The sequence below is a fragment of the Phacochoerus africanus genome, chromosome 14, assembly GCF_016906955.1.
Source record: "Phacochoerus africanus isolate WHEZ1 chromosome 14, ROS_Pafr_v1, whole genome shotgun sequence".
Classification (NCBI taxonomy): Eukaryota; Metazoa; Chordata; class Mammalia; order Artiodactyla; family Suidae; genus Phacochoerus; species Phacochoerus africanus.
In genome coordinates this window covers 21,400,908-21,470,634 of record NC_062557.1, presented here as the reverse complement: position 1 = coordinate 21,470,634, position 69,727 = coordinate 21,400,908, and the positions used below count along the sequence as shown (strand labels likewise).

At 46.9% G+C, this 69,727-nt stretch overlaps 5 protein-coding genes across 5 annotated transcripts; all 5 read right to left on the bottom strand.

Moving 5' to 3' along the window:
• Positions 1-6,005: 6,005 nt before the first annotated feature.
• Positions 6,006-7,088, bottom strand: KRTAP29-1 (keratin associated like protein 29-1). Its single transcript, XM_047756790.1, has one exon. It carries the CDS (start codon positions 7,086-7,088, stop codon positions 6,006-6,008), a length of 1,083 nt encoding a protein of 360 aa, XP_047612746.1.
• Positions 7,089-13,095: 6,007 nt separating this feature from the next.
• On the bottom strand, positions 13,096-15,043 carry LOC125115048 (keratin-associated protein 16-1). The gene is made up of 2 exons (XM_047758784.1): positions 14,509-15,043; positions 13,096-14,397 (listed from the first exon to the last, which is right to left on the bottom strand). The coding sequence occupies exons 1-2, from the start codon at positions 15,041-15,043 to the stop codon at positions 13,403-13,405; spliced, it is 1,530 nt and encodes a 509-aa protein (XP_047614740.1). The 3' UTR covers positions 13,096-13,402.
• A 19,869-nt stretch (positions 15,044-34,912) lies between these two features.
• On the bottom strand, positions 34,913-40,392 carry LOC125115076 (keratin, type I microfibrillar, 47.6 kDa). Its single transcript, XM_047758825.1, has 7 exons — positions 40,032-40,392; positions 38,952-39,034; positions 38,280-38,436; positions 36,866-37,027; positions 36,642-36,767; positions 36,240-36,460; positions 34,913-35,327 (listed from the first exon to the last, which is right to left on the bottom strand). The coding sequence occupies exons 1-7, from the start codon at positions 40,377-40,379 to the stop codon at positions 35,207-35,209; spliced, it is 1,218 nt and encodes a 405-aa protein (XP_047614781.1). The 5' UTR covers positions 40,380-40,392; the 3' UTR covers positions 34,913-35,206.
• A 7,939-nt stretch (positions 40,393-48,331) lies between these two features.
• LOC125114275 (keratin, type I cuticular Ha3-II-like) lies at positions 48,332-55,885 on the bottom strand. Its single transcript, XM_047757477.1, has 7 exons — positions 55,501-55,885; positions 52,751-52,833; positions 51,352-51,508; positions 50,305-50,466; positions 50,081-50,206; positions 49,681-49,901; positions 48,332-48,767 (listed from the first exon to the last, which is right to left on the bottom strand). Exons 1-7 carry the CDS (start codon positions 55,843-55,845, stop codon positions 48,647-48,649), a joined length of 1,215 nt encoding a protein of 404 aa, XP_047613433.1. The 5' UTR covers positions 55,846-55,885; the 3' UTR covers positions 48,332-48,646.
• An 8,455-nt stretch (positions 55,886-64,340) lies between these two features.
• Positions 64,341-69,131, bottom strand: KRT34 (keratin 34). Its single transcript, XM_047757489.1, has 7 exons — positions 68,737-69,131; positions 68,551-68,633; positions 67,808-67,964; positions 65,848-66,009; positions 65,624-65,749; positions 65,230-65,450; positions 64,341-64,804 (listed from the first exon to the last, which is right to left on the bottom strand). Exons 1-7 carry the CDS (start codon positions 69,082-69,084, stop codon positions 64,726-64,728), a joined length of 1,176 nt encoding a protein of 391 aa, XP_047613445.1. The 5' UTR covers positions 69,085-69,131; the 3' UTR covers positions 64,341-64,725.
• Between the last annotated feature and the right edge of the window lie 596 nt (positions 69,132-69,727).

Below are 69,727 nucleotides of genomic sequence, written 5' to 3'. Positions count from 1 at the left end.
CCGTGTCAGTCACTCGCTACCAGGATAATTTCCTGAACCGCATCATCCCAAAGACAGAGGCCACTTGATGAGATCTGAATAAGGAATCAACCTTTTTTTTTTTAAGTATAATTGATGGACATCATGTTAATTTCAGGTGTACAATCTAATGATTCAACATTTTTATATTTTGTGCAATGACCAACATCATAAGCCTAGTTATCATCCATCACCACACTGGGTTGCAAACATTTTTTTCTTATTATGAGAACTTTATAGATCTAGTCTCTTAGCAACCTTCAAATATACAATGGAATATTGTTAACTATAGTTACTATACTGTAAATTGCATTCCCATGGCTTTACTTTATAACGGGAAGTTTGTACCTTTTCACTCCCTTCACCCATCTCACCCAGTCTCTTTCTTTTTTATAGCATTTAATCAACTTCCTGCCAAGCCATCTTTCAAAGTCATAAGAAATACCATACATAGTAATCAGGAAAGGTCTTTCTTTCTCAATGATATTAATTTTTATAAAACAGGTATATTAAAAACACCAAGGAAGAACACATTCTCAGATCTGGGGAGACTTCTGTCTACATAAAAGCCCAGCCTCTACTCCTGACACCATGACGTGCTGCTCCCTTTTTTACCAGCCTGCCTACTGCAGGACCACCTGTTCCAAGACCACTTGCGGTCAGCCAACTTGCAGTGGTCCACTCACTGCCCGACTTACTGCAGACCCAGTATCTGCTGCTCCCTCTTGGGGTAATCCCTCTCAAAAAAAAAAAAGGTGCCATTCTGTTGCAGCAGGGGAGCTAACTGACAATTCGCCCCCCTATCTGAAAAAGCAGCTGTGTGCCTTTTCAGTTCTGCTCTCCTCATACCATCCTTCTTGTAATTATGCAGCAACTACATGCCCTATGTCCAAGCCAGCAGCTCTGCTAATCCTGCCCCAAGCATTGCTTATCAGTTTCTCTTCTGTAACCTGGCTTGCTCAGTTTCTTAGGCAGGAACGCTGTCTGCTCGGGGAAGGGGGAGTCTGGGCTGCTTACATGGGAAAAACAACCTGTATGGTATAAAAGCTGCTGAGAACAAAGACCTGGTGCTCAGATTCTGGAGGTGACTCCTCTGAGCCTGCACCGGTGCTGAATAAACCTCGCTTTTCCGCATCTCCGAGTGCTGTTTGTCTCCTGCTGCCGCCACGGTTTCTGCAGTTTCTGCAACACGGTGAGGCGTGGAATCTACATAGAAATGCCACCTTTAGGCATGCTGGTTAACAGTCCCAGCTAAGCCTAGCTTTCAAGTCAAGCCCAGACACCGTGCGTGAAAGTGAAGAAGGCTCTAGATGATTCTAGCCCCTAGCCACATAAACATTTCCATCTGAAGTCCTAGACAGCAGAGATTATAGACAAGCCATCATGGCTAGGTGAATTCCTAATCCACAGATTCCGTGAATATATGGGAAACTGAAGAAAGGAGAATCTTGGTCATGCATTGGCAGAAAGTTTAGAAACAGTGTCACCTACAGTTCTGTGGAAAGTAGAAAAACTGCCTGATCAACTGGGTGATCTAACTAAGACCATTTCCAAATAAAAGGTTGAAGGGGTTCTTTGATTTCCTCTTTTTCTTTTTTTAATAGTGAAATGTAAAAAGGAGAGAGAAAAATGGATCGAAGGCTGATAAAAAGAATCCTGAACTGGACTGTTTTGAAAATTCGCCGCTTCTCCAGATGGCAAATGATGCTAAAATTAAGAAATGACATCTAGGAGTTCCCGTCGTGGCGCAGTGGTTAACGAATCCAACTAGGAACCATGAGGTTGCGGGTTCAATCCCTGCCCTTGCTCAGTGGGTTAACGATCTAGCATTGCCGTGAGCTGCGGTGTAGGTTGCAGACGCGGCTCGGATCCCGAGTTGCTGTGGCTCTGGCGTAGGCCGGTGGCTACAGCTCCAATCTGACCCCTAGCCTGGGAACCTCCCTATGCCTCAGGAGCAGCCCAAGAAATAGCAAAAAGACAAAAAGAAAAAAAAAAAGAAAGAAAGAAATGACATCTAATAATATAACAAATCCGAAGTATTGCCAGAAAAGCATGGTATAAAAGATAAAGGGCCCGGATGTGACAGTAAGATCTTTTGTTAAGACCTGAGAAAGTCTAAGGTTGGGACATAAGGAATTTTGATTTCAGAAATGGAAAAAATTGGGAACAACTGGCTACAAAAGCCCCTCTAAAGATAATAAGGAAGGGATTCACAGATCTCCCAGAAAAAACAGTGGAGCTTCCAGATAAAACAATGCCTTTCCATTAAGGGCATTAACTGCTGCTAACCCAGCAGGGGCCCAAGGGTGAAAAGGGTTTATCTCAAAGTGATTTGGAGGCGTGACCTTCGTCTAATGGAGTAAACACCGACAAGGTTTGCGGGAGAGCCACACGTTTCTTAAAAGATCCCAAACGCAAAAACATGGCCAACTCAAACAGAAGGGTACAGAGACTATGGAATGAGAAGGCTTTGAACCTCCAGAATTCTGCCGGCAGGATAAAAACAACAACAACAACAAAAAAAACAAGGCTGATACTGCTGCTCAGCCATAAATCCATGCTACTTTTCATGAAAAGGATCATTCAGAGATCAGAGCCAAGAGCCCAAAGGCAGAGCCAAGAGCCATGGAAAATTGCATTGAAACCTAATCAAGGAACTCCCAACATTTGCCCAACTATATTTCAGAACGGGACCAGGGACTTCGGCGTGCAAAGCCTGTCAGAATTCCTGCTGTGGCTCAGCAGAAACGAGGCTGAGGATGCTCAGTGGGTCGGGGATCTGGAGTTGCAGGGAGCTGGGGTGCTTTCTACCTTCGTGAGTCTGTTTCTGTTTCGTAAATAAGTGCATTTGTATCCTACTTTAGATTCCACCTGAAAATGGCATCATGATATTTGGCTTTCTCTTTCTGACTTCCTTCACTTAGTACGATAATCTCTAGGTCCATCCATGTTGCTACAAGTGGCATGATTTCACACGTTTTTAAAGTTTTCCATTATATACACACACATCACATCTTCTTTCTCCACTCGTCAGAACATATACATCGTAAGTTCACTGTCACGTGGAAGCAGTTCGTAGTGCCCTAAAACAATCACAGTAGTATCAGAGATCACTGATTATAGATCACACCCACAACTACAATAATGAAAAAGTTTGAAATAGTGCAAGAATTACAAAATGTGACATAAAGACACACAAAATGAGCAAATGCTTTTGAAAAAAAAAAAAAAATTGGCACCGATAGGAGTTCCCGTTGTAGTGCAGCAGAAGCGAATCTGATTAATGTCCCTGAGGATGTGGGTTCGGTCCCTGGCCTCGCTTAGTGGGTCAGGGATCCGGCGTTGCTGTGAACTGTGGTGTAGGTCACAGACACGGCTTGGATCCTGTGTTGTTGTGGCTGTGGCACAGGCTGGCAGCTGTAGCTCCAATTCGACCCCTAGCCTGGGAACATCCATATGCCGCAGGTGCGGCCCTAAAAAGCAAAAAAAAAATAAAATAAAATAAAACTTGGCCCTGATAGACTTGCTTGACACAGGGCTGCCACAAACTTCCAGTTTATAAAAATTGCTATCTCTTTGAAGCACATTAAAGTGAACTGTAATAAAACAAGGCATGTCTGTATTTTTCTCAAAACATTCCTGTATTTTTAAAATTAGTGCCATATCCAGGACATAAATATAAATAAAGATTTAGTTATAAGCATGTTCAGGCTCAGCTGAACAATGTTTATAATAGGAGGTTCAGATGTTTGGGGAACAAGTTCCAGCAAACCTAAGGAGCTAATAAATGCTTGGTTATTTAAGCTGTTGCCAAGCATAGGAGGAAATACAAGGCTTCCGAACACACCTTCTACACTCGACATGTTTAAAACATGCGGTGTTGGCAAGTGGCCAGTGAAAAACACCTGCCAGTATGAAGGAGACATCCATAACTGGAATGAGAAAAAGAATAGGATAGACTTAGATGGCTTAAACAAACCCCAGAATGAGAGTTCCCTTCATGGCTCAGTGGTTAACAAACCTGACTAGGATCCAGGAGGTTGCTGGTTCGATCCCTGGCCTCGTTCAGTGGGTTAAGGATCCTGTGTTGCCCCGAGCTGTGGTGTAGGTCACAGATGCACCTCAGAAGTAGCTCCGATTCAACCCCTGGCCTGGAAATTTCCATATGCCACGGATGCGGCCCTAAAAAACAAAAAACAAAAAAAAAAGAAAAGAAAAAGAAAAGAAAAAAATTGCAGGATGATGGAATTCCTTTCGTGACTCAGCAGTGATGAACTCAACCAGGATCCGTGAGGATGTGGGTTTGCTCCCTGGCCTCTCTCAGTGGGGTAAGGATCTGGCATTGTGGTGAGCTGTGGTGTAGGCTGCAGACTCAGCTTGTGGTGCTGTGGGTGTGGTGTAGGCCGGTAGCTGCAGCTCTGATTCGACCCCTAGCCTGAGAACTTTCATATGCCAAGGGTGCGGCCTGAAAAAGGGAAAAAAAAGCAAAAAACATTACAGAATGAAATGTGAAGTTCCAGTGTGTTAACAATTCTAGTATTGATAAGCAAAGTATTTAAGGAGCTCTAACTCCTTAAATTTACCACGTAAGGGACTTTGTTGAAATTCCGTTCAGGACTGAGGTTAGATGCCATCACGGTCCAGAGCCTCATCCTACCTCCAGAGCGACAGAGGAATCTCCATGGAAGATGTGGAAGAGAGAATTTAAATAGGGTATCCATCAAAATATCATTTCTAGAAGACATTCCATCCATGGTAATTCTTTTGTGATGGCGAGGGCCCTCTCCCCCTTTTTCCTTCTTCGTAATTTTCTGTTTGGATTTCAGCTGCAAATAATTCAATCAGTTATATTTCTTAGGTGGTGCATTATCATTTTGGGTCCTTGCAAATTCCCTCTTAGGTGTTTTTTCTTTTTCTTTCTTTTTCTTTTTTCTTTTTTTTTTTTTTGGTCTTTTTGCCATTTCTTGGGCCGCTCCTGCGGCATACGGAGGTTCCCAGGCTAGGGATCCAATCGGAGCTGTAGCCACTGGCCTTCGCCAGAGCCACAGCAACGCAGGATCCAAGCAGCATCTTCCACCTACACCACAGCTCATGACAACACCAGATTCTTAACCCACTGAGCAAGGCCAGGGATTGAACCCGCAACCTTGTGGTTCCTAGTCAGATTCATTAACCACTGAGGCACGACGGGAACTCCTAGGTGTTTTTTCTTTATGTACTTACAGATACATTTAATTCCTGCTCACCTTATCCTATAGGCAGCTACTTTAGTCTGTTTTTTGTTTGTTAGTTTTTTCTTTTTATGGCTGTAACTGCAGCATATGGAAGTACCCCAGCTAGGGGTCAAATCAGAGCTGAAGCTGCCGACCTGCACCACAGCCACAGTAAGGCAGGATCCGAGCCTCATCTGTAACCTACATCACATCTCATGGCAACGCTGGATCCTAAACCTACTGAGCAAGGCCAGGGATAGAACTCGTATTCTCATGGACACTATGTCTTTTCTTAACCCACTGAGCTACAAACGGAAACTCCTATTTTACTCTGTTTAGTGCATATTCTCCAGCAGACAGACCTCAGACCTCACCTTCACCACCTTCTCTCCGGGGTCCCCAGCCTGCCAGCCCGTAGTTCAATCCATACTACAGATGTGGACTTTCCAGCCTCCATAATCGCATGACCTAATTCCTTTTAATGAATATATGTACTTATTATTTATATATTTAACGAATATATATATTATTTATATATTTAATGAATATATATATTATTTATATATTTAATGAATATATATGTATATAATATATAGGGTTAGGGTTAGGGTTGGCTGGATACGTTCCCCCATCAGCACCTGGGGGGAATATGAGGCTGGACTTGGAGTAAAGTTAGCAAGCAGCGGCATTTGTGCTTGGCAGGAGGCAGGCATACGGGGTGGCAGTGGACTTGTAGACACCATCATACCTCAGAGGAGGTGTGACGAATGTCCCTCAAGGAAGCTTGGCCTTACAGAAGCTGGAGTCCTGGCTGGGTGGGCAGGAGGTCGGCAAGCAGGTGCTGGCTCTGCAGAGACTTGGGGCAGTGTGTTGGAAGCAATTGGAGCCTCCACTGGATGATTTGTCAAAACCTGTCACACAGCAGACTGGTTGGCAAGAAGGAGATTTGCAGCCACTTTGATGGCAGGAAGTGGGTTCGCCACAGGTTGGTTGGCCAGAAAGCACAGTGCCACAGGAAGCTGGTTTGTAAGGGTTCTTGACAGAACAAGGTGGCTGGCAGTTAGCCACTGGCTGGCAGACGAAGGATATGGAAGGAGCTGGTTGGCAATGGAGGCTCTGGCAAGGGGAGGACGCCCAGCAAGTAGGGTTGCAAGAACTGAACACATAAGTAGAGAGCTGATAGGGAACAGACAGGCAGGGAACTGATTGGCAAGGCTTGAAAATGTAGCAGATAGGTTGGTAATACATTGAGGTAGAGGGCTGGTCTTCACCACTAATGGGTTGACATGAACCTGGTTGGCGGCAGGTTGGCTGGCATGGGCTTGCTGCACAGATGGTTGGTGGGCAAGATGCTTCTGGACAGGAGGTTCCTTCAGAGCAGGATGGCTCATAGGACCTAATGTCACAGCAGACCAGTTGGCCACAAGCTGCCTGGCATGATCCGGACAGGTAGACAGGCTCCTGGCAGGAGCTTTGCTGGGAGGGGCTGGCTTCGCCGCCCTTTGCTGCACCACTGGTGGACTCCAAGCATGAGGGCTGGCATGAGCTAACCGGACAAGGAGACTGACCAGTGCCAGATCCATAGCAGGTAGTACAGGAGCAAACGGGTTGGCATACAAAGCCCACACAAGAAGTTGCTGGACGGTAGGGAGGCTGGCAAGCAGCAGGTTCGCAGCCACTGGGGGCACTGCTGCAGAGCTGACAGTTTTCTTGGCATGTAACCAGTTGCCACGTTCTGCTCCTACAGGAACTAGGCAAACAGATAGCATCGCGGAAGCTGCCGTCCTTTGGGCAGATGGAGATGGTGGGCACAGCTGGAATGGCAGCAGCATTTCCAGGGCAAGAGTTGTCCACCATGGTGCCGGTGCTAACCTTGCCAGGAGGCTGCATCTCCGTCTACCTGGGCCTGAAAGACATCTAATCCGTAGGCGCTTTTATAGTCCTTTGCTGGGGGTGTTGGCAGGGCAAAGCATCTTTCCCTGTTATTGTTTCCACCCATTCGCATACAAACATCTGATTAGCAGGCTTCGGGAGTCTGGGAGGGGTCTCTAGTTTGAAAACTCGTCTGTTGAGTTGGGCGTTTCGTGGCTGAGTGTGGGCTCCTAGCCGCTGCTCCGGCTCTGGGCTGAGCTGTGTTTTTTAACAGCCTCCCCGAAGCAGACTTCTCCCCACACTAACCTCTCATCAAGAGGCCAGAGCCCAGCCAAAGCAGCCCGCTCTTCCGCCAGGAATGCAGATCCGCACCATTTAGACAACCAGGAAATGAAGCTCTGACCCAGTTGAGAGAGGATGATATCAGAGATGGCAAACAGAAAATCAGGTAGTGCATCCCAGGGACACTTCTGTGTCTCCACCTCTTGCTAGAACCTTCCTGTTTGGCTTTCCTGAAGCTCAGCTTTACTAGGACCACAAATACTACCTTTTAGCTTCCATTTATAGCATCCTTACTATGTACCAAGTCCTTGATTCCATTTTTTTCACTGAATCTTGGCAGTGATCCTAGTTAGTAGGCGCATATTGTCACCACTATGTCGAGTAGCAAAACGAATTCAGCGTTTAAATCATAGTCCCCAAATTATGGAAGTAAGGAGGGGTGGAAACAAAATTCAAACCCAGGTGGGCCAGACCCCCAAACCTCTGATCTCAACCACCTCCAGAGACCTCCCGACTTTGGAGGTAGAGGGGGAGAATTTAAGAGAGTGGTTAAACATTTGTACAGCAGCACTGGTTCATAGGCAGGTGGTCCAGGTCCTGTGCCGGGGATCATTTGCCCCCTCAGGGGCTATAATCCTCAGCCAGATCAAACTGGTATCCATACCCCCAAAGATAATCTTTTCTTTGGGAAATTTAAAACTGCAAAATGTTTCTTCAAGAAAGATTAAACTCCAGAGTTCCCATTGTGGTTCAGCGGGTTAAGAACCTGACATAGCCTCTGTGAGGATATGGGTTTGATCTCTGGCCTTGCTCAGTGGGTTAAGGATCTGGTGTTGCCATGAGCTACAGTGTAGGTCACAGATGCACCTCGGATGTGGCGTTGCCATGGCTATGGTGTAGGCCGGCAGCTGTAGCTCCAGTTTGACCCCTCACTCCACAACTTCCAGGTGTGGCCATTAAAAGAAAAAGAAAAAAAAAAGATGAAACTCATAATATGGAGTCAATAGTGTATGAAGTCTGTAAATACATATGAACCTATGTACAAAACAGAAACTTACAGACATCGAGAACAGGCTTATGTTTGCAAAGGGAGAGAGAGGAGGAAGTGGGATGGATGGGGAGTTTGGGGTTGGTAGATGCAAACTATTCCATTTAGAATGGATAAGCAGGGATTTCCCATTGTGGCTCAGCGGCAACAAACCTGACTAGTATCCATGAGGATGCGGGTTCCATCTCCGTCCTTGCTCAGTGGGTTAAGGATCCAGTGTTGCCATGAGCTGTGGTGTAGGTCACGAATGTGGCTCGGATCCCGCATTGCTGTGGCTTGTGGGGTAGGTCAGCAGCTACAGCTACGATTCGACCCCTAGCCTGGGAATTTCCATATGCTGCAGGTGTGGTCCTAAAAAAAAGACAGCAAAAAGAAGAAAGGATAAGCAATGAGGTCCTGCTGCACAGCACAAGCCACTATATCCAGTCTCTTGGGATAGAACATGATGGAAGATATTATAAGAAAAAGAATGTGTGTGTGTGTGTGTACGACTGGGTCACTTTGCTGTACAGCAGAAACTGATGCTGCCATGTAAATCAACTATAATTAAAAATTAATTCGATTTAAAAATATGTAAGGAGAGGAGTTCTGTCATGGCGCCGTGGAAACGAATCCGACTAGGAACCATGAGGTTGCGCGTTCCATCCCTGGCCTCGTTCTGTGGGTTAAGGATCCAGCATTGCTGTGAGATGTGGTGTAGGTCGAAGACACGGCTCAGATCTGGTGGTGCTGTGCCTGTGGCATAGGCCAGCAGCTGTAGCTTTGATTTGACCCCTAGCCTGGGAACCTCTGTATGCCGTGGGTGGGGCCCTAAAAAGCAAAATAAATAAATAAATAAATATATATATATATATATATATATGTGTGTGTGTGTGTGTGTGTGTGTGCATAGAAAAGAAAAAATAAAACACACCTAGAAGTGAAATAAGGACTTGGCTGCAAAGTGGGTTTTGTGTTAACTGCTTCCAAGAGAGATTCATGAGGCGCTTTGCCGAGTCTTCCTCTCTGCCTTTGGGCTGGTCCTGGCTCTGCATCATCAACCAACTCCAGCCTCCCACACCAGTCCACGTCCTGGCCTGGATCACGCTGGAGATACATGAAATGGAGCGATCGTGGGCTTGGGACACAGACAGGGGTGGTTTCCATTCCTGGTCCTGTGGCCAACTCACTGGGTTGGGCCTGTGAGCTCATCACCCAAGTGTTCCAAGTAGTGAGAGTTTATCAACTGCAGAGCTACGGTTCAGGTTATTTTTATTATTAGGGTCTGCCTAACAGTTACTGAAAAGGCTAGAAAGTCTAGAAATTACGTTCCAAAGTATCAGTGACAACATGCCTTCTCTTAGCTTTCGTTTTAAAAGGAAGAGAAATTTTTCTGTTCACAGCGATGCCTGAAAAACCCTTACCCTTGTTCCTAAAATTCCTCTCCTCAACCACTGCTTTTCTCAACATGGCATCGATCACTTCTTTTGTCCTCCATGTCATTGCTGTTCATTTCAGCATCTTGCAAAGTGCAGGGATCCCTGCACCATGTATGTTTTATGCCTGAAAGTCTACATCCCAAAACTCTCATCTCTCAAGAGGAAATGCTTGTGGTCGTACTAAATAGGTCTATCAAAACAGGAACAGGAACATGTTTGAGAAAGCGTGTCAGAAGTTCCCATTGTGGCTCAGCAGTAACGAGCCCCAAGTATGATCCATGAGGACACAGGTTCCATCCCTGGCCTCGCTCAGTGGGTTAAGGATCCAGCATCGCCATGAGCTGTAGTTTAGGTCACAGATGCAGCTCGGCTCCCACATTGCTATGGCTATGATGTAGGCCAGAAGTTGAAGCTCAGATTTGACCCCTAGCCTGGGAACTACCATATGCTGCGGGTGTGGCCCTAAAAAGCCAAAAAAAGAAAGAGAGAGAGAGAGAGAGATGGAGAGAAAGAATGTAAATTTCAATCTGAAAAAGATACCAATGCCCTATACCCATACTTACAATTTTATTGTTTCAAAGCAATCTTTTTTTTTTTTAAGGCCACTTGTGCAGCATATGGAAGTTCCCAGGTTAGAGGTCGAATCATAGCTGCAGCTGCCGGCCTACACCACAGCCACAGCAGCACAGGATCCTTAAGCCACTGAGCGAGACCAGGGATCGAACTCGCTTCCTCACAGTTACGAGTCAGGTTCATTACCACCAAGCCACAACGGGAACTCCCAAAGCAATTCATCTTTTCATCCTTTTTTCTCTTGTTCTGCTCTTGTCTCCTTTCCTCTTAAAGAAACATCTTAATAGGTTGGGAAAAAGGTACAAACTTTCAGCTCTAAGATGAATAAGATGAGGATTTAATGTAGAGCATGGTGATCATAGCTGATAACGCGTATTGTATAATTGAAATTTGCTAAAAGGACTTAAATAGCCTTATACAAAAAAAAAAAAGATAAATGATGTGAGGTGATGGATGTGTTAATTAATTAGATGGGTGGAATCCTTTCACCATATATATATATCAAATCATCGCAATGTATACTTTATCTCACAGTTTTATTTGTCAATTATTCCTGAATAAAGCTGGGGGCGATAAACCTCTGAATAGAAACAAAAATTTGCCTTGAAAAAAAAAAAAGAAAAAATTCCCTTTTGCCATGATTCAAGGCACTCAAGACATCTAGTGTATCACCAAGAGCTCTTGTGATCACACCAAGAAATAAGTCATGGCATGAAAACGCAAACTTGGACAAAACAGGGTTTTAGTCATTTGTATATTAGTCCTAGCTGTGACTATCCTGAATTCTGTGGTTGTCATTCCCTTGTGGATAGACAGATAGAGAGACAGACAGACAGATAATTACAGATATCTACACATTAGATACAGATATAATATGTATTTTATAATGTGTGTCTTTGTGTGTATATATACATGTATGTATATTCATACATACATGTATTATGTATATGCGTGTGTGGTTTTTGAACTTTAAATACATACATGATCTCTGGGCCTTGTTTATATCAATAAACATTACATTGGTAAGGTTCACCCATTTTGCTGCATGTGGCCAATGTCCAGTTGCTTTCACTACAACATAATATTCTATTATGTGAGTGAATATACCACAACTTTCTTATCTCTGTTGATAGACCTTTGAATTGTTTGTTTATTCTTCATCTACAAAATGGAGAAAAAGAAATCATACCTTACAGAATTTATGTGATTTACATGAAACACTGAGTCTGTGCTGGGCACAGAGATTTAAAAACCTGGACAAATCTTCTTTTGACTCTGAAAGGAGATAGAGATTAAATCCCAATGGCCTAGTGAGATGGTTACTTCAAGGCCAATGTGCAGGATGTTTCAGTTTTGACTTTCTCCCTCTGCCAATTGCCTAACCCAATGGTTCTCCCACAGGGATGATTTATACCCTCCCCCCACCAGGGGGATGTTCGCCAATGTCTGGAGATATTTTTGGTCAACACACTCAGGAGATGCTTCTAGCATCTAGTCTGGTGAGGCCAGAGATATTGCTAAATATCCTACAATGCAAAGAACAGTCCCCACCACAAAGAATTATCCAGCCCCAAATGTCAATGACGCCAAATTTGAAAAGCTCTGGGCTACCCTCTCTTGTGATTAGGATAGCCCAAGCTGCACTTTGAGGACAAGGACTAGCCATTCAATCTATCGCACTAAATGCAAGGGGGGACTACTTTGAAGAGACCCTGTCTTTGGATATTGTAAGAGGATATGTATCGACTTTACGCAAAGAGTATGTCCTACAGGAACTAAGAAAACATATCAAAGCTCTTGCATAAGAAATCCAGCTTACCTTTCTTACTGTAAGCATGACCTCCCCAATTGTTTTCATCCCATTGTGGCCCCAGAAGCCACTGGCATCCCCCCTCAGTCTCCCTATATCCAAGTCCATGTTCCCCCATTCAGCATTCTGCACCAAGGCCAGAAGGATATTCCAAAACCCAGTGGTCACATCACTGCCCTGCATATGGTCCCTCAATGCCTTCATGTCAGCTCTGCACAAGACGCCTCTGTCTAGCATGCAAGGCTGGATGAGGGTGGGTCACTGTCTACCTATCTGATCTCAGAGTCCATCACTTCTCTAAGAACACCTCTGCCCCAGCTTTGCCTGCTAAACAGTGTGCTCACAGTCCCATTCATTTGTATATATTTCCTCTGCTTGGTAAGCTCTTCCTTCCTGGTTCCTAACTGGTTAATTCCTACTTGTGCTGCAAGACTCAGCTTCCCCTAAGAAGTCTTCCCTGTCTCCCCATGCCCTGCTGAGTTCAAAGCACTCTATGCTTGCCTCTAACCCAGGACTCAGGACAATGGGACTCATTGTCTCCCTGCCTGTCTCCCCATCAGAGATTAAGCTTCCTGAGAGTGGGGTTGAAATGTTTGGCTTCCCATTCCTAGAACCCAACCTGGTCCCTGGCACCTAAGAGGTCTCTACTAAATCTTGTTGGATGGAAGGATGGATGGATGGGTGGGTAAAGGGATGAGTGAATGATGCTGACCTCCAAGATGAAGCAAGTCAGCTGATGAGAATAAGAAGTGAACAAGAGAGCAATGAGAACAGCGTGTCACTTCAGCTTGGATGTGTTTATTGGACAGTTAAACATCTTTATGCCATGGAAGAGGTTCCCAAGAAAGAGGAGCACACACAGCAAGGAAGCATCTTCATGAGGACAGAAAAAAAATTATGCCAGGAAAGAGATTTGAGATGATGTGGCAAAGCAACCTTTCTCAGCTCGATGGCAGCAGCAGACAGGATCCCAGAATGTCCCCCGGCTCACTCCCAGGAGGCTTTCATTTGGACCGTGGGGACACTGACATTTCTGATGAGTTATTTGAAGCAGATGGCGAGTGATGGTGCAAAAGGAAAGAGATTCTAAGTCAGAATGAGCTTTCGGGATGGAGGTCAAATTTTCCATGGAGGTACCAATGGCAGGAATTTGTGGACCAAGGCCAGGTCAGCAGTTGGCAGGCTTGGCGGCCGCAGGTTGGCTGGATGCAGCCTCAGGGGTGGTTGGGCTGGTGGGCTTGGCCTCAGTGGGTTGGCAGGGACTGGCATCTGAGACCTCTGACTTGCAGGGCGTTGACTCACAATCCGGTTGACTGGAAGTGGACTTTTTGCAATCCCGTGTGCAGGATTTGGCACAAGATAGGCGGGAGCAGACCGGGCGGTAAGAGACAGAGGTGACACAGGCCGGGCGGCGCAGAAAGGAGTAACATGGGCGGTAGCAGGCCGGGCGGTAGGAGATGGATGTCAAGCATGGCTGCCTGTAGGTGACGGGCCCAGAGCAGATCGGGCGGCAGATGGGGCGGTAGGAAATGGAAGTCGTGCAAGGTTGTTTGCAAGAGCTGGGTATGTAGAAAGTTCGAGAGCAAGTTGGCTGGCAGATGGCAGATGCAGAAGACCCCGGACGGCTGCAGAGGGGTCGACAGGATGCAGACTGGCAGGAAACGGGCTCACAGCAGATGGACCGACTGCGCTTAACTACGTAGCAGGTAGGCTGACATGGCCTGGGCACACAGACTTTTGGCAAGCAGGGGCTGGGCTCAGAGCAGATGGGTTGGCAGATGCTGGAGACGCAGCAAGAGGGCTCCTGGCAAGTGCTGGAAACACAAGGTGGCTCGCAAGGGCTTGGGACACAGCAGACCGGGCGGACACAGACAGGCTCACAGACCAGAGATACGCCGGTGGTTGGCTGGCAGATGCTGGGCTCCGAGCAGGATGGCTCACAAGGACTGGAGTCACAGCAGACAGACTGGCAGCTATTGGGCACAGAGCAGACAGATGGAGAGCAGCTTGGCCTGGGGCACACGGGCTGACAGCAAGCAGGCTCACAGATCACTGGCTGGCAGGAAGTAGGCACAGTGCAGACAGCTGGCTGGCAGCAGCTGGGTTTGCAGAGGATGGTCTGGCAGGAAGTGGGTACACAGAGGACTGGTTGGCAGGAAGGGGCTTTGCAGCACCCAGGCTGGGCACAGCTGCTCACAGGGCAGGTGGGTTCACAGATGGTGGCCTCGCAACATACGGGCTGGGCACAGCAGCTCACAGAACAGGTGGGCTCACAGATGGTGGCCTCGCAGCACACGGGCTGGGCAAAGCTGCTCACGGAACAGGTGGGCTCACAGATGGTGGCCTCGCAGCACACGGGCTGGGCACAGCTGCTCACGGGGCAGGTGGGCTCACAGATGGTGGCCTCGCAGCACACGGGCTGGGCACAGCTGCTCACGGGGCAGGTGGGCTCACAGATGGTGGCCTCGTAGCACACGGGCTGGGCACAGCAGCTCACGGGGCAGGTGGGCTCACAGATGGTGGCCTCGCAGCACACAGGCTGGACACAGCAGCTCACGGGGCAGGTGGGCTCACAGATGGTGGCCTCATAGCACACGGGCTGGACACAGCTGCTCACAGAACAGGTAGGCTGACAGCCCTGTGAGCCACAGCTGGATGATCCACAGCTATCTTGACAAGTCACCAATTGCCACGTCTGGCTCCGGCAGGAACTGGGCAAGCAAATTGGCCCACTGCAGCTCACCTCAGTGGAGCAGAGGGATATGGCTGGCACTGAGGGGCATTTCCTAGAACAGCAGTTTCCAGACATGGTGAAGGTACCTCTGCCCCCTCGTGAGCACTGAGAGGTTGCTGCCTGACTGGGACAGCACTCCGGGGCCCTCACTTTTATACCCCTACTTCCTGGCACGTGCTGTTTTGAGCCCCTGCATCTTTTCCTCATTGCTGTTTGGGCCAGTTTGCGGAGGAGCAGCTTATTAAGTCCATGTTTGTTGATCTGGAAGTTGTATCTACTCATAAGGGAGCTGTTTGTTTACTGACTTGCTAAAGTGGGACTCCTCAGAGCTACAGGTCATCTTGAAATAAGTACCATCGCCTCCAAGCTGAATGGTCTGTGTTTCTGGGCCTCAGGAACAAGGGGAGAGGAAAGGAACGTATAATTTAAGCATCATCTCGTCCTTTGCACCGGGCCCTGGGCTGGACACAGAGGACACCCACACGAATAAGATCGACTCACTCCCATGGATCCCACTCTCTGCTGGGCAAGCATACAAGCAAACTCATTGCAATGCAACAATAAACTCAACAGTAGACTAAAGGGAATAGCAGAGAGGAGCAGTGATGTGCTCTGTGGGAGAGGGGATATCTGGGTTGCGTTTTGGGGGGGCCACACCCATGGCATGCAGAAGTCCCAGTGCGGGAATCAAACCCACCTCACAGCAGCACTGTAGTGACAAAGCTGGACCCTTAACCCACTCAGCCGCAAGGGAACTTCTGGGCTGCATTTTAAATGACTGCACTTCACGGCAACAATCTCACTTAAAACCATCACAAGTCCTGTGAGTCAGGGATTCATCTCCCCCCACTATGGGTGAAGAGAAAGAAAGGGAGTTAGAATCAGAGAGTTTTTCACCTGCTAAAGATCACATACTGCTTGCCTCCTCACCTAGGGCTGCTCTTCTTCCTCTTCACCATCTTGTCTGGACAGACCTTTCTCAAGAGCCACATGTCACAGGCTCAGCCCACAATGCTCTCCTCCATTCTGTTCTGTGAGCAGCCCTGCCCTAAAACACTGGCTCTACCTGACCCTGGAAAGCACCTGACCTGTCCTCTCTGCTTCTCCTCCCTCCTTTTCTTCTACCCACCCCCTTCTCAAGCACTCCCTGGACCTCCAGAGTCCTTCTTGACTTGGATGATTTTAACAGCTACTAAAAGAAAGACAAGATCCAAAGGGTAAACATAAAAGATAAGAGATCTTTCACAAAGACAGAGTGAACAAAACTGAAGAACACAAAGGCTTTCCCAAAGAATTTTGTCATTGCTACCACTTGAGACAGGCCTGAGGTGAAAAATGAACCTTAGGTTTCTAAACCCCAAGGCCTGACATCCTTGCTGAATGAAGGACTCACCTTGCTTTTGCTATGTGCTTTCAATATCAATGCAAAAGGCAAGCTCTCCTTTAGAAAAGCTGGACCATTGTACCAACCATTCACCATCGCTCCCTTCGTTTATTAACTGATGCACTCCTTCACTCAACTTTTCTTTTATTCATCCATTCAATTCAGCCATCATTGGATCCTCTGTGAGGGATGCAAAAAGAGAGACTTGAAATTCCTACCACAAGGAGCCCAAATTTAGAAGAAAGACAGATGCATACATAAATAATCATGGTACAGTATACGTACAAGTGCTATAATACATAGATGCACGAGGTGTGATGAGGGCACCCAGGAGAAATACCAACATGGTTTGGGGAAAATTAGGGAAGATTTCTCAAGTAATAGGATGACCAAATTGAATCCTCAAGGAAGGAGGATAAAAGGGGATGGTAGCAGTAGCAAAAGAATCAGCTACAGAAACCAAAGACAAGAGTGGGATATATTTGAGGAGCAACAAAGTGTTCTATAGCCAGAATGAGAAGTACAAGGGGGCAGAAAGGGACAGTGACCAGACTAGAGGGGTAACTAGGAACTCATGAAAGGCCTTGCGGATCATGATCTAATGTTGGATTTTATGCTGACCCTTGAGGGTTTGAAGCAAGGGAGTAACTTAACTAGCTTTGCCCTTTAGAAAGTCCTCTCTGTGGAAGGGACTGGAGAAGGAGGGCAAGTCTGGAGGTAAGGAGACCATTAGGGTCTAGAGCAATTATCCTAAAGCTTCATGATGACAACCAGAAGTGGGCAGTGCCTGGGAACTACAGCAACATGAAGCAGAATCTACAGGATTTAGTGGTTGAAAGTGCAAGATTAGGAATAGGAAGTGCCATCCTTTGAGACGTGTCTCTCAGGCAGTGAAGAAAGAGAACTTTTGGACAGTTTTGCAAAAGGTAAGCAGAGGTGGAGTTCCCAGGATCCTGATTTGCACCTCATCCACCTTCTCTTCCTCAGCTAAACCAGCAGTGAAATTCCAGGTGGAGCTGGCCCTCCTCCCAACAACTCCCTGACTGACAAACTCTCAGTAGAGAAGCCTACACAGCATTATCTGTTCTGCTAAAATTTCATCTCCTCAAAGAATGCTTCCCTGCTGAAAGAAATAAGGCACTCCTTTAACTGTCTAGCCCACTTCTCCTTTATTCTTTTTTATAGCTCTTGCCTCTTTGACATTATCTAAGCACCAGGAGGGCAAGGATTTTGTTTACTCACTAATGTATAACCATCATTCAGAGAAGTGTTTGATACATAGGAGGGTTACAATTAATATTTATTGAATGAATGAATGAGGACCTCTGTGGACAGCTAGGACAGTCAGTTCTCCATCAATTATTCAAAGAAATTACTACCTTCTACTCATCCATCTGGGAAACCATGGCCATGATCAAGGGAAGAGTTGGCCGCTGTGAATCACAACCATTCAAGGCAGACCCAATGAGTTCTTGGCAACTTTGTTCCACACTCCTGCTCTGGATTTGACTTTGTCTTGGGGGTTAAAGAGCCAATTTTCAGCCAGATCCAAAATGACCTAAATAATACAATCTGAAACTCAATCAGAGAAGAGTCAAATCTCAAATTCTCTCCAAAATCAAGACACTTCCAATCCTGCTGGGTTTTTTAATGAAACAAAAAAAAAAGGACAGATAGAAAGAAAACACGAGCCTCCACTATACACTTAGCTAGAATGGCTAAAAATAAAAAGACTGACAATGTCAAATGTTAACAAGGGCATGGAGCACCTGGAACTCTCAAACATTGCTGGTGGGAATACACAACGTATAGGACTGCTAAAACAGGTTGGTAGTTTCTTATAAAGATGAATATTCACTGACTATTTACCTAGTAGTCCAACGCATTGGTATTTATCCAAAATAAATGAAAATATATGTCCACATAAAATGTGGACATGAATGTTCATTGCAGCTTTATTCATAATGGCAGATAAATTGAAGACAACCCAAATGCCCATCAGTAGAGGAATATTTTTAATGTAGTTTATTTGTACAATGCAATCAATACTATTCAATAAAAAGGAATAAACCATTGATAGTATAGCAACATGGATGAATATAAAAATTGTTATTCTAAGTGAAAAAATTTACCCTGTATGATTTCACTTACACAAAATTATAGAAATGGCAAAGTTTATAGTGACATAAAATGATATAAGCCATCGATCAATGGTTGCCTATGGTTGGGGTGGGTAGTGGGGAGAATTACCTACCAAGGAGCCCTGGGAAATTTGAGGGATGATAGGAAGTTCTGTATCTTGAGTCCCGTGGTGGTTACTTAAGTATATACAGTCATCAAATCTCACTGAACTGCACACTGAAAATGGGAGTATTTTACCGTATGTAAACTGTATCTCAAAGTTGGCTTATAAAAAATGAAACAGAAAAATTTAAGGAGCAAAAAAGTAAAAACATCATAATCCCAGTTTTATTTTTAAATATGCTTAGGAGTGTGGGAAAAGGTATGTCAGTAATAAACTCTAACGGGTGATAATTCAGGTGGCGGTTTTTTCTTCTTTATATTTTTCTGTATTTTTTTTTCATATTTTTAGGGATCATTGCTATGCTTATAATCAGGAGAAAAAAACTGTTCGTTGAATGAAAGACATGTTGCTTTGTGGGAATGAAAATCAATATTTTTCTCCCAAGGCAAGAATAGCATCAGTTTTATTCCACAGGCAGTTTAAGATTCTGTTGTGCCAATAGCTGAATTAACTATCTTTTGAATTTTAACCTTCGAGCTGGTTCTCTCACACACCTGGATCAGGCTCTATCTAGCATATATAGACTCAGTCCTCTCATACCGAGGACTCAAGCAAAAGAAACCCACAGCTAGTTCCAGGACAAGAAAAGCCAACCCAGAGAAGGAAGACTTCGCCAAAGCACGAGGCTGGAGGAAGGTCCTGGACTTTCCAGAACATCCTTAGAACCTGTCTGTTTATAAGGTTTTGCCACAGGAATCCATCCCTTCCATTCAGAACCATGCTGGTTTTACCAAAGCCTCCTTGCCTGGCTTAGCCAGAAAGTCCCTCCCAAACCTGAAGTCTTCCTGCAGAACCGGGACGCGGAAGGAAGAGGGACCTTCGCTCAGGATGAAACTTGGCCAGCATTAGCATTTCCCTGGGAGCTTTTGAAAAGGCAAGTCCCAGGGCCTCCCACTCTGGAGTTAAGGATGAAACCTCTGGCAGGGGAGCCTGAAGACCTTCCTCCCCAGGTCAATCAGAGGAGATTTCATCTATATCTGAGGTCTTGTTAAAAAGACAGATTGCCAGGCCACACCCACCCACCCCTCCCAGCCCCCCCACCCCCAGTGGATTCTGATCCTGCTTGTCTCCAAAGAGAGCTCTGGAATCACAGTTCTAACTAGCCCCCAGGTGGTTCTGATGCAGGTGGTCCACAAACCACATTTCAAAAACCCCATTGTGGATGCCAGGGTAAATATTCCTGGCTCAGGGCCCAAGAGGGCACCAAGGAAGAGGCGGGAGGCCTAATTGAGTTATGGCAGCATGCTTGCATTTATTAAGTTAACAAAGAGGAATTTTTGCATCTCAAAAGCAGCAGAAAGCATGGGGGGGCGGGGGCGGTGTCAGTCCTAAAGCCACCTTGAATGAGAAGATGCCCTCTTAACGCCTTGAAAAAAAAAAAAAATCATGGGGATTATTCAACCCTTTGAGCTTCGGGTACCATTTTAGATGGGACCCCGTCTTCCTTTCTCACCAGCACTTGGCTCTGGGTTCTCAGTGCCTTGGAACCCCAGGCAGGCTTTGGAGAACAAGTCTTCTGCTACAAATGACATCGAGAGGCAGGACACTGTCCCGGGGGCCGGGAAGAGCCTGGAGACAAAGGTTCTCCCCCTGGAGCACATGGAGGCAGCCTCCGGGCAGAGGTGGGCGAAAGATCTTCATTTGGTATCGCAGACAGGCGTGGGCTGGCAGCACACCGGGCCGCAGCACCCAGAAGGGCCGCAGCAACCGGATCCACAGCAGCCCCCGCAGCCTCCGCAGCCTCCACAGCCCCCGCAACCCCCGCAGCCCGATCCGCAGCAGGAAGACCCGCAGCAGCCGCCCCCGCAGCCTCCGCAGCCTCCGCAGTCTCCGCAGCCTCCGCAGCCTCCGCAGCCTCCGCAGCCACAGCAGGAACCACAGCAGGAGGCGCAGCAGTCGCAGCAACCGCAGCAGGCGGGCTGGCAGCAGCACACCTCACAGCAGTCTTGCTCCTGAGGACAGCAGGTGACGCAATCCCCCGGGCAGCACCCCATGGTCCCCGAAGGTCAGGTCGCGGGTCGGAACGCGACCGGAGTTCCCCAAGTGTGCCGGTCGCCTGCGCGACCGCAGCTTTTATATCCCCTCAAGGAGGGTGTTGGCCTCCGCGACAGGATGTTGTCTTTGTTGTTATTTATGCTTGTTTGCATAAGAGCATCTCATTAGCCGGTCTGTTTATTTTCCAGTTCCGAGTACCTCAACTCATAAAAGAAAAAAAAAAAACCCCACTCCTCCCAACTGCTGTTTGTCCAGAGGGTAAAAATACATCTCGGAGGACACCTGTCATCATGGCCAAACAGGGGCCAGCTGTCATTAGCCCAGGTTGGAGAGAGGCGGGCAAGGTGGCCCTAGACACTGCCCCTTTAATGGGCGCTGCTCTGCCACATCTTCTCTAGGGGCGAGTTGGCAGTGGACCCTTTTGACATGGATGCTCATCCTAGAAAACCAGAACCAGAAAAGCTGGATGCTCTGTGCCTTCTGCCGCAGGCAGAGGCTGCAATGGAAGGTCGGGTCACGTGTCTCCTCCCAGGTGAAAATGGCATCCTCACGCGAGCAAGGCAAATATTTGTGTGTGTGTGTGTGTGTGTGTGTGTGTGTGGTGTGGAGTGGGCTGCACGTGTGTTTGGACTTGGTGGATGAGTATCAATCACCACCCATAACTGCCCTATGAAATGAAGAGAGACTCATCATAAAACTGCCAGAGGCGGGGAGCCCCGTTCCCTCTGAGCTGCACTGGAAAGGAACGCTCACAGTTCCCTCCAAATGGGCTGGAGTGGGTAGAGCCTGCAACACTCCGGCCCCAACCCTTTCCTTGATAGAAGGAGGGGGAGGTGATGGTGGTGGTGGTGCCAATGGAGGTGGGGGAGGGAGGGGGGGAGGGAAGGAAGGAAGGGAGGGAGGGAGGGAAGGAGGGAGGGAGAGAGGGAGTAGCAATCATTGAATATCCAAAACATCACCTTAAGAATGAGGTACCCTTTTATTAAGAGCTCCACCTTCATAGACAATCTGGCAGAATAAGATGTTAGCATACAAAACACCCAGAAGTATCATCCTGGAGAAGAAAATGCCTTTGGAAAGAGACGTGAATCCACGGTGGATTCAGGTCCGTGCGTAAATTCTGAGATGAGTCAAAATTCCTTGTCTCCATCTTGAGTTTTGGTACCTTGTCATCCTCTTGGAATGACAATGGCAGCCCTGGAGCCTGAAGACTCCACCTTTGGTGGGTGGCACTTAGAGAAAGGGCAGTGGGAGGTGGGGATGGAAGGTGCCCATGGGTATGCAGAGCTGGGTCCAAGGACACAGCATCTCCTTTTTAATTTTCCTCTCCTTTGGAAAAGGACGAGGCTGAAGGTGAGGCAGTCTCCAAGAAGGGCTAAAGGACTGAGAACTGGGGGAGGAGGGGGGCAAGGGAGAACGGGTTACTTGGATCTGCTATAGCGCTCGCTCTGCTCAGCACTTCACAGGATGTGGCATTTTAGAACTGGAGGAGCCCCGAAAGATCATGTGGTCCAGGGTTTCTGAACCCAGTTTTGCATCAGAATTGCCTAAGGGGGAGGCTTTTGAAAAATACAAGAGACTCTGTCTGCACCCCAGTCCTGTTAGATCAGAATATGTTCTCTTGGAAATGTGAGAATTTGTTTGGGGGCTTGTGTGTGTTTGTTTGTTTTTCTTTTTGTCTCCACACCTGCAGACATATGGAAGTTCTCAGGCCAGGGGCTGAATCGGAGCCGCAGCTGAGCCCTGTTCCACAGCCACGGCAACACCGGATCAGAGCCTCATCTTGCAGCAATGCCAGATCCTTAACCCACTGAGCAAGGCCAGGAATCAAACCCGCATCCTCATGGAGACAATGTCAGGCCCTTAACCCACTGAGTCACAATGGGAACTCTGAAAAGGTTTTTATTTTAAAGTTTCCCAGGTGACTCAGATTATCCCATAAGTTAGGAAACACTGATATAATGTAGTGCCACCATCACCATCACCCTCGGGCACTTTTTTTCCGCAGAAGGGGAAACCAAGGCCCAAAAAGACACATTCGTGATAGGTTGGCCCCATAACCCAGGTGTTCTGTTCCTGGTCCAATGTTCCTTCCGCCACTCCATCCCTGCAGATGGGCACCTCTGAGTAAGAGCAATACGCTAATGTCCACGGCAGGCACATCCTTTTCATTCCTTTTTTTAATGACAGGTGATGCATTCACATGGGAAAAGTACAAAAGCGTCGACAGAGACGTCCCCTTCCCCCTTCCCGGGTCCCACCAGTCCATTCTCTTGCCTCTCACCTACCTTCCCCTCTGCTTCCAGTATTAACTCCTCTGGGCCTGAATTGCCTCATCTATAAAATGGAAGTTATGATCATAATAGAGCCAACCTCATAGGGCCATTGTGAGATTGAATGAGTTCGTGTATGTACTTGTAAAGCACTGAGGACAATGACTGACCACATCTTATGGGATAAGCATTGGGGGTTATATTATTTATACACCAGAGAATACATGTATAGCTGCATTTTTGTTCATTATACAAATAGTAGCATAACAGACATAATGTTCCTAACTCGCTTTTCCCTCTTTTTTTATTTATTTATTTTTGCTGTTTAGGGCCACACCCAGAGCATATGGAGGTTCCCAGGCTAGGGGTCAAATCAGCGCTGCAGCTGCCAGCCTACACCACAGCCACAGCCTTGCAGGATCCGAACTGCATCTGCGACCTCCACCACAGCTCACAGCAACGCCGGATCCCCAACCCACTGAGCGAGGCCAGGAATCGAACCTGCATCCTCATAGATACTAGTTAGATTCGTTTCTGCTGAGCCACAGTGGGAACTCCCTCACTTTTCACTCTTAACAAGGTGTCTTAGAGCCCACTACATATCAGCACATAAAAAGGTTCTTTATAGCATTCTTTGGGCCGATAATTTTTTTTTTTATTTTCCCACTGCACAGCAAGGGGATCCAGTTATCCTTACATGTATACATTACAATTACATTTTTTTCCCCACCCTTTGTTCTGTTGCAACATGAGTATCTAGACAAAGTTCTCAATGCTACTCAGCAAGATCTCCTTATAAATCTATTCTAAGTTGTGTCTGATAAGCCCAAGCTACCGATCCCTTCCACTCCCTCCCCCTCCCGTCAGGCCAGCCACAAGTCTTTTCTCCAAGTCCATGATTTTCTTTTCTGAGGAGATGTTCATTTGTGCTGGATATTAGATTCCAGTTATAAGTGATATCATATGATATTTGTCTTTGTCTTTCTGGCTCATTTCACTCAGTATGAGAGTCTCTTGTTCCATCCATGTTGCTGCAAAAGGCATTATGTCATTCTTTTTTATGGCTGAGTAGTATTCCATTGTGTATATATACCACATCTTCTGAATCCAATCATCTGTTGATGGACATTTGGGTTGTTTCCGTGTCTTGGCTATTGTGAATAGTGCTGCAATGAACATGCGGGTGCATGTGTCTCTTTTAAGTAGAGTTTTGTCTGGATATATTGGGCCGATAATTTTTGTAATCAATCTTCTGGCCAAAGACACTTGGTTCTAGTATTTCTAATATTTTGCTATTATAAACTTTAATTTAGAAATATTTTGCTATTATATAATAGCATGTTATATAATATCGTATATAATTACACACATCTGCTATTATTATATAATTCTACATATCTTGATATATCTGTCCCATAAACTCTTAGAAGAGAAACTGCTGGAACAATGAGCTTTTGCATCTATAATTTTGGTGGGTGTTGCCAAATCACCCTTCATAAAGGTTGTGCCAATTTACACTTGCATCAATAATGTGTGAGAGTACCTGTCTCTTCAAGCTTTATCAACACAATGCGTCAGCCAAGCTTGTGCCCTTGCCAATCTGATAGGCGAAAGATAGGATCTTGGAATAGCTTTAATTTGCCTTTCTATTATGGTGAATGGAATTAAGCAAGATTTCATATGCAGAAATGCTATTTATGTTACCTCTTTTGTGAATTATCTTTTCATTATCTTTTTTTTTTTTTTAAGGGCTGCACCCACAGCATATGGAAGTTCTCAGGCTAGGGATCTAATCAGAGCTACAGCTCCTGGCCACAGCCACAGCTCACAGCAGGGCTGGATCCCTGACCTACTGAGTAAAGCCAGGGATCAAACCCGCATCCTTATGGACACCGGTTGGATTCATTTCTGCTGCACCACAACAGGTACTCCCGTTGTCCATTTTTCTATTGGGTTGTTGGTCTTTCTCTTTGATTGACAGGGATTCTTTGTTAAGTGGAAAATACTAATTTTGCTATATTATGAGTTACAAATATATTGCTATATTATGAGTTACAAATATAGCTCCAAAGGCTAAGGTTGTCATTAGCCTTTGATGCTATATTTAAATAATAATAGTATTAGTAATAATAATAATAGCATTTTCATTATAAATTTCACACCTATTTACTGTGGAATTTTTGTCAATACAAAAAATTAAAGATAAGAAAATAAAAATCACCTATAACCCCACAACAAAGATATTTACTCCTAATATTTTAGTTTCCTTTTTAGCGCTTTTTTTCTAAAGATTTGCATATAACTATTGATATGAATGTAGCTAGATATACATACAGAAATATATACATATGGTATGAATTTCTAAATGCTAAATCTAAATTAAAATCTAAATCCATGTTCCAAAGTAGATTAAAAACATATAACTGTTTTTCTCTAAGAGTGCTTAAATCTGGAGTTCCCATTGGGGCTCAGTGGTTAAGGACCCAACTAGTATCCATGAGGATGCAGATTCGATCTCTGACCCCACTCAGTGCGTTAAGGATCCAGGGTTGCCCTGAGCTACGGTGTAGATTGCAGATATGGCTCAGATGCTACGTTGCTGTAGCTGTGGCATAGGCTAGCAGCTATTTCTCTGATTCAGCCCCTAGCCTGGGGTCTTCCATGTTCTGCAGGTGCGACCATAAAAAGCAAAAAAAAAAAAAAAAAAGACTCTTTAAACCTATTTCAAACTTCAGTCCAACTTGGGAAGAAAAATCAGTTATGTTTAAACTCATAAATCTTTCTGAATTTCTTCCTTCCCATCCTTCATCTGGAGGTTATATCTGAGTTTAAGGGGCTTGAATAGTATCATAGTATCCAAGAGGGTGACAACTGGTTCATGGCAGGCATCCATGGAAATGTCCTGTCTTATTCTCAGCCACCATCCTCCCTCTGATGACAACTGGGATATTCAAGTTCTCCCTGCGGTCTGTGAGTTCTGCACCCACCACCCCACCCCGGAGGCCCAAGATCGTCTCTGTCTGATCACCCACTTTCCTCCACCCCAAAAGTCTGTTTTGAACTGCAAAAGCTAAGCACTGACTTGAGTCCTTTACTCTGCACTTCCTCAATAAGAATGCTATCCCGCCGATGCCCCACGTCCAGAGGAAAGAGCAACAGTGAAAGAAAACACGGAAGAAAGACCAGGGAGTACTTCCGGGTTTCCTCCCACAGGTATTTTTACAAAGTTAAGATGATACTGTATAGATTGATTTTCTTTTTTTTTGTCTTTTGTTGTTGTTGTTGTTGCTATTTCTTGGGCCGCTCCCGCGGCATATGGAGGTTCCCAGGCCAGGGGTCGAATCGGAGCTGTAGCTACCGGTCTACGCCAGAGCCACAGCAACGCGGGATCCGAGCCACGTCTGCAACCTACACCACAGCTCACGGCAACGCTGGATCGTTAACCCACTAGGAACCGAACCTGCAACCTCATGGTTCCTAGTCGGATTCGTTAACCACTGCGCCATGACGGGAACTCCTAGATTGATTTTTATACTGAATATTGTGTTCAACCCGAGAAAATGCTCATGAATATGTCAGCTTAAGTATTAGGAAAATGTGAGAATTTGTCTTCAAGTTGATGTAAACCTTCCCTATTGTTGACTCTCCAAGCTGTTGCCAACGTCTCAATTTTTAAAGCACTGAGATAAATATCCTTAAATGTGACTCTTGATGCATCCTTCCGACTCTAAATTCCTAGAAATGTAATTATTGAATCTTCAGGATATTAATAATATTAAGGCAATGAAAAAATATTGAAAAATAATTCTCGGAAAGCTTTTCCCTATTTGAACCCATTTGACAGTGCCTTCACCAATATCAGTTATATTTTTAAATTTTTAAACCAGTTAAGAACCCAACATAGTATCTGTAAGGATGTGGGTTCAATCCTTGGCCTTGCTCACTAGCATAAGGATATGGCATTGCCACAAGCTGCGGCATAGGTTGCAGATGCAACTCGGATCCAGGTGGTGTAGGCCTCCAGCTATAGCTCTGATCTGACCCCTGGCCCCTTCCTTATGCCGTAGGTGCAGCCATAAAGAGGAAAACTAATAATAAATCTCTGTTAATTTGATAGGCCAGTCATGACATCTCATTGCACTATTTTTTGTACTTATTTAATTACTAGTGAGTTTGTTTTGTAGATCACTTTTTTCTTCTTTTAGGAATCCTTTGTTCATGCCAGGTTTTCCATTAAGCTACTCATCTTTCCTAACTTATTTATGAGCTTATTTTATGCTAAGTATATTCATTTATCTTTGTGTCACTCACACATATTGTAAAATTAGTCCCAGCATATTACTGCCTTTTAATTTTGTCTATGGCATTTTTACACACCGAATTGTCTTTTTATGTAGGCACACCTGTCAATCTTTTCCTTTCTTCTGCTTTTATGCTTTGAAAGTTTCTCCTCATCTAATTATACAATTATTAGCTCTATTTTCTTCTAATTTTCATAGTTGTGCTCTTCACACTTAATGCTGTTATATACCAGGAACTTATTTTGATGTGTAGCAGGTACTGCTTTACAGAAAGATCCTGGCATTCCTAATTGGGGAAACTGAAGTGCCTATTAAATGAATGCTTAGTATGCAAGAAAGAACGGAGTGAGTAGGTACAGCAGGTGGTTAAAAACCTAGGCATGCTGTCTGTTCTGGCGGCCTCTAGTGTTCACCACATGATATTACACATACAGCATCTGCTGTTTCTTTAAGAAACAATCACAAACTTGGCCCCAGTTCTGACTTCACCAGAAGCAACTCAACAAAACACATGGTTTGATGCAGAAGCTGATTATAGCTACATGGTACTGATTTAAATCATGTATCCAATAACCATGTCTTGGCAAGGGGGGCACATTATCAGCCCCTCCCCGTGGCCAGGTATTGTACTAGACATTTTATTTGTGTTTTCTTGGTTAACTCAAAATAACTACAGGCAATAAGTTATCTATATACCGTATATTGTATACAATAGCGCAAGATAACTATATGCAATAAGTAGTATTATCTTTAGTTTGTACACGAGGAAACTGAGGCTTGTGAGAGTCAATCAGTTTACCTGGAAGAAACAGTGCTTGCTTTTGACCCCAGATCTGTCTGCTTCTGACACCCAGCCTGTCCTCTATGTCAGATTTTTTTGTAGGAACCACAGAAAACTGCCTCTTTGTCTTAAGGTAAGTCTTAAGAAAGAATATCTCCAAGTAATTGTAAGTTTCATGACCACAGAGACCAAAGCTGCTTCATTCACTAATCTACATCCCGTGGCTACTCTTTGGTGGGCACTCCAAATATTTGTTCAATAAAAGAATAAATAATATTATAAATGAATGTGAGACCACTCCCTGCAGTACAATACAATCCAAAACGTCAGCTAGAAAAGAGTAGGGTCTCTGCCACCATTCCTCACTCACTTTTTTTTTTACACCATACAAAATTATTATAAAATATTGATTACATTCCTTGTGCTGTACAGGACATCCCTGTGATTTTATTCATTTTATAACTGCTAGTTTGTAGCTCTTGAATCCCCTTTACCTATTTTGCCCGTCCCCCCCCACACACCCCTCTCCCTGTGGTAACCACTAGTTTATACTCTGTATCTGTGACTTTGTTTCTGTTTTGCTATATTTGTTCATTTGTTTTTTTAGGTTCCATGTATAAGTGAAATATGTACAGTATTTGTCTTTCTCTGCCTGACTTATTTCACTGAGCATAATACCCTCCAGGTCCATTCATGTTGTTGTAAATGATAAGATCTCATTCTTTTACGTGGCTGAGTAGTATTCCACTGTGTGTGTGTGTGTGTGTGTGTGCATTCCACGCCTTCTTTATCTATTCATCTGTTGATGGACACTCAGGTTGCTTCCATATCTTGGCTATTGTAAATAATGCTGTGATGAATATTGGGGCATATATGTCTTTTTGAGTTACTGTTTTTCTTTTCTTTGGATAATACTCAGAGTGGACTTGCTGGATCATATAGCAAGTCTCTCTCTTATTTTTTGAGAAGCATTCCTACTGTTTTCCATAGGGGTTTCACCAATTTACATTCCCACCAACAGTGAACCAGTGTACATTTCTCTACATCTTCACCAACACTTGTTATTTTTAATCTTTTTTGATGATAACCATTCTGACAGGTGTGTGATGCTATCTCATTGTGGTTTTGATTTACTTTTCCCTGATAATTAGTGATTTTGAGCATCCTTCCATGTGCCTGTCATTAGAACACAAAAGGACTAGAAATAAACCCCCACACGTACGGTCAATTAATCTAGAACAAAGGAGAAAAGAATATACAATGAAGAAAAGACAGTCTCTTCAATAAGTGGTTCTGGGAAAACTGGACTGCTGTGTGTAAAAGAACAAATTCAAACTTTTTCCCACACCCTATATAAAAATAAACTCAAGATGGATTTAAGATTTAAATTTAGGGGGAGTTCCCATCGTGGTGCAGTGGTTAACGAATCTGACTAGGAACCATGAGGTTGCGGGTTCGGTCCCTGCCCTTGCTCAGTGGGTTAACGATCCGGCGTTGCCGTGAGTTGTGGTGTAGGTTGCAGACGCAGCTCGGATCCCGAGTTGCTGTGGCTCTGGCGTAGGCCGGGGGCTACAGCTCCGATTGGACCCCTAGCCTGGAAACCTCCATGTGCCGTGGGAGCGGCCCAAGAAATGGCAAAAAAAAAAAAAAAGGAGCAAGCATTCCAAGAGATCAAGGCAGAAATTACGTAAGAGCATTTCAATGCATTCTGTTGACATAGGTGAGTCATGAAGACCAGTATAGATTTAATAAAATGAAAATTATAAAAAAAAGACTTAAATTTAAGACCTGAAAATAAACTACTCCTCAAAGAAAACATAGGCAGTAAGTTCTTTGACATAGAGCTTAGCCTCAAGGATAGTAGAATTCCTTCGTGTTTCATACCCATTGGCATTCCAATCCCTTCTTCCCAGAGACAAACACAATCATGAATTTAACATGTATATACTTCTAGTGTTTTATACTTTTATAAATGTATATATAAGTCCAGGATTTTTTAAAATACAGGCATAAACATGAGCTAGCTTCTTTCAGTCAACTTATTTAATGGGATATGCCATTCGTAGGAGTTTGAAAGGACTCCTCAGTTCAACAAGAGGTTCACTTTTCATCAGGTCTTCATTTCTTTTTTTTTTTTTTTGTCTTTTGTTGTTGTTATTGTTGTTGCTATTTCTTGGGCCGCTCCCGCGGCATATAGAGGTTCCCAGGCTAGGGGTCGAATCGGAGCTGTAGCCACCGGCCTACGCCAGAGCCACAGCAACGCGGGATCCGAGCCGCGTCTGCAACCTACACCACAGCTCACGGCAACGCCGGATCATTAACCCACTGAGCAAGGGCAGTTACCGAACCCGCAACCTCATGGTTCCTAGTCGGATTCGTTAACCACTGCGCCACGACGGGAACTCCAGGTCTTCATTTCTTATCAGTCAGCAGCTTACCTAGAGAGGAAGAAAAAGTTTCTTCAGACACACCCTGATGCTCCTGACTAAAATCCCAAACTTTCCAGAATGTGTACCTTGCTTTGTCACCTTTGTTCAGCTTTCTGTCCAACAGGAAATACCCTGCCCTCTGTAAAGAGAGGAGCAACGAGGAGAGAGCAAAGTGCTAAAGTCTTGGCTGGGTCCCCGGGCAGCTCTGTGACCTGGACATGACAGACCATTTTCTGGGTCTACCCTTGACACGTGGTCTAGTTCCAAGAAGAACTAGAATAACTCTTGACATTAAATCAGTCTTCGTGGGGTCAAACCACTTTAGTTGTTTACTTAATGTCTCTTATATATTGGACCTAATTCAAACATTGCACTCGGTACCCTGTTGTCACCCACAATTCTTTCACAAAGAAGTTTCATGCCTCATCCTGTAAGTGTCATGCTTGTTAATGTAGGAATGACATACCGCCTTCAAAGACAGTGCCAAGGTTAAGATGAAGGGGGATTACGCCCTTCTCGTTCGAAAAATAAACAACCTTGCCCCTACATGTTTCCTGTTCTTCTCCTAGATACCCAAGTGTATCTCCTCCTAAGGAGTAAAAAGCTTTTTTTTTTTTTTTTTTTTGCTGTGTGACCATGCTCATTTCAGGCAGCCAGGTTATTCCTTTATTGAGAACCTATTATGTGCCTCCTACGTATCTGCCATAAAAAGCACCACAAGGATCGGTTTGGAAATGTGGAATTCTTCAGAGTTATTTACCCTGGCTGACTTGAGGGCCGATCTAGGCACATGGCCTGGGTGAGGTCCAAGGCCCAGGCTTTGAGCAGGCTGCATGGTTGTCTCAAGGCTGTGGGGCGCAGCTGTAAGAGTCACGCCAGGCACAAGAGCACCCAGCTGTGGGGTCGCATCGAAGCTAAAGACCAGTTTATGTGCCCTTTGCCAAACCAGGAGTGTTCACACAGAAAGGAAGCCTTTATCTAATTCAGCAATGGTACACGTGGGTTACCATAGACCTGGGTGAGAGGCCAAGAGCAGGACGAGCTCCAGGATGGGAACAGATAGTGCTCTGGGGGGCACCAAAGGGGAAGACCAGAAAAGCCGGATCTACCATTAAATCTAAGGGGCAAACCTAAAACTGGAATTGGGAGATAAAGCCAAGGCAGTGGCAGAAACATGGCCACAAAGGCCAAGTAGTGATGTGCCCTGGGAGGGCTAGGATAATTGCAGTAGTCAGTAGGGCCGGCTGGCCCTTTGCTTCTTTCTTTTTTCCTCCCTTCCTTCCTCCTTTCCTTCCTCTTCCTCCTCCTTTCCTTCTTCCTTCTCTCCCCCTCCCCTCCTTCTCTGTCCCCTCCTCCTCCTGCTTCTTCATCTTTCTTCTTCTTCTCCTTCTCCTTCTATCTCTCTCTCCTTTTCTTCCCCCAGCCTCCCTTTCCACCACTTCCTCCCTCTTTCTCTCTCTCTCTCCCTCTCCCTCTTCCTCTCCCTCTCTCCCTCTCTCTCTCTTTCTCTCTCTCAGTACCATCCTCAGAGTAGGAAGGCAAACCCTATTAGTTAAGCCCATAGTGATGAAACAAATATTCTCTTTTCTAAAATCCATGACCTCCAAACGTCAATCCTAGGAGCCAGTCCCATCAGCACAGAGCTCACCATATCTCAGTTGCAAGATTCTGGCTACTTCCCCGCCCATCTTCCCACCAGCCCACCTGCGTTTCTGCATTTCAGTTCAAGGGTACGTTGCCTTGGAGAATGAATTTCCTTAGGAATTTATCAAGAGCAGACTTGAAACCTTCCCACTGATTCTCTCTCCCCACCCCAGAGCACACCCTTCTCTGCCTTCTCAGCCTTCGTCTCCCTGGTGGTATGAACCTGCACGTTACACAGCCTGAGCCTGTACTTCCTGGGGTGACCCCCTCTCCCCATTAGCTGCTAGATGGCAGACCACACACAGCTCTGTCCGCCAGTGTCCAGATTGCTGATAATCAGTATCCCTGCACACTTTCCTCTCTGGTCAGCAGCCAGCCTGGATCCACAAACAACCAATGACAAAGTCTGAAGGTGTAGGTATGAAATTATTGGTGAAATTAAATATGACCATGTTCAGCTTTATTCAGGTCTTTCATAAACTCGTGTTGCTTCCCTGTGTGAAAAAACAGATGGTAAGTAAAAACCAGCTCCCATGAGTCACTAAATAAAATGACTGTGACTTTGACATTAGATCTGGGCTTTACTTTTTTATTGGAGTAGAGTGATTTACAGGGTTGTGTCAATATCTGCTGTACAGCATACTGACCCAGTCAGACCTATATATGCGTTCTTTTTCTCATAGTATCTTCCATCATGTTCTACCCCCAAGAGATTGGGTATAGTTCCCTGTGCTGGACAGCAGGACCTCATTGCCCATCCATTCTGCATGGAATAGTTTGCATCTACCAGCCCCAAACTCCCCTTCCGTCCCAATTCCTCTCCCTCCCCCCTGGCAACCACAGGTCTGTTCTCTAGGTCTGTGATCCTTCAGGTCTGAAAATTCTGATTGCGGCAATCAGTGAGGGTGCTATTAGCTTGGTAGAGTCAGAGTTGTAGCTGCCGGCCTGTACCATAGCCACAGCAATGCAGGATCCAAGCCGCATCTGCGACCTACAGCACAGCTCACGGCAATGCGGGATCCTTAACCCACTGAGCAAGGCCAGGGAGCAAACCAGCAACCTCATGGATGCCAGTCAGATTCGTTAACGGCTATGGCATGACGGGAACTCCTAAATGCTCTTTCACTATCAGCATCAATCAAATCCATCCCTTTAGCTCCCATCCCCTGGCTACTGAGAGCCCAGAACAACCCTGGGTGAGAGAACCAGGGCTTGCACCAAATGATTCTACACACACCTTCACACAATGGAGACGCCGTGGGTGAATTCACACGTCTGAGAAAGTGTACATGGATAAGTCTCATGCTAATCCCTCGTGATGAAAAGGGAGAATCTTTTTGATCAAAACAAAACTGTCTTGAGCTCCCGCTGTGGCACAATGGAATCAGTGGCATCTCTGCAGCGCTGGGACACAGGTTCGATTCCCAGCCCTGCACAGTGGGTTAAGGATCTGGTGTTGCTGCAGCTGCAGCTTAAGTATAACTGAGGCTCCAATCTGATCCTTGGCCTGGAAACTCCATATGCTTCTGGGTGGCCAAAGAGAAACAAACAAACAAACAAAACTGTCTTACTTTTATCTCTTAACTCACTCATGTGGTGTTCCAAAGAGTTTCCGCCCACAGCTTTAAGTCATGTTGAAATGCTATGTGCCAGTCCATATGCAGAGGGTACGGGGCTCACTCATCCACTGGGTATCACAGTATTTCATCTTATACCCCCGTCAGAAAAGTTTTGCATGTTCACAGCCTATACACTTACTTTTTTTTTTTTTTTTAAACTGCACCCGCAGCATATGGAAATTCCCAGGCCAGGGGTCAAGTCATAGCTGCAGCTGCAAGGCTATGCCACAGCCACAACATCACCAGATCTGGGCCGTATCTGAAACCTATGACACACAGCAATGTAGGATGCTTAATCCACTGTGCCAGGCCAGGGATCAAACCCACATCCTCAAAGAGACAACGTTGGATCCTTAACCCACTGAGCCACAATGGGAACTTCCACTTACTTTTTTTTTTTTTCTTTTGCCTTTTCTAGGGCCGCATCCACAGCATGTGGAGGTTCCCAGGCTAGGGGTCGAATCAGAGCTGTAGCCACCGACCTACACCAGAGCCACAGCAACGCAAGATCCAAGCCGAGTCTGCAACCTACACCACAGCTCATGGCAACGCCAGATCCTTAACCCACTGAGTGGTGCCAGGGATCAAACCTGCAACCTCATGGTTCCTAGTTGGATTCATTAACCATTGCGCCACGACGGGGACTCCTGCTTATTTTTATGTTTTGTTTGTTTGTTTGCTGCACCCACGGAATGCAGAAATTCCTGGGCCAGGGATCAAACCCAAGCCACATCTCCTTAACCACTAGGTCGCCAGGAAACTCCTATTCATGCATATGATACGTGTCTATACTACAGCTGTAAAATGTGATGCGTGTGATAAAACATACATTACATATTACTAACAAAAATTTTTCAAGGAACACGTAATCTGTGATAAAAACTTTTAAAATTATAATTGTTTTTCATACTAAGTGGCCATAAACATTTGCCCTTGTTACTGAACCAGACTAATGCAGGTGCTTATCATATTCAGATGAGGCCTCTTGCCTCTGTGGTCCCACAGGTTCCCGGCTGGCCCACGGCCATGCTGGGACTCGTCGTGCTTAATGAACATTAATTAATGGTGATGACGACTTTTCAGAAAAGGATTAAACTCGACAGTCCTCCTTTGCTTTCAAGTGGCTTTATAAGAAGCACATACACTTAGAGTGGCCACTTGGAATGGAATGAATACAAATGAGAATCGTCACTGCTTTGCAAGAGGAATATTTATTAGGCGATTCATAAAGGGATTTGGAGAGCTACCAGACAGGTCGAAGCAACAGAAAGAATCACACAACCGCATGCGTTCCCAGCCCAAACATGTCAGACCATCAGGTCACGGGATAACTACAAGAGAGCGGCGTCGAAGGAAGAAGATCAGGTGAGCCTGGACATTCTCCTTGCAGACCATGAGTTATGGGGATGCCTGGAGTGGGGTCTACGGCTTGATGGTGGACAGAGAGCAGGGCTGGTCCCTCATCGGTCTTTCGTCTTCACACAATCCTCCTGCGGGCCCCAGCCATCTAGCACCTAAAGGTGTTACAGGACTTGAAGCAGGTGCGAGGGCCACAAGGGGTGCAGGAACTGCTGACACAGTGCCCAATGGGCTGTGCGCTGGTCGTGGCGCAGGGGTTGCTGGGCAGCCTGGGACACAGAATTAGTAGCTCATCAGCACAAGAGGGATAATAAAAAATAAATAAAGGAGGGGCTTGACCCCAAGGAGACCTGGAATGAGCCAAAGCCATTCTCTGGCATCTTAGGAAGCTGCATCTTACTCCACTCACTCCCACAGAGCTCAGAGACAGTGGAGGAAAAGAGCAAAGAAGACACGGGGTGGAAGCCTGGCCCTCGCTCTGGGAGCCTGGAGCCCTGGGGAAGTTCTCTCATCCCCCCAAGCCCCAGCCTCCTCACCTGTAAGACAGACTGGTTATACACATTTCAAAGACTGTCTTCGTGAAAATATCTTCTCTGACAAGTCCTAGACCCTACGCGTTTTTGAGCCATCCCCTTTTGTGATAGTCAAATGCTGATCTCTAAAACGGTTGGACGGATCCCTGTTCTGCCTGCCTTGGGTGATCCCAGCAAGGACCAAAGAAACAATGGATTTGAAAGCGTGGGTGACATCCAAAAGCACCGGCCAAGGACACGTGACGGCGATGGTGGTTTTGTTTTCCCTTTTGCGGAAGGTGCAAATTTCTATTTACCCATCCGCCTCCAAAAGCTGACCAGTGGAGGAAACAGTTCATCTTTGTCCTTTTTGTTTGTTTGTTTTTGCTTTTTAGGGCTGCATCCACGGCATGTGGAAGTTCAAATTGGGGTCAAATCGGCCTACACCACAGCCACAGCAACACCCGATCTGAGCCACGTCTGGGACCTACGGCACAGCTGATGACAATGCCAGATACTCAACCCACTGACTGAAGCCAGGGATCGAACCCGCCTCCTCATGGATACTGGTCAGGTTCCTTACCACTGAGCCACAACGGGAACCCCCTCTTTGTCCTTTCATAGAACCATGCACAGGCCTTTCAGAAGTGCCACGTTCTGGGTACTCACTTGCAGTCCTCGCTCTCCAGCAGCCCCCGGTACGTGTTGATCTCACTCTCCAGCCGGGCCCGCACGTCCAGCAGCACCTGGTACTCCTGGTTCTGACGCTCCAGGTCAGCCCGGATCTCCGCCAGCTGAGCCTCCACGTTGCCGATCAGGCCCTGCACCTGGGCCAGCTGCGAGCTGTAGCGGGCCTCCGTCTCCGTCAGCGTGTTCTCCAGAGAGTCCCTCTGCGGCGGCAAGGGGGCCGGGGTCACACGCCTGCTCCCCCAAGGGCTTCTGCACGCGGTCCCAGGAGGCCACGAGACCCACAAGCTGAGGACAGGACAGCCCAAGGGCCTCCCGGGGACCCTGACCCCACCCCCCCCCCGCCCAGCTCCCCTCCTCCCCAGGAGCCTCCCCCACACCCACCAGGTTGTGCTGGGCCTGCAGCTCCACCTCCAGGGCGTTGACCGTGCGTCTCAGCTCGATGATCTCCGCCTGGTAGGACTGCAGCTGCTCCGAGCTGGACACCACCTGCTTGTTCAGCTCCTCGGTCTGAAAGGCCAGAGGGGAGGAGACGGGATCAGACCCTGCCTGCGGGGCCCCGAGGGAGGGGCCCGGGGGCCCGCGTGGCCGGGGCCCGGGATGCCCACCTGCCTGGCGAACCATTCCTCCACGTCCCTGCGGTTGGTCTCCACCAGGGCCTCGTACTGGCTCCTGGTCTCGCTGAGCACGCTGTTCAGGTCGACGGTGGGAGCGGCGTCCACCTCGATGTTGAGGCGGTCCCCGAGCTGGCTCCGGAGGGAGTTGACTTCCTGATGGAGGAAGGGGACAATTCAGAGTCTCACAAAGGATCCTGATGCTCTTTTCTGAAAGAGTGCAGGTCAACTTTTGACCATGCCTCAGCTTTTTCAAAGCTCCATTCCCTCTGATCCTCCCAATTAACTGGGTTCTGGATTCATTGACTAGCCTGTGTATTCCCCTTTGCAGAGTGCTTTCAAGTCCGTGGCCTTTTCCCACCCTTGCACTCAGCATACCACTCCTCATTTAGAGAAGGACAGGAGTTTGGACTCAGAGCTGAGATGTGATGAGCCATGATTTAAACCTTGGAGCCCAAACACCAGGCTGGTGTTCTTTCTAGTATGCCATGGAGCCTCTGATTTGATTCTTAACCATGGCTAATGGGTTAGAGTCCAGCTAAAGAGGAAACAAAGAATGCTTACTTCAAAATCTGCCATCCTGGGCTAGAATGAACCTAACCGCGGATTTATTGATTTCCCTAGTTTAGCATTTGCTAAAACAAGTAACTTTCTGTTCATTTCACAGCTAATCTCTTCTCAGAGCCAACATACCTTCGAGCTTGGGCTTCAGTGGATGTCAGACAGATTTGATTGGGCTTCATGTCTACCCCTGACTAGAAAGCTTCTAGAAGCTTCTTAAAGTCCTCAAGCACTTCCTCCATAAAAGGAGAACTACTTCTGGGCTTCTAAGCACTTAGCACAGAGTGGGGCACATAGTAAGTCCTCAGTTACTGTGAACGCTCCTCACCCTTTACATTGTTCTGGGATTTAAGGTTTGCACAAAATATCAATCTTCTTTATCGTGCAATTAATCAAGCAACAACGTGAGGGCTTTTCACTGTTTCCTTCAGGCAACACTGAATAGCAGAAAGCGCTCTGGAGCACGAGAGAGGAGAGCTGGGTTGTGTTTCCAGCTCAACGCTCTGGCTCTCGCAACGTGGCCCTCTGCAGTTACTAAAATGGAAAATTGGGGTGAAAGATCCCTGCAGCTCCGTGTGCTCCAACCTGGGCGCGGAAGAGGCTGTGGATGCTGCCTGGCAGTTGACCTTTCCCCATTCCCGCGCTGGCCAGCTTCCTTCACTTTCATTCCTGCCGCCGGCAGAAAACCCCTCGCCTCCTCTCACGGATTTGTAGATTACTCATTCTCTACAAATCCCTTTTTGTTTGGAGAATAGATTTCTCCGCTAGGGGAGCCTCTCCCATAGCCCGTGGCAGTTGGAAACAGGCCTTGGCGCATTTGAGCCTGTCGCTCTGTGGGGAAGTTCACCTGCTCGTGGTTCTGCTTGAGGCAGAGCAGCTCCTCCTTCAGGGACTCCACCTGGGCCTCCAGGTCAGCCTTGCAGAGGGTCAGCTCGTCCAGGATCCTGCGCAGGCCGTTCAGGTCTGCCTCCACCAGTTGCCGCAAGGACACCTCCGTCTCATACCTGTGATACGGGAGCATCAGGGGCAGGCCTGACCTTGACTCTGGCTTGGTTTGGTTTGATTTGTCAGACGAGTGGGAGTTGGGACTTGGGGGTTTTACAGCCATCTTGTTCATTTAGGTTTTCAACATGGAGCCATAGCTCCTGATGGAAAAAGCATTAGTAATTATTTTTTTAATAGATGAGGAGCCAGTGGGTGTCATGGGATAAGAGCCTATATACCATGAGATTTCCAAAAGGAATGCACGTCCCCCATTCTCCTGATTGGATTCTGTGCACCATGGAGCATCAGGGGCCATGACTTCTACATTGGATGGGATGGGGAGACATCCGCTACAGAGGAAATGCGGGCAAGGAATCTGACTCTAGAGAAGGAGCCTCTGAGCTCTGGTGAGCAGTGGCTCTGTGGATCTTGGGGAAACTGTCCAGGGAAACTTGGTCAGTGTTTCCTGGTACATAGGACAGGTTAAGAGGAGGGAGAGGAGAGAGGGAAGACAACAGCCCCCTTGCCCACTCACTTGGTCCTGAAGTCATCAGAAGCCAGCTTGGCATTGTCGATCTGCACCACCAGCCTGGCATTCTCAGACTTGCTGCACAGGATCTACAAGACCCAAAACGCTCTAGAAGGAGCTTGGTTGTCTGTTAGCCAACAACAATCCCTACTAATCCACTTACGTGGAAGGAACAGAATGAGGAGTCACAGGGAATCTTATATAAGATTATTCAATGCTGTCCACATGCAATAGCTGCTCAATAAACATTTAAGAAACCAAACGTGGGGCGAAATAAAAGAACATGGGCACGTGCAAGAGAAGTATCAACAGACACATAATTTTTCCTTTTCTTTCCTAATAAGCAATATGGAGAAACCAATTAAAAAAATAAGTGATTTTTCTCTTTAAAAACCTCCTATATGTCTGACATAGTTGCAGGAGCTAAAGATACAAAAATGGATAAGCACTAATCCTGCCCATAAGAAATTTCCCATACAGTAGGAGAAATCCTAGTGATTGGAGGGGGCTGAGTCAGGGACAGCGCCACGCCATCCCAGCCATTGAGGATGGCTTGGCGCTCTGTCCTTCTAGATAGTTTCCACTCTTTCCGATTTTAGCCAACCTTTTTAACGCCCTCATTAGACACTTGTGAACAGGGAAGCCCGGAGGCCTCTAGGTCAAGACGATGAGGTCAGGATAACTAGATACCCAGAGGAACACAGCCAGGAGAGGTCAGGGCAGTCAAAAACCCAAATGAGGGAGAAAGACAGAAAGTTCCACTTTCTCAGCTTCCTCCTATGGTAAAGCCTTTTTTCTCACCTCAGGGTAATCATTCAGGAGTCTTGGCAAATGCTCGGAAGCCTTCAGAGGCAGCATTTAATTACAGTTTAGGTATGTAAAGTGCAGCCACCTCTGCAAAGACTAGCACTATGCAAATATTCAGACCTAACAGTCCTGGATTGGGCCCTCAAGGAAACAGAATAGAAAAGCAAGACTTCAACCCCTGGGTTTCAGTCACACCAAGAGTTTATATAGTTTCTTAATCCTAGTTCAGATTCCCTCCCTACAGTTTCCTGCTGGAGGCAGTGGGTGCCCACCCCTCACCTTCTGCTGGAGCTCCTCGATGGTCCGGAAGTAGGACTGGTAGTTGGGACACACCAGGGGCTCCTGCTGCTGAGACCGCTCCAGGATCTGCCTCTCCAGCTCCGCGTTGTCCCGCTCCAGCTGGCGCACCTTCTCCAGGTAGTTGGCCAGCCGGTCGTTCAGAAACTGCATGGTCTCCTTCTCGTTGCCATTGAAGGAGCCCTCGCAGAACCAGTTGCCGCTGCTCACAGTGGCAGGGATGTTGCAGGCCCCAGGTAGGGTGATACCCTGGCAACTGGAGGGCACGCAGGGCCTGGAGGAGGAGCTGGAGCGGCAGCTCAGGTTGGGCAGGCAGAAGTTGTAAGGCATGATGCTGGAGAAATTGAAGTACCCAGCTGAAGACAGAGTTCAAGTTCTCCAAGCCACAGGGCTGTGGGTCTCCTTCTTCTGGGCAGCATTTATACCCCTTCCACAGAGGGTGTGGACCTTGAAGACTGCCCTTTTTTTTTCTTACTCATTTTATGGTCAAAAGCCCTTCCCCTTGGTTTGCTATGTTTCCTCAAAAGAGTCCCTCATCTCATAAAAGACTTTACTCGGGCTTCTTGCTAACTCAGAACTCCGCTTCCATGCTGTGCATCAGTGAAGAGCTTCATGGTGTGGCTTCAAAGAGGTGGACTCATGAAAGCCCTGGCCTTCATTAGTGGGGTGTGGTGGGTCCAGGGACACGATTACTTCTTCACTTCCTGGCCTGGCAGCTCTGACTCCTTGGCAAGCCTCTGGCTCCTCTTGCTGAGGTGGAAAAGCATAACCTTTGCCCATGTATCATTTGCTAGGTCAGATTTCCAAATGTCAAATTCCAAACTCGTACTCCTCAGAGGAATGGATTCCTCCTGGGACCATTAAAACAGTGGCCACATTTCCTGATATGCTGAGTGTCATCCGTATCTATAATGATGGCCATCAACAAAATAACAGATGTCACTAGCATCAGAATTCGTATAGGGCACTGCAAGGAATGGAAGATAGGACCAGGGTTGTGGTCAGAAGGTGCTCACACTTACTGAGCACCTGTACAACCCAAGGCCGTGCTAGACACTCTTTACAAACATGATCTCATGTACATCTCACCAGGACCCTTCTAGATACATGATAGAATTCCCATTTTACAGATGGGCAAATGGAAGCACAGAGGAGCATCAGGTTACTGTGTTGTGAAGCCATGCTTCCAACACAGATCTCTTCCTTCCTTCATACTAGGCTGCTTAAATTAACGAATTACCTCCTTTCCTAACTTCTTCGGACAAGCCATCTCTCTTAGTCACAGCAATTAGATAAGAAGAAAATAAAAGAAATCCAAATGGGAAAGGAAGGGGTAAAATTGTCACAGTTTGGGAGTTTTCTTGTGGTGCAGTGAGTTAAGGATCTGGCATTGCTGCTGCAGTGGCCTGGGTCACTGCTGTGCAACAGGTTTGATCCCTGCTGCAGGAACGTCCATATGCCATGGGTGTGCCCAAAAAAAAAGTCATAATTTGCCAATAACATGGTGCTATATATAGAAAACCCTGAAAATACCACCAAAATATATATGTAAATATATGAACTAATAAAAATTCAGTAAAATTGAAGGATACAAAATTAATATGCATAAATACATACTATTTCTATACAGTAATGATGACCTATCAGAAAGAGAAATTAAGAAAACAATACCATTTATAACTGCATCAAGAATTAATCTAATCAAAGAAGTGAAAGAACTGTACTCTGAAAACTATAAGACACTGATGAAAGAAATTGAAGACAACACAAATAAATGGAAAGCTATACTGAACTGGAAGAATTAATATTGTTAAAATGTCCATACTACCCAAAATTAATAAATCAATGCCATTCCTATCAAAATACAGACAGTATTTTTCACAAAACTAGAACAAATAATCCTAAAATTTGCATAGAGCCACAAAAGACCTTGAGAGCCAAAAAAACTGGAGAAAGAACAAAGCTGGAGGTGTTATGCCCCTTGATATCAAATTATAATACAAATATAGAAATCAGAACAGTACAGCACTATAGAAATCAAAACAGTACAGCACTGGCACAAAAACAAAAATATAACTCAACGGACAGAATAGAAAGCCCAGATTAATGTTCAATTAATCTTTGACAAAGGAGACAGAATATACAATGTAGAAAAGATATCCACTTTAATAAATAGTGCTGGGAAAACTGGACAACTACATGCAAAAGAATAAAACTGGACCTTTTATTACACCACATACAAAAATAAACTCAGAATGGAATAAAGACTTAAATGTACGATCATAAACTGTAAAATTCCTAGAAGAAAACACAGGCAGTACACTCTTTGATTTGACTTTAGTAAGGTTTTTTTAGATATGTCTCCTCAGGCAAGGGAAACAAAAGCAAAAATAAATAAATGGGACTACACAAAACTAAAAACCTTTTGCACAGAAAAAAAAAAATCAAAATGAAAAGGCAACCTAATGAATGGGAGAAAATATTTGCAAATTATACATTGGATAAGGGGTTAATATCCAAATTATATGAATAAATCTTACAACTAATATCCAAAAAAATCCAATTTAAAAATGAATAGAAGACCTGAATGTACATTTCTCCAAAGATGTACAGATTGCCAACAGGCATATAAAAAGATGCTCAACATCACTATTCATGAGGGAAATGCAAAGAAAAATTACAATGAGATATCACCTCACTCCTGTCAGGATGGCTGTCATCAAAAAGACAACAAATAAGTGTTGGCAAGGATGTGGATACAAGGGAATATTTGTGCACTGTTAGTAAATAGGTATAGTCACTATTGAAAAGAATCTTGAGATGTCTCAAAAGTAAAAACAGAACTATCACAAAACCCAGCAACTCCACTTCTGGGTATTTACCCAAAGGGGGGAAAAAACATTACAAAGAAAATATAGATGCACCCTTACGTTCATTGCATCATTAAATACAACATCCAAGATATGGAGGAAACCCTAAATGTCCCATCAATAGATGAGCAGATAAAGAAGATGTGAAAGACATGAAATGAAATATTACTCAGCCATAGAATGAAAATAGACCTGTGGTGAAAATTGGATAGACCTAGAGGCTGTTAGGCTCAGTGAAATAAGTCAGACAGAGTAAGACAAATACCGCATGATTTCACTTACATGTGGAATCTAAAAGAGAAAACAAATTGACAAAACAGAAACAGTCATAGATATGGGGAGAAAACTGGTGGTTGCCATAGGAGGAGGGGGCTGGGGAGTTGGGCACAATAGGTGAAAGGAATTGAGATACAGACTTCCAGTTATAAAATAAGTAAGTTAGGAGGAAGTGATGTACTGCAAGGGGAATATATGAAACCACACTGTAATGGCTCCGTACGGCGACAGATGGTTAACGGACTTATTGTGGTGATCATTTCACAAGGTATTTGATTGTTAGATTACTATGTTGTGCACCTGAAACTAACATAATACTATATGTCAACTAACTTCCTTGAAAGAGAGAGAGAAAGGAAGGGAAGGAAGAAGGACGGGAGGAAGGAAGGAGGGAGGGAGGGAGGGAGGAAGGAAGGAAGGAAGGAAGGAAGGAAGGAAGGAAGGAAGGAAGGAAGGAAGGAAGGAAGGAAGGAAATAAATGAGGAGGATTGAAGCGTCTAAGGAGAAGAGTGATGCACTTTATTACTGATGAACCGTGTTTGGAAGGAGTGACGGAATCTATACAGGAAGTCTTCAGCAGGTCCTTGCAGTTGCCAGAACACAATTCATGACAGGGATGATAATGGCAGGTATGACCCTGGTGTAGATGTGAAAGGCGGAGCAAGAGCCAAGGGAGCGTCTACAAAGAGAAGACCAACAAGTGCCTGAAGGCCGAGAGTTGGGGACTTTCCCAACCAGAGAACAGGAGATGGAAAGAATCACACAGAAATGGAGAAACTAGGAGAGAAAAATGGAGAGAGCCAGTTCATGGCATCACAGAAATCCAGAGAGGAGAGAGCTTCAAAGCAAAGGTGAAAGTCAAAGCTGTCAAGGGCAGCAAAGGGCCTTCTAAGATCAGACCACAGAGAGGGACGTGGATATGTTGACCAGCAAGTTCCCAAGACCCTTCCAAGGTCACACAGAAATGCCTACCATGTACGGCACCCACGTTGTTAAAGTAACTCCACACTCAGCTTTGGTAAAATGAGACTTTAATGTCCAAAGTTGAGATGTTCTTCAATTAGAAAAGTGCTGCCACCATCCATTTGTACACCTGATTATAGAGCTTGTGAGCTTTGGTCTTACCAATATGGACTTTTTACAATAATTAGAATGTATGTTAAGCAGTTTAAAGATGTCAAGCTTGTTTGGATTTGATGATTCATAATGGTGGGTGATTTAGCACCAATTACCCAAGAAGCATAAGCACTGGGAACTGCCCATGCCTATAACTCTACTTCTGTGTTGTCACAAGGCATAAAATGAGATTTATTTGAACCTCAAGAGAGATGATGAGGAAAGAACTTAGCTGTGTGCCGAGATACATTGACCAGGGAAGGAAGAGGCTCCTTGCTGTTGTCCTGGCAGAGGACAGAGCCGAACTCAGAGAAAGATGCTCAGAGCAGAGTCCAGCCTCTCAGCTACAAATGCAGATCCAAGACCAGACGGCTTTGCTTCTGGCTCTTTCCTTCCTTCTACCTCCGAAGGTAGATCCCACATGCCAAAATAGTTAGAAGAGAGGAAAAATCTTAAAGCTGGTGGTGTCAGGGGCCTTAGTGATCATCTCACCCAACCTTCTCATTTTACAGATAGGGAAACGGAGGCTCAGAAGAGAGAAATGGCTTATTTGAGGTCACATAGTTAGAACCCAAATCTGCTGACCCCTGTTGTATTCCCACCCCCCACCACCATATTGCAGACATGTTGAGTAATTTCATAACCAATCTGATCTCCTGCTACCTCAGGGCAGAAATCAAAGGCAGGGAGGAAAACAAACAAAAAACAAACAAAAACCCCAAAATCTTGTCATCTGTAGGTATGCTCCCTTGAAGAAGAATGAAGTCATGACAGAATTCAGCCATACGAAAGTTCCTTGCTGTCTCCCTGATTTAAACTGGTTTTTCTGTATTGATGACACTATCCTGTCCCAATGGTTTGGAGTAATTTAGATACAATTATATCCCATCAGTTGGAGGAAAGTGACCCTACTCAAGAGCTACATACTTACCCCAAGCACGGTACACAAATAGAGTCTTAACAAAATTGAAAATCTGATTTTAACAATGAGGACAATTGAGAGAGAAAAAGAACCACACAGCAGTGATGACACCAGATGCTTTTAAATGGTAAGATTATGAATATGATTTTTTTTTCCTCCTCCACTGTTTATTCTCCCCCAATATTTTGGAACATGTATGTATTGCTTCTGCAAAAGAAAAAGAAACAAAATGTTTACACTAAAATCTCCAAAAGGGAGTTCTTACAAGTCTTCTAAAGAAGTAAAGAGATATAAAAGGTCCCAGGTACGTCTCCTCTCCCAATATAACCACTAAATTGCACGGAGGCTTGTTATTCAGGAAATGAAGCCTCTGTCATGACTGGCACTCCCATCTTTGTGATCACTGCTGACTTTGCCAATTCCAAAGGTGAGCTATTCAGAAGTGATGCAGGGAAACCAAGCTTCCTGTGGGATCAAAAGGCCTGGAGCTCATGAATTTGCTGATGTGTGGGTCTGAGCTTCTGGTAATGAGACTACCAAGACGTACAATCCTTGGGGAAAAGTTCTGCCAGCGGACGGTCATCCCACATCCAAGAGCAGGTATTAGGATCACAGCACCAAGCCACACTCTTAGAATGGACTTCCCCCGCACAACGGGAACTCCCTATAGACATCTGGTTTTTGTTCTTTTATTTGTTTGGAATATCTCATAACTGGCCATTTAAAATAAGAAATAGCATCATTGGAGTTCCCGTCGTGGCTCAGTGGTTAACGAATCCGACTAAGAACCATGAGGTTGCGGGTTCGATCCCTGGCCTTGCTCAGTGGGTTATGGATCTGGCGTGGCCGTGAGCTGTGGTGTAGGTTGCAGACACAGCTCGGATCCCGCCTTGCTGTGGCTCTGGCACAGGCCAGAGGCTACAGCTCCGATTGGACCCCTAGCCTGGGAACCTCCATATGCCACAGGAGCAGCCCAAGAAATTGCAAAAAAAAAAGGAAAGAATGAAAGAAATGGCATCATTGCCTTTTTACACTGGGTAGAAAATCATAGACCACTGGCACCGGACTTCAGAGCCATGAGTCTTGCCCAGCATGTGAAATGAGTAGTGACACTGAGCCCTACCCAGATAGCTCAGAAAGCAGTTCAGCTTGGTCCTTAGAAAATGTGATCTCCCTGCCTTTCTTTTCTCTTCTGCACCAAAGAAAGCACTGTGATAGAGACAAGGACTCAGGCTGACCTCCCCAGGACCCGTTTCTCCCATTGACACAGAAACAAGCCTTCCTTTGATGCTTTCTACAAGCACAACAAGAACAAAGTGTCTTCACTGTGTTGAGAAACTTGACCCTGGCGCACAACGCATAGAACACTGCCTTTCGGAGGCACCCATCCCTGATAAAGACAGCTGCGGGTAACTGTTGGTGGGCAGTGGTACCAGCACAAATGGAAACTGACGGGCTAGGCTGCACAAGGGCATGTGTACAAGGCAGGAAGGTGGCTCCTGAGCATGAACTCACACTGAAGGAAGAGAGGCTAAGCTCCAGTGGGGTCTGGGACATTCTGAGGGCAGCATGGAGGGCCAGTCAGTTATCGTTCAGGGTCTCATGCCCGAGGTCTAAGAAGGGAGCACCAACATCAACAATGGCAGAGCAAACATTCAAAGAACAGGAGCATGAGAAGAAGACGTTAAGACCAACATTGGAGCGGGCATGGTCAAAGCCAGAGGAGGCGGTGTCAGCTTCATGTCAAGGAGAGAACAACGAGTGGTGCAGCCAAAGACAGGGACAGTGGCCCTGCGCAGACCCCAGCACACACGGCTGGGCAGACATCAGTGGGCACTGGTAGGAGTCGGGCATCAGCGTAGCTGTCACTTTTAGCATTGGCCAAGACTCAACACCCTAGTTTGATTCTAAAGAACTTTGGAGGGCAGGATCCTTAAATCCAAATTTAGTCCCAGTAGATTAAAAAAATTCAGATGAGAAGAGGAACACTTTAAAAATCTGTAGAGTACTACTCAAACACCAGAGATGGCTCCTTTTACTATTATGAGATCTTCAGGATTGCCCAAAAAGAGAGTTAGAGATGTTTGGAGTACCAATAGCATCACCTGTCCCCGGGTGACAATTTCAAAGGATGCGTGTTGGGGTTTTTTTTTGGGGGGGGGGGTGGCTGTTCCTGGGCCACGGATCGAACCTGTGCCACAGCAGCAACCCAGGCCACTGCAGCGACAATGCTGGATCCTTAACCCACTGCGCCACAAGCAAACTCCCAAAGGATGCTTATTTAAAATCAGTTTTGTTCTCTCATAATCCCACCTCTCATGTAACCGATATTCAGAGAATGAACTCTGGGTTCCCCCCTAATGTTTCTAATTCCTTTGTAAGCAAGAGAAGAAGTCAGCCATGCAGTTCCTGGTGCTTGGCTCGTGTTGAATAAATGTTAGCTCCTGAACTTCTCGTAGGCACTTGGAAAAGAAAAGGTGGAATTTTTTTCATCTATTTTTTAAATTAAAGTATCGTTGATTAAATCATAGTTGATTGAATTAAAGTATAGTTGATGTTTCTTCAATTTCTGTTGTTCAGCAAAGTGACCCAATCACACACAGTTCCCCGTGCTGTACAGTAAGATCCCATTGACCATCCATTCCAAATAGAACAGTTTGCATCCAACCCCGGACCCAAATAGCCCATCCATCCCCCCCGCCCTGAAATCACAGGTCTTCTCTCCTTGGCCGTGATCTCTCTCTGTTTTGTAAACAGGATCATCTGTGCCGGATTTTAGATTCCACACATGAGTGGTATCATATGGCGGAACGTTTTTAAAAAGTTGACCGTTGTGTTTTACTGAGTAAGGCCCCCTAATGCATGTGCTTGTCATATTCAGATGAGGCCTCTTGCCTCTGTGGTCCCACAGGTTCCCGGCTGGCCCATGGCCCTGCTGGGACTCGTCATGCTTAATGAACATTAATTAATGGTGATGACGACTTTTCAGAAAAGGATTAAACTCGACAGTCCTCCTTTGCTTTCAAGTGGCTTTATAAGAAGCACATACACTTAGAGTGGCCACTTGGAATGGAATGAATACAAATGAGAATCGTCACTGCTTTGCAAGAGGAATATTTATTAGGCGATTCATAAAGGGATTTGGAGAGCTACCAGACAGGTCGAAGCAACAGAAAGAATCACACAACCGCATGCGTTCCCAGCCCAAACATGTCAGACCATCAGGTCACGGGATAACTACAAGAGAGCGGCGTCGAAGGAAGAAGATCAGGTGAGCCTGGACATTCTCCTTGCAGACCATGAGTTATGGGGATGCCTGGAGTGGGGTCTACGGCTTGATGGTGGACAGAGAGCAGGGCTGGTCCCTCATCGGTCTTTCGTCTTCACACAATCCTCCTGCGGGCCCCAGCCATCTAGCACCCAAAGGTGTTACAGGACTTGAAGCAGGTGCGAGGGCCACAAGGGGTGCAGGAACTGCTGACGCAGTGCCCAATGGGCTGTGCGTTGGTCGTGGCGCAGGGGTTGCTGGGCAGCCTGGGACACAGAATTAGTAGCTCATCAGCACAAGAGGGATAATAAAAAATAAATAAAGGAGGGGCTTGACCCCAAGGAGACCCGGAATGAGCCAAAGCCATTCTCTGGCATCTTAGGAAGCTGCATCTTACTCCACTCACTCCCACAGAGCTCAGAGACAGTGGAGGAAAAGAGCAAAGAAGACACGGGGTGGAAGCCTGGCCCTCGCTCTGGGAGCCTGGAGCCCTGGGGAAGTTCTCTCATCCCCCCAAGCCCCAGCCTCCTCACCTGTAAGACAGACTGGTGATACCCATTTCAAAGACTGTCTTCGTGAAAATATCTTCTCTGACAAGTCCTAGACCCTACGCGTTTTTGAGCCATCCCCTTTTGTGATAGTCAAATGCTGATCTCTAAAACGGTTGGACGGATCCCTGTTCTGCCTGCCTTGGGTGATCCCAGCAAGGACCAAAGAAACAATGGATTTGAAAGCGTGGGTGACATCCAAAAGCACCGGCCAAGGACACGTGACGGCGATGGTGGTTTTGTTTTCCCTTTTGCGGAAGGTGCAAATTTCTATTTACCCATCCGCCTCCAAAAGCTGACCAGGGGAGGAAACAGTTCATCTTTGTCCTTTTTGTTTGTTTGCTTTCTCTTTTTAGGGCTGCATCCACGGCATGTGGAAGTTCAAATTGGGGTCAAATCGGCCTACACCACAGCCACAGCAACACCCGATCTGAGCCACGTCTGGGACCTATGGCACAGCTGATGACAATGCCAGATACTCAACCCCACTGACTGAAGCCAGGGATCGAACCCGCCTCCTCATGGATACTGGTCAGGTTCCTTACCACTGAGCCACAACGGGAACCCCCTCTTTGTCCTTTCATAGAACCATGCACAGGCCTTTCAGAAGTGCCAAGTTCTGGGTACTCACTTGCAGTCCTCGCTCTCCAGCAGCCCCCGGTACGTGTTGATCTCACTCTCCAGCCGGGCCCGCACGTCCAGCAGCACCTGGTACTCCTGGTTCTGACGCTCCAGGTCAGCCCGGATCTCCGCCAGCTGAGCCTCCACGTTGCCGATCAGGCCCTGCACCTGGGCCAGCTGCGAGCTGTAGCGGGCCTCCGTCTCCGTCAGCGTGTTCTCCAGAGAGTCCCTCTGCGGCGGCAAGGGGGCCGGGGTCACACGCCTGCTCCCCCAAGGGCTTCTGCACGCGGTCCCAGGAGGCCACGAGACCCACAAGCTGAGGACAGGACAGCCCAAGGGCCTCCCGGGGACCCTGACCCCACCCCCCCCGCCCAGCTCCCCTCCTCGCCAGGAGCCTCCCCCACACCCACCAGGTTGTGCTGGGCCTGCAGCTCCACCTCCAGGGCGTTGACCGTGCGTCTCAGCTCGATGATCTCCGCCTGGTAGGACTGCAGCTGCTCCGAGCTGGACACCACCTGCTTGTTCAGCTCCTCGGTCTGAAAGGCCAGAGGGGAGGAGACGGGATCAGACCCTGCCTGCGGGGCCCCGAGGGAGGGGCCCAGGGGCCCGCGTGGCCGGGGCCCGGGATGCCCACCTGCCTGGCGAACCATTCCTCCACGTCCCTGCGGTTGGTCTCCACCAGGGCCTCGTACTGGCTCCTGGTCTCGCTGAGCACGCTGTTCAGGTCGACGGTGGGAGCGGCGTCCACCTCGATGTTGAGGCGGTCCCCGAGCTGGCTCCGGAGGGAGTTGACTTCCTGATGGAGGAAGGAGAAGGAATCAACCCACAGAACAAATTGTATGCATAAATTCTCTGAGAAAGCCAAATGTGATAGGAAGAAGATCGAGTTAGAATTTAGGAAACGTGAATTAAAGCCCAGTTGATATAAAACTCAGCTAAGTTACTTGATTCAGACTTCCAGTCTGAATCTCGCCTCGTCATGAGGCCGTTTAATTAATTCATTGCTAATATTTTTCCCGATCTAAGATTCTATCATTTCTTTCTATTTTCCCTTGGCTCAGTGATAAACCTGGCATGATAACTGGGTTAGAATTGTTGCTACTTAAATATAGAGAAACTAGATTTAATTCATCCCATTTACTTCCTGTCTTTTCACCATCACACACGGTCCATGAGGAGTTGTTTCCTCTTCATCCAAACATCTAATATTTGAGAATAGCCTAGTATTGTATTCGACCCTGAGTCCTGAATCAACCATTATTTCAGGGCCTTCGTTTCTCCCATTTTCCACATCCATACATGCATGGCTCCATCCATCCATCTATTCATCCACCCATTCACCCATCCATCTGCTTGTTTATCCAGCTTGGGTTCTAATATCTGGGTGACACATATTACCTCCTTCCAATCTTAGTTGTTAATGTGACACCTACTCAGAAGACAATAGATCTTATCAAACACCAAGAAGTATTCTAAAGCTCTGGCCGCAAGTAGAAACAGGGTAGCTGACCATACTCTTTTAGGTAAAAGAGGTGAGCTTCCCCAACAATCTTCCAAGGGTGTTTTGAGCAATCAGCAAAAGACCATTAGCTCCAGGATGCTTAGCAAAGACCTACATTATCCTGCTCGGGGGAGTTAGAGACTCTCAATATTGAGAGGTTTGGGGCTGGGACTCCCTTACCTGCTCGTGGTTCTGCTTGAGGCAGAGCAGCTCCTCCTTCAGGGACTCCACCTGGGCCTCCAGGTCAGCCTTGCAGAGGGTCAGCTCGTCCAGGGTCCTTCGCAGGCTGTTGATGTCTGACTCCACCAGCTGCCGCAAGCCCAGCTCCGTCTGGTACCTGCGTGTATAGCCAAAGGTCAAAGGCGGTTAAAGAGGAAAACCTTTTTCCTGGGCTTTACTTGGCTAACCTGGTCAGATTCATTATCCTTTGAAGTATTTGGAATGTTTTAAAGTTTTTTGATGGGGAAAAACATAACACTGGGCAGAGTGAAAATATCCATTTCCTTCCTAAGACCCACAATGGTGGTTTGTGTGGTGTACCCCATAGAGTTTTTGTTGTGGTTGTTGTTGTTTTGTCTTTTGAGGGCTGCAGCTACAGCCTACGGAAGTTCCCAGGCTAAGGGTCCAATAGGCGTTGCAGCTGCCGGCCGAAGCCACAGCCACAGCAAAGCCAGATCCGAGCCACATCTGAGACCTACACCAGGGCTCACGGCAACGTGGATCCTTAACCCACTGAGCGAGGCCAGGGGTTGAACCAGCATCCTCATGGACACTGGTTGGGTTCATTACCACTGAGCCGCAACAGGACCTCCAAGGTTTAATTGAACTTTAATTGCATTTGTTCTGAGATTCCTCACAGGCTGCTCACAGCCAAGCCCTGTCTTCTCCCCTTCTTAGGCGAGGTGGTGAATGTCATTAGCCTGCTACAGATTGTCTTGCCATCTTTTCCAACCACCCTGAGAAGCAAATTGGTATCATGAGAGAAGCACTGAATTAGAAGGCAATGAGATTCAGCCCTATCATTAGGACTGTGCACAAAGCTCCTGAATCTCTCAGAGCCCTGATTTCCTCATTTGTAAAATAGGAGCCAGACTCACGTGACATCAGGTTGGCCTGAAGGTGAAGAAATGACATACATAAAATTACATTGTGAACTGTAAAGCCCCACAAAAAATGCAGAGAATTTTTATGATTGTAATGGATGTATCTAGAAAAATCAATTGATTCCCTGAAATGGATTTTGCCTCCGATTTTTGTCCTTTAACTTCTTTCCGATGGGCTGATAATGACTAAACTGTACGAAGAGAGCAATACGAAGTTCACTTTTAAGACTGGTCCAGACATGAAGTTGAAATGGGGAAAGAATGGGTAGTTTCTTGGGCTCCTTGAAACTAAACTTAAAATGCAGAATTCTTGCTTTCAGGGAGGAGACTGACATTTAACTGAACTAACTCAATCTAAGAATCCTCTCCCTATCACGGCACACAGCTGCTTCTTGCTCGTTCCCAGAACAGAGTTCATCCCTTTGCAATCCAGCCTGTCCATTACTAGATTGCTCTGATGATTAGAAAAAACTTACTTGGTCCTGAAGTCATCGGCAGCCAGCTTGGCATTGTCAATCTGCACCACCAGCCTGGCGTTCTCAGACTTGCCACACAGAATCTGGGGACAGGATTAATTGTGACATGAGTTAAAGGAAGAAATGCATGTATACAGTGGAATATTACTCAGCCATAAAAAATAATGAAACAATGCCTTTTGCAGGAGCATGGGTGGATCTAGAGATTAGCATACTAAGTGAAGTGGGTGAGACAAAGACAAATATTTGAGATCACGTATATATGGAATCTAATAAAATGATACATAAGAACTTATTTAAAAAACAGAAACAAACTCACAGATTTCCAAACCAATTTGATAGTTTCCATAGGTGAAACCATTAGGGGGAGGGAAGAACTGGGAGGGTGGCAATAACACATACACACTACTGTATCAAACAGATGATTAATGAGAACTTACTGTGTAGCTCAGGAAAACCTATTCAATAGTTTGTAATAGTCTATATGACAAATATGGGGAAAAATAATGGCTGCATTTTTATGTACGACTGATTCACTTTGCTGTGAAACTTATACAACATTGTAAGTCAACTCTCCTCCAAGAAAGAGAAAGAAAGAAAGAAAGAAAGAAAGAAAGAAGAAAGAAAGAAAGAAAGAAAGAAAGAAAGAAAGAAAGCAAGCAAGCAAGCAGCCTTCTAACTTAAATTGAAACACTGTTTTCTTCCAAATAGCTTTGAGTCTTCTCGATTTTTCAGTTTGGGGATAAAGGGAGGATTAATTAATAGAACCGATCATTTCAAAACTAAAACAGTCAAGAAGAAATGTGCTCTTGGGCATGAATTTGTCTTTTCTTGGCAGGAACTGAACACGCTGGGTACCAAGTCAACATCCCTGTTTGCTTAGCGGGTCCTGGGACACGAAACCCAGAAAAATCCCAATCAAACCAAGACAAGTTGGTTACTTACCCTCACATTCCTTTATTCCAGCCCTGCTGACCTCTCTTCATGCTCTGCTCCTATTGCCCTGGACAAGGCTTTTGTACAAAGCTTCTACCTCTACCTGGAATGCCTGGGATAGGCTGTGAGCTCCAGAAGGAAAGAGACTGACTCAGGACTTTATCCTGCGCTCCAGCGCCACCTCATTCTCACTAATGTGGGGAGACAACTGCATGATCTTCAAGTCCCACAGCCCCCCACACACACCCTTTTCCCGTCTTTTTGTCTATTTAGGGCCACACCTGCAGCATATGGAGGTTCCCAGCCTAGGGGTCAAATGGGAGCTGTAGCTCCCATCCTACACCACAGCCACAGCAACAGCGGGATCCGAGCCATGTCTGCGACCTACACCACAGCTCACAGCAACGTGGGATCCTTAATCCACTGATCGAGGCCAGGGATCAAACCCACATCCTCACAGATACTAGTCAGGTTCGTTACCTACTGAGCCACGACGGGAACTCCCCACAGCCCCTTTCTGACGTTCACTTTGCCAGGACTACTGAAGGGTGGACGGTCCGTTCTCTCAGAGAACCAGGGGCTTGTGCACTTGAATATAAACACCTGCTCATCCTTCAGACCCTCAGACTTGCCTCTTCTGAGAAGCCCTCCCTGACCTCCACAAGGTACTAAGTCCCGCTTTTGTGCTGACTCTGTGCTGACTCCCACTTGTACTCCTATATTTCTGGCCCTAAATTCTCACATGAATCCATGCCTGCTCTGACCCACGGCACATGTGTCTGTGTAAATTAGTGAGGTTTCTGCAGTCATTGGTTCTTTTACTTTGTTAGAGACAAAATTCATCACAGCTTTGAACGTGTGAGGATTTGCTCAAGAAATCCCTAGCTCCGGAGTTCCCGTCGTGGCGCAGTGGTTAACGAATCCGACTAGGAACCATGAGGTTGCGGGTTCGATCCCTGCCCTTGCTCAGTGGGTTAATGATCCGGCGTTGCCGTGAGCTGTGGTGTAGGTCGCAGACGCGGCTCGGATCCTGCGTTGCTGTGGCTCTGGTGTAGGCTGGTGGCTACAGCTCCGATTCGACCCCTAGCCTGGGAACCTCCATATGCCGCGGGAGCGGCCCAAAGAAATAGCAAAAAGACAAAAAAAAAAAAAAAGAAAGAAAGAAAGAAATCCCTAGCTCCAAGAAATAATTCAGGTGCATATTATCATGGGGGGTGTTTTTTGGGGGGGTGGTGCTTTTTAGGGCCGCACCTGCAGCATATGGAGGTTCCCAGGCTAGGGGTTGAATCAGGGATGCAGCTGCTGGCCTACACCACAGCCACAGCAACATGGGATCCAAGCCGTGCCTGCGACCTACACCACAGCTCACAGCAACACCAGATCCTTAACCCACTGAGCAAGGACAGGGTTCGAACTTGCAACCTTATGGTTCCTAGTCGGATTTGTTTCCACTGCACCACAATGGGAACTCCCTATTTTGTTTTTAATGCTGCAAGCTCAGAAAACAAGACCAGGATATCAGAATAGGACTAAAAAGCATCAGATAATCTGGTTTTAGGTAAGAAGCCTGTTAGATTGCTCACAATGATTTGGCTCTAATGCCTTACCCTCTCCCCAGTCTCCCCACTCTTACCCAACCCCTTGTAGGGATGTCCACATAGATTTCCTAAGACAGCTTGATGCATCCTACACAAGCCAATGAAATCTACATCTTTATCATCTTCAGCACTGAATGGTCTTAAATCCATTCAGAAGTGGGTAGGTCCAATCTGGATAAAGAGTTCATCAACTGGCAGTGGGTGCCCACCCCTCACCTTCTGCTGGAGTTCCTCGATGGTCCGGAAGTAGGACTGGTAGTTGGCGCACACCAGGGGCTCCTGCTGCTGAGACCGCTCCAGGATCTGCCTCTCCAGCTCTGCATTGTCCCGCTCCAGCTGGCGCACCTTCTCCAGGTAGCTGGCCAGCCGGTCGTTCAGAAACTGCATGGTCTCCTTCTCATTGCCATTGAAGGAGCCCTCGCAGAACCAGTTGCCGCTGCTCACAGTGGCAGGGATGTTGCAGGCCCCGGGTAGGGTGATACCCTGGCAGCTGGAGGGCACGCAGGGCCTGTAGGAGGAGCTGGAGCGGCAGCTCAGGTTGGGCAGGCAGTTGTAAGGCATGATGCTGGAGGGAGCAGAGCTGGAAGATGTTTCAAAGCCTGATTCCTTTTCTCTGGTGTGAGCTGGTCCTCACCAGGCCTTTATACTCTGTCAGCGGTGGGTGTGGCACGGCGTTACCCCCTTTGACTCTCTTTACCAATTTTTCCAAGCTATTGAGCCACCTCCCATGAGTCCTTTCCCTCATAAAATGTTTTACTCTGGCTTCTTGCTAAGTCAGGACTCATCACCAATCGCGCTGGTTGGTTAAGGCAGAGCTTCAAGGTGATTGTCCCATTATCTTGCCAACAATGGCGCTTCTTCGTAGGATGTTGAGTTAGAGTGACAACTGTGCCCTGGTCTCCAGAGTTGAGGACACTTCTGTGCCTTTTTCTCCTAGATGAGGAAAAGCCTGTGGTTCATCCACCTCATACTCAGTAAAGACTATACGAGAAAGACGAGACTCTTTGGCAGGGAGTCCTGGAAGCTGAGATCAGAGAGGACTTAAGGGGCCATCCAGTTCAATTTCCCTTTGCCCAATAGAGACGATTCTACTCTCGTCCTTGGGCTCCATTTCTGCTGTTATTTGATGTTCACAGAACATCTAGAAAACTAACATCTTGGGAGCCCCTACTCTGTAGGAAGATTGTGCCCTGAGCTGATACACATTATGACATTGTTAGAATGGCCCCTGCTCACTGAGCGCCCACTGTGCTAAGCACCTTATATGCATCATCTCCTTCAGTCTTCACAAAACGCTGCAGGGTTTGCAGATGAGGACACCTAGCCTCCAAGAGGTTGTCCATGGTCACAGAGCTCTTGCCTGGTGGAGCCAGCATTCAAATCCCGATCTCTCTGATTCCAGTGGCCACACTCTCTCCAACATACCTTCTCTTTCTTCCAATCGTCTCACTCCTGGGATGCCGTGGGGCACAAATATCTTAGGTTCCATGAGGCTTGAGCTCTGTAAGACAATATCCCCTCCTGAATTAGAACAGGTCGAGAGCGCAAAGCCTATTCTCTATCAAAGAACCAAAAGTTATTTCTATCCTATTTTCGTATGCTAACTTTTCTTTCATTTCTTGAAGTTGTATTGAAACACAGTTTATGTATGGGGTTGTGATCGTTTCTGCTGTACGACAACACATGTACACACATCCATTCTCTTTCAGATCCTTTTCCCACATAGATTATCAACAGAACATTAGGTAGAGTTCTCTGGCTAGACAAAAAGTCCCCAGTGGCCAATCATCCCCTACACCTCGGCGCATTTTTATTCTCACGGAGGGACATCTACTAAGTGAGAAAATAGTAATACCCACTAAGAGTTTGCCAAAGGGAAACCCTAGTTGTTTTGATATCAAAACCCCTGAGCCCAGTTTTCCAAATGAGACCCTGAAGAGCCACCACATGGTCACTTGCTTAATGGCACCTTGGGACCATCAATACCTTTTGGCAAACAGATGTTCTGCCCTCATGCTCTTCCAGATGAAGAGATGAACCATGAGGATTTTATGTGTGACCTATCAGTGCTCAAAATGTGAAAAAGACTCCTTAAAGTCGTTCCTTTTGGAAGCTACATGCTAATTCCTCCTGTGCAGCCATTACTCAGATCACTCCTTCTTCCAACGCGCCCTCACAGCCCTGGACCCTTTCATTTGGGTACCCTCATCGAAAGCACATCGTCATCTCCTGAGGGTGTGCTTATTTTTGGAACCACCCATGTATCGTTTGAAACCAAGCCCAGTGAGTGGAATAAACAGTCATACTGAGTAGCATCTTTCATGGATCAGAAACGCATTGTGACTGTAAAATTACAGTGGATGTTTTCCTGGGTGATTCTGAAAGCCATTCCCAAGGCAGAATTTCCACTCCGCTTTCATAAGAGGCAGCAGCCTTGGAGCCAGTGTGTGATCTCTCAGGGCGTAGGTTTCAAAGGTGCTACATCAAAGCCACATCATGATGAACAACCTCCGTTTCTCCCGCCTGAATCTCTACCTTTAGAGCCATGTGGAATGGGTGTGTGGGCTCAAAAGTACGACTGCATTGACGGATGCACTCCTGGATGAAATCAGAGAACATGAAGCAAAGAGCTGAATTCTCCAGCATTTCTCTGTCTTTCTCCCCTTCTTCTACACCTCAAGCTTCATGAGAGAAAAATCTAAACTATGGCACTTTTTCTTTTTTTTTTTGCTTTTTAGGGCCGGACTCGCAGCCTATGGAGTTTCCCAGGCTAGGGGTCAAAGTGGAGCTATAGCTACCAGCCTACACCACAGCCACAGCAACACCCAATCCAAGCCATGTCTGCGACCTACACCACCGTTCAGGGCAACATTGGATCCTTAACCTACTGAGCAAGGCCACAGATCGAACCTGCCACCTCATGGATGCTAGACAGACTCATTTCTACTGAGCCACGAAGGGAGCTCAGACAATGGCACTTTTTAAAGACGACGGAAGAAATAGTGCGTTGTAGGCTGGTAAATATGTCCGTGGGGATCCCTCTAACCACGACTATACCTTCATCTCAGTTAGCGTGGGATAATCCAGAAGGTAGTATCCTTGTGTCTTCAGAAGCAGAGGGCAGAGTTTAAACAATACAGCCCTCCCCGCATCTGGAGTAGAAGTAACCTAAGGACGGTTGCATGGCTACCGGGTCATGAATGACGGAGGAGAGGACTTGAGCCTGTTGAGAAAAGAGCGGCATTTCCATTAGAGTCCCCCACATTCTGGAAGGCGATTACCTTTTACTTATTCCACTTATTGTGTACTGTGGATTCTTACTTTTACATAAGGGATGACATTGTCTCCAGTCGATGACTGTTCAATAAACCTGATGAGCAAATCAACTACTAACAAACAGGATGGTTTTACACCTGCTTATGTAATTGAGGCAGACGCTGTGGTAAGGCTTCTGGGCTCTTCATATGAGCAAATTGCAGGTGAGGTTTAAGGAGGCTATTTATTATAGAAGCCAAAGCTATGTCCATGGAAAAGATCACACACAAACTCTTAACCAGGGAGTAGAGTCAGGGCAGATCTGCTGAGGCCATCCTCCCTCTGGCAGGACTTGAAAGGCCTCCTCCCTCCTCCTTCCCCAAAACTTCTTCCCTGATGGGCACCTGAAATTCTCAGCATGAGGAACATAAAATGTATTCTGTGGGAAATGCAAAGTCACATATGGGGCCATTTATCAATTAACTGTATTTTAATGTGTACGAATAACAAGGAGAGGAGTTCCCATCGTGGCTGAGCAGGTTACAAACCTGGCTAGTATCCATGAGGACGCAGGTTCCATCCCTGGCCTCACTCAGTGAGTTAAGGATCCAATGTTGCCCTGAACGGTGGTGTAGGTCACAAATGTGGCTCAGATCCCACGTTGCTGTTGTATAGGCCAGTGGCTACAGCTCTGATTTGACCCCTAACCTGGTAACCTCTCTATGCTGCAGGTGCAACCCTTAAAAGAGCAAAAACAGAAGAAGAAGAAAAAAGTAAGGAGCGGCCGGAAGTGACATTGCTGGGCGCGCACAGACCAGGGGGACTGACTTACACCAGAGAGATGAAGAGTCACCCACTGGGGAATTAGAAAATCAGAAGCATTGTTCAACACCAACACCAACCCACATGCCAAGGAGCCAGCCCCAAAGAGAGGGGCTGTTTATAAGAACAGGATATGAGGCTTCCACAGGCTGTTCCGTCAAGGCAACTGTTGCCAATGTTCTAATGGCTCAGCCTCACCTCACTGAGGAGGATCTGCGATGGTCATGCGGGAACGAAGCCCCCAGGCTTGGCTCTGAGAAGATGCTCACACAGCGTTTCCCTCGAGGGACAAGCAGCAGAGGACCCGGAGAATGAGCAAGCTCAGGAGTAAAACAGGCTGAGCTAAGACAGGTGCAGACCCCTCAAAATGCAATCCACATGGATGGAACTAGAGAATCTCATACTGAGTGAAATGAGCCAGAAAGACAAAGACAAATACCATAGGATATCACTTATAACTGGAATCTAATATCCAGCACAAATGAACATCTCAGAAAAGAAAATCATGGACTTGGAGAAAAGACTTGTGGCTGCCTGATGGGAGGGGGAGGGAGTGGGAGGGATCGGGAGCTTGGGCTTATCAGACACAACTTAGAATAGATTTACAAGGAGATCCTGCTGAATAGCATTGAGAACATTGTCTAGATACTCATGTTGCAACAGAAGAAAGGGAGGGGGAAAAAATGTAATTGTAATGTATACATGTAAGGATAACCTGACCCCCTTGCTGTACAGTGGGAAAAGAAAGAAAAAAAATGCAATCCAGGGCCCATTCCCCCAAACCTCCCCAGAGTCACCAGTTTTTCTCTTACACTCAGTTCTCGAGTCTCGATGGGAAGAGAGTCCCCGTGGGGATCCTGAGGGACAAACCCAGTCAGAAAAATGCAAAGTTCTTCAAAGACTATGTGTATTCTTCGCAATAAGTATGTATGTATTTGATAATATATTAAAATGAAATATTAAGTATCCATATAGACATATAGACATACTTACATAATATTTCACTTTGCTACACACTTGAAAATAACGCAACACGGTAAATTAACCACACTTCAAATAAATAAGTAAATAAGTTCTTCTGTCTTTTTTTAACTCTACCCAGTCTAGAATGGAATAGCCAAGAAGAAAAAGAGGAGTTCCTGTTATGGTGCAGCAGAAACAAATCCAGCTAGGAACCACGAAGTTGTGGGTTTGATCCCTGGCCTCGTTCAGTGGGTTAAGGATCCGGTGTTGCCATGAGCTGTGCTGTCAGTCACAGATGCAGTTCAGATCCTGCATGGCTGCGGCTGTGGTGTAAGCTGGCAGATGTAGCTCTGATTTGACCCCTAACCTGGGAACCGCCAAATGCCCTGGGTGTGGCCCTAAAAAGCAAAAAAAAAAAAAAAAAAAAAAAAAAAAAAGAAGAAGAAGAAGAAGAAGTAAAAGAAACTAATGAGGACAGTATAACCTGATGGTCTTCTGGGTGAGCTAGATTCAGAGACCACTCCGGAAAGAAATGAAAACTGGGAGTTCCCGTCGTGGCTCAGTGGAAATGGAATCTGACGAGCATCCATGAGGATGCACATCCAATCCCTGGCCTCGTTCAGTGGGGTAAGGATCTGGCACTGCCATGGGCTGTGGTGTAGGTCGCAGACATGGCTCGGGTCTGGTGGACAGCTACAGTTCCGGTTCGACCCCTAGCCTGGGAACCTCCATATGCCATGGGGGTGGCCCTAAAAAAAAGACCAAAAAGAAAAAACGAAAACCTGTTTCTGTGATGGCCATGCACCTCAAATGGAAGGGCAGATGCTCAAACATTTGTCATGGGTCACAGAGGATAGAGCAAAGTCAGCTTCAGGTTGACTATGAATGTGCTGTCTTGAACGGTTGCCTATTAAGTTGGGGATTTGAGACAGATGTGAAAGAGCCATGAAATATGACTCCTTCCCCCAGGGTCCCACAGACCCTCCTCATGGTCACAGGGACCTCCCCATTGCTATACTCAGTGGATTTGTCTGAATCCTCATCTTCTTGCCCTGGATGCTGTTGACCATGCCCTCATCAAAACCCTGACTTCTTTTGACTCTGGTGCCTCTTCCGCTGCACCTCCGCTTCCCTCCCCACCTTCTTCTAAGCAAATGCCATCTTTACCCTCAGAGACCCAGCTAAACTAAAGCAGACCAAGTGTCAGGGACTTTGGAGAGCTCTGCGCCTGCTCTCTCATCCCTATCAGGGGTTCCCAAGGTTCTTTCCTTCCCTAAGAGCTTCTCCTCGACAGTCCAAACAACTCCCAGAGCTCTGACTATGATCATCTTTATTTAGCTAATTCTCTGACATCTCTCCCGAATCTAGTCATTCTTTTCTAGCTCTCTCTCCACTGGAGACCCACTGGTTTCATTTTTGAAGCCTCCAAAACATCACTCATATGGACGATACTAGGTATTCGACCAGTACTAGTTTCTGTCCTTCTCTTTCCATTGTTCCTCTGCCTCCAATCAGCCTCCATAACCCAGGCTGTGCCTCGGAAATCCACCCCTCCCTTGCCCCACCCACTCCCCCACCTCCACCCATCTCAGTCCTGGTTGTCTCTCACCAGCCTCCTGATTGATCTTCCTCTTTCCCACCCAATCGTAACAACTTCCGGGACCCATCACAATCCAGCCTATGCATAGCCACCCTATAGTCATATGCCAGTCTTTCTTATAAGAAAATCTTACAGGTAACCATTGAAAGCACAGCCAGATATGGTCCTCCCTAACTGCCTTGCAGTTTCATCTTCCACTATTTCATATATCCTCTGCTCCAGGCTAGGAATCGGTCTCTCAGCCTCCTAAACACACCTGTTTCCCTCATCTCTTTACCAAAGCTCATGCTTAAGAAAACTTTCCCTCTTCCTTTTCAGACCTGCCCACACTCATATGTCTAAACATATCCCATCAAATTGTATTCAGAATTATGCTAATATCATACTGTAATAGCTAATTGAAGTTGCAACTATGGGAAGTATATAAAGTTTTAATAACCTTCAAATGAATCCTTATTAGTGTTACTGGTTTTTTTTATTTATTATAAAGTGTTCCATGGTTACACTAGGCTTTAATTAGGTAAAAGTTCCATCTCTCTTCAAGGGTCTGTAGTCAACAACCCAGGCAGACAAAATTTGTATGAACAGAATCTTTGGGTTTTCAAAGCTTTGACCCAGTGCTACCTCTTTCTTGGACTCTCTTCTTAACATTCTCTCATACCTCAGATATACATCATTTTTCATTTATATCTTTCTTGAGTCACGTTGATGCCTATCTGTGTGAGGTCTGTCTCTTTGTCTTATCTACTCTAGACTGTGTATATGCTGTGGGCCAGGACTAGGGTTCACTTTTTTGTGTGTTCTCAGCACCCTGCACAATCCTGGCACACACAGTAGATGGTTGATTGCAGTTCTGTCAATCAACCATCAGCATCAAATTGAATGAATCATGGAGTAGGAGGCCAATAGAATTGAAAGAGTTGATAATTCAGAAATAAGGCAAGTGGGGTGGAGTAGGATTAACATTTTGGCAGGGGGGACACTTAGTGAACATTGGCCTTTCTTGGAATTGTAGGAAACGAAATAATAAAGAGGTTTTGGAAGAACATTATAGATATGAGCAAAGACCTAGAGGAAAGAATAAATCAAGAGAGGGAGGGAAAGAGATGTGCCTGTCTGCATGAAGAGTCCATAGATTACAAAGTTTTGGGTGTAACAGGTGGCTAACAAAATGGACCAGTTTGGCAAAGATAACTTTTCATCCAATTAAAGGTGATGTGATCGTTCGATACCAAGTGAAGTGGTCCCATGTGTGAAGATCTGGAACTTGAGCTGAGCCGGGAGCACGATTTGAGAGTCATCAGCATAGAGGTGCTAGTTCTCCATGAACAGGAACAAAGAAGGAGAAAAACAGAGTCACAGACTGAGGCATTTCCTTTACTTGAGATAGAACAAGAAGACAGGCTGATCAGAAGACAGAGACTGGGTAGGTGGAGCTGTAACAAGAGGACCCAGTGTGCAGGGTGATGGAAATCATTGAAGGTACATTTTGAGGGAAGGGTAGGGATCTATAGCGGCGATGCAGGTGCAGCCAAGAGGGGAGATCGTAGCTCCTCTTTGAGCAGTTTCTACAGGAGCTGGTCTTCACAATTATGAGTGCCAACTGGAGACCGGCACTTGCCATCTGCCTCTAGAAGGCTTAAATCAGGAGCTGGTGCAGCTGCTGACCTTCAACACCCCCTGAAAGAGTTTAAGGTGGAGATCAGGGGTGAGGCACTCTGTGCGCTGGGAAAACTGGCAGGACAGGTCTTTAGATAGTTAGATACTTTCAGGAGAAGATTTTATGAGCCCAAGTCTTGCACCTCCTCTTGTCTAGAAAAGCACTAAAATCCTTCCTGGTGACATCGGCTCCTCACGACTAGCAGTGACCTTCACAGGATTAGCACCAACATTCTGTACGTCCTGTATATTGCATGTACCTGCCCCCCTTCACCAAAACTACACATAAGCTGACCTTCCCCCACCTCTTTGGAGTGCTTTCTCAGAGCTAGCCCTAATGTTGCCTCCCAGGCTAGAGTCCTCATGTTGCCCCAAGTAAAACTCACAACTCTCCTGTTGACCCCACCCCCACCCCCCACCTTTTTTAAATCAACAGAGAACTGGAAGCAGAGGATTCCAGAGTGATGGGAGTGAGAGTAGGAACGCGTTATGAGGGTTGGGAAGAATTCTCAAAGGATTGCAGCCAAGTTAGGCAAAGGCATGAGTTTTAAAGGCCAGGTTTTCGGCGTGGTCTCCCTGAGTGGAAGCCTCCCCAGAGGACAGTCCTCTCCCTTCCTCAGTATTTATCCCTATGGAACATAATGGCTGGGTCAGTCATTGAACCCATGTCATCCTCTTAATGAAGGGGTGTGTTGATGAAAGAGCCATGACGAGTCCTACTTTACAACGCATGAATATGAATGAGAAACGCATTTACTATGCCAGAGAAATAAAGTTTATTGAGAAGGAAATGAAGTCGCCTCCTTGCATTCCAGAGAACACCAAAGAAGCTAGGAAAGCAGGAAACCTTATTACCCGTACAGGAAATGCCCTCAAGTAAAACCTGGAGCTCAGATTACAGGGAGCTGGGCATCTTCAGAGACTCAACCTTCAGCAGGAGGGAGTATTTGAAACACCAGAAGTTGATGATGTGTGTCTTGGCTCATGGGTCTGGAGAGCATGTCCTTGCGTAGAAATAGCACAGCTGGCTAGACGAGGTTTATAAACGGTAATGGAGCTCCAGCAAAGGCAGGACCTGGGGACCTTGCCTGTGCTTGATCTAGGCGTTGTGGTCGTCTTCAAAGAGGATGCCAGTTTAATGATTAACAGCAACGCTTTTGAGAGCAGGACACATAGGAGTTGGCACTAGCGTTGGTGGTGGCGCAGGGGTTGCAGGGAAGCCTGGGGGGAACACAGAGGTTTAGAATGGGTCGGGGAGAGGAGGGTCTTCATGAGATACACATCTCAATTCTCAGTGGCTGGAGTTAGTTGGAATCAAATGCCAAATCCCTCTCTCTGTCCCCAAAGGCCACATGCAGAGGTGGGAAATGGTTATCTCAGGCTCTGGAGATCTCACAGAACACAATCTGCCTTACCCCACAGTTGCTATTGTAACTATCTCTCTACCAACCCCCTCCACTGTTAGCTCCCTGAAGCAGGGGACGAATGTCTTTGACCTTTGACCTTTCGCATGTGCTTAGCTGTCAGAATAGACCCTCTATTAGGATGTGTTGATGGATGCATTGAAAAGTACGGCCAATGCGTTGGCCCACAACGTCTTGTGGTCCCACCCACATTTTCCCAGAATTCCCTCTCCCCATACTCACTTGCAGTCCTCGCTCTCCAGCAGCCCCCGGTACGTGTTGATCTCACTCTCCAGCCGGGCCCGCACGTCCAGCAGCACCTGGTACTCCTGGTTCTGACGCTCCAGGTCAGCCCGGATCTCCGCCAGCTGAGCCTCCACGTTGCCGATCAGGCCCTGCACCTGGGCCAGCTGCGAGCTGTAGCGGGCCTCCGTCTCCGTCAGCGTGTTCTCCAGAGAGTCCCTCTGCGGCGGCAAGGGGGCCGGGGTCACACGCCTGCTCCCCCAAGGGCTTCTGCACGCGGTCCCAGGAGGCCACGAGCCCCATGAGCTGAGGACAGGACAGCCCAAGGGCCTCCCGGGGACCCTGACCACCTCCCCCAGCTCCCCTCCTCCCCAGGAGCCTCCCCCACACCCACCAGGTTGTGCTGGGCCTGCAGCTCCACCTCCAGGGCGTTGACCGTGCGTCTCAGCTCGATGATCTCCGCCTGGTAGGACTGCAGCTGCTCCGAGCTGGACACCACCTGCTTGTTCAGCTCCTCGGTCTGAAAGGCCAGAGGGGAGGAGACGGGATCAGACCCTGCCTGCGGGGCCCCGAGGGAGGGGCCCAGGGGCCCGCGTGGCCGGGGCCCGGGATGCCCACCTGCCTGGCGAACCATTCCTCCACGTCCCTGCGGTTGGTCTCCACCAGGGCCTCGTACTGGCTCCTGGTCTCGCTGAGCACGCTGTTCAGGTCGACGGTGGGAGTGGCGTCCACCTCGATGTTGAGGCGGTCCCCGAGCTGGCTCCGGAGGGAGTTGACTTCCTGATGGAGGATGGAGAAGGAATCAACCCATAGAAATGAATTTGCTATCTTCCTGCTGTAGGAAAGTGAGCATGATCCTGCCCAAAATGTACCAAAAGGAACATCCCACTCCCTCCCAAAGAGTGACACGAATATTGTGTAGGAATAAACCCAAAGAGGGATCACATCCATTCCTTTCCCCCAAAACCAAAGCAAGCTCACTTTCCCTGTAAGACTATCCAAACTTCCCACGCCCTTCCCATCATGTCCCTCCAGACACCGCCTCCCCAGCCACACTCAGGCAGACCCTGCTCTGCCACCTGTGACTTTGCTCAGTCTCTTCCCTCAGACTGGAACCCCCGCGTGCCAAAATCCTCCTCCTTCCTCTGACCTGCCTCGGAAAAGGGTCTCAGTCTCCCTTCAAGCAAACTGGAGTGTTCCCAGAATATGAGGCTCAAATGTGTACATATAAGTACTCTTTACATATAATGAATGCTTCTGTAATGAAAGATCTAATTGGGCAAGTTTTGTTTGCTTTTTTTTTTAGGCCCTCACCCTTGGCATATGGAAGTTCCCAGGCTAGGGGTCCAATCGGAGCTGCATCTGCCGGCCTACACCACAGCCATAGCAACATAGGATCGGAGCCTCATCTGTGACCTACAGCACAGCTCACAGCAACCCAGGATCCTTAACCCGTGAGCAAGGCCAGGGATCCAGCCCGCATCCTCATGTACACTAGTGGGGTTTGTTACCACTGAGCCATGATGAGAATTCCCCAGTTGTGCGAGTTTAACCATTCAAAGATAAAACCTCCCACACTACAGGCCTCTCCTAGAGGACATGCAGCAAAAAATATGCTTTTACGATGTAAACGTAGTGAGTCATCACTAAGTGCCTCAGCTTGAGACAGTGCAGTAAGAATGGACCCAGAGTTTGAAACTTCCCTGCGGTCCAGCCTTCTCTCTGACCACGCAAGCTGCCCCACAGGCCCACGGTCATCCTCGTGACAGGTGGGACGCCCTCCCACTCAATGGCTCTTTCTAATTCCTTCCCAGCACTGCACACGTTCCCCTCGTCTTTGACAGTAAAAGATATGTGAGCATCGTCAGAACCACTGTCCACGATGTTCGCGGGGCAGGGAGGGGAGGGAATGTCACAGTCAAAACCAGAATGTCAAAGTCATGGGACGAGGGCTTTGTACGACATCGTCCCCTCCAGGAACCAAGGTGAGACCCAGTAAGGCAGAAACGGGACCAGACTTTCAGATGGGAACACAGGAGCGCACCAGGAAAAAGGGAACCTGTTATTGCCTCCTTTTCAGAGTACCTAACTCGAAGCACTATTAGGTAATTATATGAGTATGTCCTCTAGCGGGGTCCACGACAGTGAGGCAGGAAGGACAGAGGGATAGCAGCTGTTTTATATTTATATCTCCTAGAGGACGTGTTTCCCTCTACCTGTCCGACGCCCTGTGTTTTCACGGGGTCCTCACCCCAGACTAGACACGACGCTGGGCACCCTGGAAAGAGAAGGGCACATTCTTTCTTTTCCTCCATCTCTGCCATCAAATCTGGGACAGATCAGGGACCAGCAGAGGAGAGTTCCATAAACAGACGTCCTCAACCAGCATCTCAAGCACCGTCTGACCCTTGCAGCTCGTCTCACCCCGAGATACGGAGGCGGCAACCCCATTCCCTGAGCCGAGCTTGGGTTCTTCCAGGCAGGGTCCCGGCCCAGGGAGCCTGATGGCAAATTGCCTTCTGCCCACCCCGACGTGGAAGGCTCAGCTCTGAAACCCCTTTCTTTCTCTGTGTCTCACCTCCTCATGGTTCTTCTTGAGGCAGAGCAGCTCCTCCCTCAGGGACTCCACCTGGGCCTCCAGGTCAGCCTTGCAGAGGGTCAGCTCGTCCAGGATCCTACGCAGGCTGTTGATGTCTGACTCCACCAGCTGCCGCGAGGAACGCTCCACCTCATACCTGCTCACACAGATCAGGGCGGGAGGCTGAGTCGGGAAGGAAGCCCACCTCCCTGCCCTATGTCTTGGGTGGCTGGGATCGGCCGGGCTCTTGGCACTGACACAGTTTTCTGTCCCTTCATTTGCATGTTTCTCTGGAGCTCTGCATGCTGCAGAGGCCACAGACTCACTCTAAAGCCAAAAGGTGCCCACTGAAGCTCATGAGATGAATTCTGTCCCTCTCCTCTCGATTTTGTTGGTTCATATGCCACCAAGTCAATCTACTTCCCCAAGAACAGTTCATTTCAATCTCTGAATTTAGGGAGTTAGGAAGGCCTTCCAGTGCTGCTTGATTCACGAATTGCTGAATAAAAGTCTACCAGATAAATCATTCTTTTTTTAAAAAAGGAAGGCCTTCCAGAAAGAGCAATATAGACTAGAGATCAAACAGTACAGGCGTGCGGATCTCTGAAACCGGTTTTACAGAACCAGCCTTGAGAAGAGAACTAAAGAGGGAGAAAAGGCTTTTCTCTTCCCTTTCAGGCAACATTAAGCAAGAAAGAGCCACAAGGGCTTTGGAGGTCACCCGGCCCAAAGTCTCAACATACTTGGTTCTAAAGTCATCGGCGGCCAGCTTGGCATTGTCGACCTGCACCACCAGCCTGGTGTTCTCAGACTTGGCACACAGAATCTGAAAATAAGATTCTACAGTGAGGGCCACTTGAACTTGAGCAAGTCCTCTTGTTCCAAGAGAGCCTGCGACTGCTGTGCCCCATCACAGCCCACCCCCTCACCTTCTGCTGGAGCTCCTCGATGGTCCGGAAATAGGACTGGTAGCTGGGACACAGCAGGGGCTCCTGCTGCTGAGACCGCTCCAGGATCTGCCTCTCCAGCTCCGCGTTGTCCCGCTCCAGCTGGCGCACCTTCTCCAGGTAGCTGGCCAGCCGGTCGTTCAGAAACTGCATGGTCTCCTTCTCATTGCCATTGAAGGAGCCCTCGCAGAACCAGTTGCCGCTGCTCACAGTGGCGGGGATGTTGCAGGCCCCGGGTAGGGTGATACCCTGGCAGCTGGAGGGCACGCAGGGCCTGTAGGAGGAGCTGGAGCGGCAGCTCAGGTTGGGCAGGCAGCGGCTGTAATGCATGGCGCTGGGAGAGGTGATGGAAGAGCAGGTGAACTGATGGAGGTGGAGGTGGGTGAGGTTTGAGTCTCTCCTTCCTCCGTGGTCCTTTTATACCCTTAATGGTGGGTGGGGGCTTGGCATTCAGCATTGTTTCCTTTCCTAATGCTTCGGATAATTTTTTTCTCCAAAACATGCTAGTTAGATGTCACCAAAGAGTCCCCTGTCAACTCATAAAATTATTCCATTTGGCTTATGTCACTCCAGGCTCCACCAGGGTGCAGGTTGTTGGTGATATCAGAGTTTCATCAGATGGCTTCAAAGGAGGCAGAATCATCACAGCCCCAAGTGGGCCTCCTCATTAGTCAGACGGGAGGCCAGTCAAGGTCTGGGTGTTTAGGAATGGAGAACTCCTCACCCAGGAGGTTCTTCCTGGAAATAGAGTTCGGAGTAGACAGTCATCTAGAGACTTCTCGTCTCTCCACTCTACCCACGTTTTGCTGTCCAGTTCAACCCATCCTTGTTGCAGAAACTCATCTCGTATTAACTATAAGGATCCTGGCCTAACTCAGTGAGAGGACACGAAGGGCGAAGGGGGAGGAAGGGGGAGTTTGGGTTTGGTAGCTGCAAATGACTCCTTTCAGAAAGGATAAGCAATGAGGTCCTG

What these genes read in the sequence shown, in the direction of transcription:
- KRTAP29-1 (XM_047756790.1), bottom strand. Translation starts at nt 7,088, where the DNA reads ATGGTGGACAACTCTTGCCCTGGAAATGCTGCTGCCATTCCAGCTGTG.
- LOC125115048 (XM_047758784.1), bottom strand. Translation starts at nt 15,043, where the DNA reads ATGTCTGGAAACTGCTGTTCTAGGAAATGCCCCTCAGTGCCAGCCATA. An exon ending in GTGCTGCGAGGCCACCATCT is followed by an intron (nt 14,398 to 14,508) that starts GTGAGCCCACCT and finishes GGTGCTGCAAAG; the next exon opens with CCCCTTCCTGCCAACCAGTC.
- LOC125115076 (XM_047758825.1), bottom strand. Translation starts at nt 40,379, where the DNA reads ATGCCTTACAACTTCTGCCTGCCCAACCTGAGCTGCCGCTCCAGCTCC. An exon ending in TCTGATGACTTCAGGACCAA is followed by an intron (nt 38,437 to 38,951) that starts GTGAGTGGGCAA and finishes CCCGTATCACAG; the next exon opens with GTATGAGACGGAGGTGTCCT. An exon ending in AGGAATGGTTCGCCAGGCAG is followed by an intron (nt 36,768 to 36,865) that starts GTGGGCATCCCG and finishes CTGGCCTTTCAG; the next exon opens with ACCGAGGAGCTGAACAAGCA.
- LOC125114275 (XM_047757477.1), bottom strand. Translation starts at nt 55,845, where the DNA reads ATGCCTTACAACTGCCTGCCCAACCTGAGCTGCCGCTCCAGCTCCTCC. An exon ending in TCGAGGAACTCCAGCAGAAG is followed by an intron (nt 52,834 to 55,500) that starts GTGAGGGGTGGG and finishes TCCTGTCCCCAG; the next exon opens with ATTCTGTGTGGCAAGTCTGA. An exon ending in TGCAGGCCCAGCACAACCTG is followed by an intron (nt 49,902 to 50,080) that starts GTGGGTGTGGGG and finishes TTGCCGCCGCAG; the next exon opens with AGGGACTCTCTGGAGAACAC.
- KRT34 (XM_047757489.1), bottom strand. Translation starts at nt 69,084, where the DNA reads ATGCATTACAGCCGCTGCCTGCCCAACCTGAGCTGCCGCTCCAGCTCC. An exon ending in TCGAGGAGCTCCAGCAGAAG is followed by an intron (nt 68,634 to 68,736) that starts GTGAGGGGGTGG and finishes TCTTATTTTCAG; the next exon opens with ATTCTGTGTGCCAAGTCTGA. An exon ending in AGGAATGGTTCGCCAGGCAG is followed by an intron (nt 65,750 to 65,847) that starts GTGGGCATCCCG and finishes CTGGCCTTTCAG; the next exon opens with ACCGAGGAGCTGAACAAGCA.